This window comes from Rhinoderma darwinii, chromosome 8, assembly GCF_050947455.1.
Source record: "Rhinoderma darwinii isolate aRhiDar2 chromosome 8, aRhiDar2.hap1, whole genome shotgun sequence".
Taxonomy (NCBI): domain Eukaryota; kingdom Metazoa; phylum Chordata; class Amphibia; order Anura; family Rhinodermatidae; genus Rhinoderma; species Rhinoderma darwinii.
This window is the reverse complement of record NC_134694.1, coordinates 28,498,279-28,570,367: the sequence shown is the minus strand read 5'-3', so window position 1 is coordinate 28,570,367 and position 72,089 is coordinate 28,498,279.

Genomic DNA, 72,089 nt, shown 5'->3' with positions numbered 1-72,089 from the left:
TTGACCTGCGGTGCAGAGTTTTATTCCGGCGGTAGGTCAATTGTATCTAGGTAAACACTGCTTATTTGTTGCGGGTTTTCCCCATTGAATTCAATGGTTAGGTAAAACCCACAACAAATGGCAGTTGTTGCGTTTAATGTGGCAGAATCGCAACTTAGAAAAAAAAATTATATACTTGCCCACAAGTCTGTTTGTTCCTCCAGGTCGGCCTCCTGGGATGACGATTCATCCCATCTGACCACTGCAGCCAATCACAGTCTGTAGCGGCGGTCACATGGAATGAAACCTCATCCCAGGAGGCCGACCTGGATGATGTCAGAGGGCCGGCCTCCTGAGATGACACTTCATCCCATGTGATTGCCGCTGCAGCCAATCACAGGTTGCAGCAGTCTCCTGGGATAAAACGTCATCCCAGGAGGCCGGCCTGCTAAAACGCCGGCTGAGTGCTCAGCAGATTTTTGCAGCAGACTTTCCTGGCAAAAAATTGTGCAACAAATTGGTACAGTTTATTGCCTCGGAATTCCCTGCGGCCGCAGGGGTGGATACCAGATACCGCAGGACGATACCAAATTATCCACGGCCCGGTATTGGTTGGCGGCCTAGTGATTGTGGATCACTGACTTGGAGCATTACACGTGGCAGATTTGTTGCAGAAAATTCCGCGACTATACGTCACAATTTCTGAAAATCCGTTTAATGCATGTGAATGGGGTTGTTTTTGGGACATGTGCATGGATTTTTGCAGATCCCATTCAGATGAATGAGACCGTTTCAGAAATTTGTGTAATAAATCCCTTACACCTATTATACTTTATTGACGATATGTTCTACATGAGCAGTGATAACAAAATGTACAATGCAATATAACATGGATGTGCACAGGTTCTGCATATATGGCATATATCAGAATGTATCAGAATAATTTCTTCTGGTGGACACCAAGAACCCTAGTTCAACACCGCATGTAGCAGATCCTACAACAGTGCAAAGGGTTGCGTCCAGGTGATAATTGTCTGATCACTGGGAACCCCACCACTGGGACTCCATCGATCACGAGAACATGGGTCCCAAACCCCCATATCTTCCTCGCTGCTCGACCATAATGAGAAGGGGCTTAAATGGACCGTGAGTCGAACATTCGCCAGCCGCTTTATTCAATGTCCTACTCACTGCAGTCAAGCAGTAAGGAGGAACAGAGGGTCCATATGCAGTGGCGTAAGTACCGCGGTGGCAGCCGTAGCGGCTGCTACGAGACCCGAGACAGCCGAAACGCCCCCCCCCCATATGTTCGGTGGCGCCGCTAGCAGCCGTTATGGCTGCTACAGCGGTAGCGCCGCTACTATGGGGCCCGCGCCGCCGAGCCTCCAAGTATGGGCTTGGCGACAACGGCCCTCTCTTGCCTGTAGGTGTCGCTAGCACCGGAGGGGGCCCCGGTGCTAGCGGCAGCCAAATACATGCATTAGCACTGAATGGCCGGGCATCCAGTGCCTTACAATGACACTGATTGGCTGCTTGGAAAGTGCTGATTGACGGGGCAAGTCATTCTGCCCTGCCAATCAGTGGCATTGGACGACGCTCGTTCAGCTCCAGCAGACATGCTCAGAAGAGAGCATGTCTGCATCGCCAGTGAACAGCGTGGGAACGGAATCATGTGAGTATGTCAAGTTTATATATTTTATTCTCATAAAAATGTGAGTGGCATTATCTATAGTGGGGGGTCTATCTACAGGGGGGTCGTCTTTATGTGGACCATTATATTCAGGGGGGTCTATATGTGGGCCACTATATACAGGGGGGTCTATATGTGGGCCACTAGCTACAGGGGAGGTCTGTATGTGGGGATGTGGGGCACAATCTACAGGGGGCTCTATATGTGGGCCATTATATACAGGGAGGTCTATATGTGGACCACTATCTACAGGGGGGGTCTATATGTGGGGCACTATATGTGAGACACTATACAGGGGTGGGCTGTGTGTAGAGCACTATCTATAGGGGAGCTATTTTTTTAGGGTACTTTCTATAGGGGTGGGCTATATGTGGGACACTATATACAGGGGTGGGTTACCTGTGGGGCACTAGCAACAGGGTGGCTATATGTAGTGCACAGTCTACAGGGGTTGGCTATATGTGGGACACTATATACAGGGGGATCTATATGTGAGACACTATCTACAGAGGTGGGCTATACGTGGAGCACTATCTATAGGGGAAGCTATATGTAGGGCAGCTAAGTGGTTAGCACTATTGCCTTGCAGCTCTGGAGTCCATATGTGGGCACTATCTACAGAGGGTTGTATGTGGGCACTATCTACAGGGGCTTCTATGTAGGTCACTATCTACAGAGGCTCTATGGGGGTCACTATCTAAAGGACGCTATGGGGGCACTATCTACAGGGGGCACGGTGTGTGTGTGTGTGTGTGTGTGTGTGTGTGTGACAGTGTATCGTACTATTATAATCAGGGACACAGTGTATGGCGCTATTATAGTTAGAGGTGCAGTGTATGGTGCTTTATTATATTTAGAGGTGTTGAGAATTTTAACATTGTTTATAGGTGCAGAAATGTTTTAAATGTGAGAAGCTGAAGACTTCTGAACGGAAAACTGCAGAAATGGGTCGTGGCCGGTAGGAATCCATCATAGAGGTCTGGACCGGAGGGAGAAGAAAAGAACTAGAATCTGAGACGTCACCGGTGAGTCACTTAATGTAAATGTAATCAAGGGGGTAGGGAAACAGACAAATGAGCCCTAATCTACACGCCACTCAGTCCCTGCCTACTTGCAACGACCCGCCCTAGGCGACGGGGTACAACTGGGCGACGGTCCCTACGCTCAGTAAGTGCACGACAGACAAACAGACAAGGGTACACAAAGCTAAGGGAAATGGGGCAGTTGCCCACGGCAACACCGTGAGCAACAAGAGTGGTGAACGAGCCGAGTCAAACCAGGAGTGTACGAGGTACCAAACGCAGAGCAGGAGAGTAGTGAACAAGCCGAGTCAAACCAGGAGTGTACGAGGTACCAAACGGAGAGCAGAAGAGTAGTCAACAAGCCAGGGTCAGTATGAAGCAGGGTCAAATAGTTCAGAAGCTGCAGCAGGGCCAGGAAACCAAACGAGAAGAATCACAAGCAAGGAGGAACAGGAAAGGCAGGTATAAATAGACAGAGGGCGGGAGCTAGCTCTGTCTGGCCAGGCTGTGATAGGCTCTCCCACTCCTAAGCCTGCCATCCTGAGTGGTGGAAGATGGAGTCAGTCTCACAGACATAGAAGCAGGTGCAGACTGATTACCTATGGGCGTTGACACCGAAGCTGTGCCTGGCAGATCCTTTACAGTACCCCCCCCTTTTATGATGGGCCACTGAACCCTTTCTAGGTGGACCTGGTTTATTGGGGAAACGAAGTTGGAACCTCCCGACCAATACCCCAGCGTGAACATCCCGGGCGGGTACCCAAGTCCTCTCCTCAGGCCTGTAACCTCTACAATGGACCAGGTACTGGAGGGAGCCTTGGACCATCTTGCTGTCCACAATCTTGGCCACCTCGATTCCACCCCCTCAGGGGTGAGAACGGGGACTGGAGGTTTCCTCGAGGGAGCCAAGGACGGGGAGCAGCGTTTAAGGAGGGAGGCATGAAACACATCGTGTACTCGAAAAAATGGGGGCAACTCCAGTCGGAAGGAGACAGGATTGAGGACTTCAATGACCTTGTACGGCCCTATAAACCGGGGAGCAAACTTCTTGGACGGGACCTTAAGGCGCAAGTTCTTAGACGATAGCCACACCAGATCCCCAACCATAAACAAGGGGTTAGCAGAACGTCTTCTATCTGCCTGAGTTTTTTGTATGCTCTGGGACGCCTCTAGGTTCTTCTGAACCTGGGCCTAGACTGTGCACAGTTACCAATGAACGACCTCTACCTCGGGATTGTTGGAACTACCAGATGAAACGGAGGAGAACCGTGGATTAAACCCAAAATTACAGAAAAAGGGGGAGACCCCTGACGAGTTACTGACCTGGTTATTAAGGGAAAATTTGGCGAGGGGAATGAATGAGACCCAATCATATTGACAGTCAGAGATAAAACACCTTAAATATTGTTCTAGAGACTGATTAGTCCTCTCAGTTTGGCCATTAGTTTCACGATGGAAGGCAGAGGAGAAGGACAGATCAATCTCCAACTTTTTACAGACGGCCCTCCAAAACAATGAAATAAATTGTACCCCTCTGTCCGAAACAATATTGACAGGGACCCCATGGAGACGCAGGATGTGTTTGACAAACAAGGTAGCTAACGTCTTAGCATTGGGTAGTTTCTTGAGGGGCACAAAGTGGCACATCTTACTGAAGCGGTTTACTACAACCCACACCACCGACTTGCCTTGAGATGGAGGCAAATCGGTGATAAAATCCATGGAGATATGGGTCCAAGGTCTCTGGGGAATGGGCAAAGAACGTAGTAAGCCCACTGGTCGGGACCTGGGAGTCTTGGACCTAGCACAAACCTCACAAGCGGCGACGTAGGCCTTAACGTCTTTAGGCAACCCAGGCCACCAATAGTTTCTGGCAATGAGGTGCTTGGTACCCAGGATGGCTGGATGACCAGATAGTGCGGAGTCATGATTTTCCCTAAGTACCCTTAGCCGGAATTGCAGGGGAACAAACAGCTTGTTCTCAGGAAGGTTCCTGGGTGCTGAACCTTGATAAGCCGCAATTTCAGAGACTAAATCAGCATCAAAGGAGGAAATGATTATACCTGGAGGCAAAATACAAGCAGGATCTTCCTCCGAAGGAGGGCTGGCCATGAAGCTACGTGACAGTGCATCAGCCTTGATATTTTTAGACCCAGCCCTATAGGTAACCAAAAAGTTGAATCTGGTAAAAAATAACGCCAATCGAGCTTGTCTCGGGTTTAGCCTCCGGGCAGATTCTAGGAAAACCAGATTCTTGAGGTTGGTAAGGACCGTTACCTGGTGCCTAGCCCCCTCCAGGAAGTAGCGCCACTTTACAAATGCCCATTTAATGGCTAAGAGTTTGCGGTTGCCAATATCATAGTTACTCTCAGTGGGCGAAAACGTCCTGGAGAAGTAGGCACAGGGACGAAGATGGGTGAGGGACCTGGTACCCTGGGACAAGACAGCCCCCACTCCCACCTCGGATGCGTCAACCTCCACGATAAATGGCTCCATTTGGTTGGGCTGAACCAGCACCGGGGCCGAGATAAAGCACTTCTTAAGGACCTCAAAAGCCTGGACAGCCTCAGGAGGCCAGTGGAGGAGATCAGCACCTTTGCGAGTGAGGTCCGTAAGAGGCTTAGCGATGACCGAGAAGTTAGCAATAAACCTCCTGTAATAATAAGCGAACCCCAAGAAGCACTGTAACGCCTTCAGGGAGGCAGGTTGGACCCATTCCGCCACAGCCTGGACCTTGGCGGGGTCCATGCGGAATTCATGAGGAGTGAGGATTTGACCCAAAAATGGTATCTCCTGCACCCCAAACACACATTTTTCTGTCTTCGCAAACAGTTTGTTTTCCCGAAGGACCTGGAGCACCTTCCTGACATGCTCAATGTGGGAGGACCAGTCCTTGGAAAACACAAGTATGTCATCAAGGTACACTACAAGAAATACCCCCAGGTAATCTCTTAAAATCTCATTTATGAAATTCTGGAAGACCGCGGGAACATTACACAACCCAAAGGGCATGACGAGGTATTCGAAATGACCTTCGGGCGTATTAAACGCAGTCTCCCACTCATCCCCCTCTTTGATGCGGATAAGGTTATACGCCCCCCGTAGATCAAACTTAGAGAACCATTGGGCCCCCTGAACCTGATTAAAGAGATCAGGAATCAAAGGAAGGGGATACTGGTTCCTTACAGTGACCTTATTCAAGTTACGGTAGTCAATGCATGGCCTAAGACCACCATCCTTCTTCCCTACGAAGAAGAAGAAGCCAACACCTACTGGAGAAGTAGAGGGGCGGATGTAACCCTTGGCCAGGCATTCCTGGATATACTCTCTCATGGCTTCACGTTCGGGACAAGAGAGATTAAATATGCTACCCTTAGGGAGCTTAGCTCCTGGTACCAAATTGATTGTGCAATCATATTCTCTATGAGGAGGTAACACTTCGGAGGCCTCCTTAGAGAAAACATCGGCGAAGTCCTGAACAAACTCAGGTAGCGTGTTCACCTCCTCAGGGGGAGAAATAGAATTAACAGAAAAACATGACATCAAGCATTCATTACCCCACTTGGTAAGGTTCCTAGAATTCCAGTCAAACGTGGGATTATGCAACTGCAACCAGTGAAGGCCTAAAACCAAATCGGACGATAATCCCTGCATTAACAGTACAGAGCACTGCTCCAAATACATGGAGCCAACAAGGAGTTCAAAAACAGGGGTATGCTGTGTAAAATAACCATTAGCAAGAGGAGTGGAGTCGATACCCACTACCGGGACAGGTTTAGGCAAATCAATCAAAGGCATAGCTAGAGACATAGCAAATTCCACAGACATGATATTAGCAGAAGACCCAGAATCCACGAAGGCACTGCCGGTAGCAGACCTACCACCAAAAGAGACCTGAAAGGGAAGCAAGATTTTATTACGTTTCATATTTACGGGAAATACCTGTGCGCCCAAGTGACCTCCCCGATGATCACTTAGGCGCGGAAGTTCTCCGGCTGCATTCTTACTCTTAGGACAGTTGTTCACTTGATGCTTGTCATCCCCACAGTAGAAGCAGAGACCATTCTTCCTGCGGAAATCTCTACGTTGTTGGGGGGACACGGAGGCCCCGAGTTGCATAGGTACCTCCGAGTCTTCCGGGGAGGAACGAAGCAACGGAACCTCGTGAGGCATCATGGGGGAGTCAGAGGAGAAAACATCAAGACGTTCAAGTCGTCGTTCCCTGAGACGTCGGTCACGTCGTACCGCTAAAGCCATTACCTGGTCTAGGGAGTCAGAAGAGGGATAACTAACTAGCAGATCTTTCAGGTCGTTCGACAGACCCAACCTAAACTGGCACCTTAAGGCAGGGTCATTCCACCGAGAAGCTACGCACCACTTCCTAAAGTCAGAGCAATACTCCTCAACAGGTCTCTTACCCTGACGTAAGGTCACCAGCTGACTCTCGGCAAAAGCAGTCTTGTCAGTCTCGTCATAGATTAGTCCAAGAGCAGAAAAGAAAAGATCAACGGAGGAAAGTTCAGGGGCGTCAGGAGCCAAGGAGAAGGCCCATTCTTGGGGCCCTTCCTGGAGCCGGAACATAATTATACCCACCAGCTGGCTCTCAGAACCTGAGGAGTGGGGCTTTAAACGAAAATAGAGCCTACAACTCTCCCGAAAGGAGAGAAAAGTCTTCCGGTCCCCTGAGAACCGGTCGGGCAACTTGAGGTGGGGTTCAAGAGGTGAGGTGAGGGGGACTACCATGGTAGCATCAGGCTGGTTGACCCTCTGAGCCAGGGCCTGGACCTGTAGGGAGAGACCCTGCATTTGCTGAGCCAGGGTCTCAAGGGGGTCCATAGTGGTGTCATGGACCAGGGTAGACTAGGTATGGGCTTGTGATTATGTAATGACGGGGGTGAGGAGACAGACTAGTGAGCCCTAATCTACCCGCCACTCAGTCCCTGCCTACTTGCAATGACCCGCCCTAGGCGACGGGGTACAACTGGGCGACGGTCCCTACGCTCAATAAGTGCACGACAGACAAACAGACAAGGGTACACAGAGCTAGGGGGAGAAAGGGGCAGTTGCCACGGCAACACCGTGAGCAACAAGAGAAGTGAACAAGCCGAGTCAAACCAGGAGTGTACGAGGCACCAAACACAGAGCAGGAGAGTAGTCAGCAAGCCGGGGTCAATATGAAGCAAGGACAATAGTACAAGAAGCTGCAGCAGGGCCAGGAAACCAAACGAGAAGAATCACAAGCAAAGGAGGAACAGGAAAGGCAGGTATAAATAGACAGAGGGCGGGAGCTAGCTCCGTCTGGCCAGGCTGTGATAGGTTCTCCCACTCCTAAGCCTGCCACCCTGAGTGGTGGAAGATGGAGTCAGTCTCACAGACATAGAAGCAGGTGCAGACTGATTATCTATGGGCGTTAACCCCGAAGCTGTGCCTGTCAGATCCTTTACAGTAAGGGTCCTTTTACACAGGCCAAGTTTGGCCAGAACAACGATCGCCCATCCACGAGACACTTCGTGGATCGGCGCTCGTTTGCACCTTTCACAAGGAGCTATTTTCAGTGATATATGGCGATGAGCACTCGTTACTACATTCGCTCATCTTCATACATTTCTATCATGTTGGCAGCATGTGATGTGCTGCCAACAATGATAATATTTTCTGATGCAGAAACGAAACAATTGTATTGGCCGATGAACGAGCGTTTGCTCGCTCATCAGCTAATCATAGCCCTGTTTACACAGGGCACTGATCGGGAACAAGCATTCTGTCAACACTCGTTTGGCCGATTAATGGCCCATGTAAAAGGGCCCATATTGAGACATAACACAAACACACAAAAACACACAGATTTAGGTGTTATATAAAATTCATGAAGATTTTGCCCAGTTTAAAATCTGTCCCGATTCCTGTAAAAGGCTAAGCTATGTACAGTAGATACATGAATAATTCAATCCACATACTGATTTCTTGATGCAGATATTGTATTGCCTCTGCCTTAGGCATATGTCCCTAATTTATACTACAATTTAGAAGCCTGGTCGGCCGCTCTTAAAATATAGATCCAGGTGAAGATAGGGAAAAGTCTCTCTGCTTTTTAGATGCTCCATTCCTTCCATATGACATCATGCAGCATATAAATGCAAGGCTTCCACATTCACCAATTGCTATCCATTTGTCAGACTTGTTTTTTTCAGGATTTATTAGAATAAGACTACTTACTACTTATAAGAACATATGTAGAGTGCATTTTCTTGTAGCTATGATATATACACAATAGAAAAAGCATACGATAGCAGCACCATTTGCTTCTCCTATAAATTCTATATTGCACATCATGTCATATAGGAGATGAAAACAAGAATCCAAAACCATTCATGTAAACTTATATTTTAATATCCCCACTAACACGAGATTCCTACAAAATCATCTGTTGATCAAGCTATTATATAATATGTAACTGACCTTTATCTGCATGTTTAGCCTTGTTATATTAGTCCTATTGGCCTAGGAATCCACATACACTTGGGTAATATATGCTTCTGAGGGTCCTTCTGTTTCCTTTAAAAGCAATTATCTTCATAGATACTGTCATTTTATTTGTGGTAGAATTTTTTTTCAATACAATGTTTTTATATTATTACTTAAACTTAAAACGTTGCACTCAGAGCCAGATAAAGGTTGCTGGAGACCCCTAGGCAAAAAGTTGGTGGGAGCCCGATATTAATAATAGTGATAATGTTACAAGTCATATGTACTAGATTTCCGGAGATGGGTCATTGATCCCGGGATTTATTCTGATGTCATATTTAGTCGGAAAGGAATTTTTTCCTAAAATGAGGGAAATTGGTTTACTCCTCATGAACTTTTTTTGTCTTTCTCTGGATCAACAATACAGGATAATAGGCTGAACTGGATAGACGTATTTCTGTATTTTAGATTCACATGCTATCATATGATGCGAAACTAACAGGACATAAACATTAGATAATGGTAAGCAGATCCTGCCTATTATTGACAACAATCGAATGTGTATGAAGGTAGTTCCTCTCTACCCTGATGTCAGGGGCTAAAGGCTCAGGGGCCCTGGTGCAAGAAATAAGCTTGGGCCGCCCTACCCCTCCCCAACACCACCAAACCCCTGCGCATGCCTATGCCCAGCCGCCTGGCCCAACAGACCCCATGAATGCCTCCCACAGTATAATGCCCCCAATAGCTGCCTCCACAGTATAATGCTGCCCATAGCTGCCCCCACACAGTATAATACCGCCTATAGCTGCCCCCATACAGCATAATGCCCCCATACAGTGAAGGAAATAAGTATTTGATCCCTTGCTGATTTTGTAAGTTTGCCCACTGTCAAAGACATGAACAGTCTAGAATTTTTAGGCTAGGTTAATTTTACCAGTAAGAGATAGATTATATTTAAAAATAAAACAGAAAATCACATTGTCAAAATTATATATATTTATTTGCATTGTGCACAGAGAAATAAGTATTTGATCCCTTTGGCAAACAAGACTTAATACTTGGTGGCAAAACCCTTGTTGGCAAGCACAGCAGTCAGATGTTTTTTGTAGTTGATGATGAGGTTTGCACACATGTTAGATGGAATTTTGGCCCACTCCTCTTTGCAGATCATCTGTAAATCATTAAGATTTCGAGGCTGTCGCTTGGCAACTCGGATCTTCAGCTCCCTCCATAAGTTTTTGATGGGATTAAGGTCTGGAGACTGGCTAGGCCACTCCATGACCTTAATGTGCTTCTTTTTGAGCCACTCCTTTGTTGCCTTGGCTGTATGTTTCGGGTCATTGTCATGCTGGAAGACCCAGCCACGAGCCATTTTTAATGTCCGGAAGGAGGTTGTCACTCAGGATTTGACGGTACATGGCTCCATCCATTCTCCCATTGATGCGGTGAAGTAGTCCTGTGCCCTTAGCAGAGAAACAACCCCAAAACATAATGTTTCCACCTCCATGCTTGACAGTGGGGACGGTGTTCTTTGGGTCATAGGCAGCATTTCTCTTCCTCCAAAGACGGCGAGTTGAGTTAATGCCAAAGAGCTCAATTTTAGTCTCATCTGACCACAGCACCTTCTCCCAATCACTCTCAGAATCATCCAGATGTTCATTTGCAAACTTCAGACGGGCCTGTACATGTGCCTTCTTGAGCAGGGGGACCTTGCGGGCACTGCAGGATTTTAATCCATTACGGCGTAATGTGTTACCAATGGTTTACTTGGTGACTGTGGTCCCAGCTGCCTTGAGATCATTAACAAGTCCCCCCCGTGTAGTTTTCGGCTGAGCTCTCACCTTTCTCAGGATCAAGGATACCCCACGAGGTGAGATTTTGCATGGAGCCCCAGATCGATGTCGATTGACAGTAATTTTGTATGTCTTCCATTTTCTTACTGCTGCACCAACAATTGTCTCCTTCTCATCCAGCGTCTTACTTATGGTTTTGTAGCCCATTCCAGCCTTGTGCAGGTCTATGATCTTGTCCCTGACATCCTTAGAAAGCTCTTTGGTCTTGCCCATGTTGTAGAGGTTAGAGTCAGACTGATTAATTGAGTCTGTGGACAGGAGTCTTTTATACAGGTGACCATTTAAGACAGCTGTCTTTAATGCAGGCACCAAGTTGATTTGGAGCGTGTAACTGGTCTGGAGGAGCCTGAACTCTTAATGGTTGGTAGGGGATCAAATACTTATTTCTCTGTGCACAATGCAAATAAATATATATAATTTTGACAATGTGATTTTCTGTATTTTTTTTTATATAATCTATCTCTCACTGGTAAAATTAACCTAGCCTAAATATTCTAGACTGTTCATGTCTTTGACAGTGGGCAAACTTACAAAATCAGCAAGGGATCAAATACTTATTTCCTTCACTGTAGCTGCCCCCACACAGTATAATCGTCCCCATAGAAGCCCCCACATTATAATGCCACCATAGCTGCCCCCACAGTATAATGCTCCCCATAGCTACCCCAAAGTATATTGACACCTATAGCTGCCATTACAGTATAATGACACCTCACAGCATAATGCCCCCATAGCTGCCTCATACAGTATAATGCTCTCCATAGCTGCCCCCACACAGTATAATGCCTACCATAGCTTCCCACACACAGTATAATGCCCCATAGCTGCCCACACACTGTATAATACTCCCCATAGCTGCCCCATACAGTATAATGCTCTCCATAGCTGCCCCCACACAGTATAATGGCCCCATAGCTGCCCCACATAGTATAATGCCCCCAAAGCTGTCCCAACACAGTATAATGCCCCCATAGCTGCCCTACTGCATAATGCCCCCATAGCTGCCCCCACAGTATATTGCCACCCATAGCTGCCCCATACAGTATAATGCCCCATAGAGTATATTGCACCCCATACAATATAATGCCCGCCATACAATATAATGCCACCCATACAGTATAATGCCCCTCATAGCTGCCACATACACTATAATAATCCTATACAGTATAATGCCCCTCATAGTGGCCCCATACAGTATAATGCCCCTATAGCTGTTCCATATGGTATAACACCCCCGTATAGTATAATGTCCCCATAGCTGCCCCATATAGTATAATGCCACATAATTTATAATGACGCCCATAGCTGTCCCATACAGTATAATGCTCCCCATACAGTATAATGCCTCCATAGCTGTCCCATACAGTATAATGCCCCCATAGCTGCCCCGTACAGTATAATGTCCCCATACATTATAATGCCCTCCATAGCTGCCACATACAGTATAATGCCCCATACAGTATAATGCCACCCATACAGTATAATGCCCCCATAGCTGCCCCATACAGTATAATGCCCCCATAGCTGCCCCATACAGTATAATGCCCCCATAGCTGGACCATACAGTGTAATTCCCCCTATAGCTGTCCCATACAGTATAATGCCCCCCATAGCTGTCCCATATGGTATAATGCCCCCCATATAGTATAATGCTCCCTCATCAGATACCAAATGAGCCCCCCTCCCATACCCAGTATAATGCCCCCATATGTACCTAATAGAAAAATAATAGCATAATTACTTACTTATCCCCATTCCCATGACGGGTGGAGGAGATCCTTCTCCTCCTCTGCACTGTGCTGTGAGTGACTCGGTGCAGATAGGCGCGATGATGTCACTACATCGCGCCTGCCTGCGCCGTTCCACTCTCGACGCAGTGAATGCTGGAGCGAGGCTCCAGCATTGCACAGAACTGTATCTGCACTCCGAGGACGCAGATACAGTTGGAAGCGGGACTAGCGCGGTCAGCGCTGTGTGGTAACTGGGGCCCTCTGGCCCCCCAGGCTTAGGGGCCCGGTCGCAACTGTGACTGTTGCGACTCCTAAACTACGCCACTGCCTGACGTCTTCTGTCGGAAAAAACAGCTCAGCTGCTTATCCCTCTCTCTCTATGGCAATAAAAAGCATGTTTCAAGTAAGAAGTGGAGGCAAATAGGGCATGGAAATTCTGCAAGGAGAACGGAGCTTCAGCCCTCATTAATTGATATCAGTAAAAGTAATATATTCACATACTAAAGCATTTATATTGTTTAAAGTAAACTTTATAACTCCCATGTCTTGATGCTGGGACTATGTGTAAGGGGCTGGAGGGAATTGAGTTGTGTAGATCAATGGGCAATCGCCCCTCTGGCACTCCCTGTAATCCTGCCCTTAATAAATATGCAAATAACTACAATGCAATATTTGTATTGTGTGGTAATGTACTATACACATGAATTTCACTGATGTATAATAAAGTTTTGTAATATATTTTAATGTAGAATAGTAGAATATATGTGTTATCTATAAATACCTCTTTTTGTTGGCCTTGTTCCATAGAGTTTTTCAGGTTTGTTGTTGCATCATTCCCAAATGAATATGAAAAGATTTAACAAATAATAAAGGGTAAGCTATGATCAGGACAGGTCAGATCAGGTCAGCTATATGACTCTCTATCAGAACAGAGATACCCACTACACACAAGTTGACACACTTAAAATGTCCACTTCTAAAGTGTATATATAGGACTTGTTTACTGCTGCATTTCCAGTCTGTGTTGTCTGCATACAGTATATTGTTATGTTTGAAATGTGAAAGGAAAAAGTTTATCTGCTGTTGTCAAGGTCTGTCCTTGTATTTGTGATTCCACAGTGCCCTCATTTTGGTGATAGCCCCATTGTCCCCACTTACAGTAATGAGAATTAAAAAAAACCTTCAATTCCTTATGGTTGGAAAGCACACACCTGTTCCTATCTGATCATTATCTTTCGAAAGGTAGATATGCATCATGTAGTTGCCTTCTCTTAGGACTTAAAGAGGCTCTGTCACCAGATTATCAAATCCCTATCTCCTATTACATGTGATCGGCGCTGCAGTGTAGATAACAGTAACGTTTTGTTTTTTTGAAAAACGATCATTTTTGGCCAAGTTATGAGCAATTTTATATTTATGCAAATGAGCCTTTCTAATGGACAACTGGGCGTGTTTTCTCTTATTTCCAACTGGGCATGTATTGTGTTTGTAACATCTAGGCGTGTTTACTTGTTTTACTAGCTGGGCGTTGTGAATAGAAGTGTATGATGCTGACATATGATGCTGACATACACTTCTATTCACAACGCCCAGCTAGTAAAACAAGTAAACACGCCCAGATGTTACAAACACAATACATGCCCAGTTGGAAATAAGAGAAAACACGCCCAGTTGTCCATTAGAAAGGCTCATTTGCATAAATATAAAATTGCTCATAACTTGGCCAAAAATGATCGTTTTTCAAAAAAAAAAAAAAACGTTACTGTTATCTACATTGCAGCGCCGATCACATGCAATAGGAGATAGGGATTTGATAATCTGGTGACAGAGCCTCTTTAAGGGGTTTTTACATAGGATGATTATCGGGCAGACGAGCGTGCCGATAATTGCCCTGTGTAAAAAGATCAGATATCAGCAGATGCTCGATCATTTGCTGGTCGTATTGTTTTAATAAACTAAAAGATTATCGTTATCGGCAGCACATCTCACTGTGTAAACAGGGAGACGCGCTGCCAAAAGGATGATAATGTATGGGGACGAGCGATCGGAGTAACGACCGCTCATCCCCATCCATAGCTCCCTGTGACAGGAGCAAACGAGCGCCGATCAACGATGTCTCGTTGATTGGCCCTTGCTGCACCGGCCGCTTATCGGCTGGTGTAAAAGGGCCTTTAGTCTGCTTAGTAGATGCACATGGTCCTTATACGTCCCTTAGGTTGCTATTTGGACATCACTGATATAGACTAAGCATAACTGTCGTCCCTTATAACATGAAGTAACTGTGTGAGGCCAATGCACAACCACTCACAGTAGCTGTCTTCCTTCTGCCAAAGGCAGATTGGCCGCCCGGGTTGCTGGCATGTATAATCAAATGTTCCGATATTGGAATATGTGGATGTGAAAAGTGGTTCTCCAATGTAGAGTGCTTTCTAATCCTTTGCTACCCTTCTAAAGAGCTATGTTACAATATTGTTATTTTTTCTAGTATATTTGCTGGATACCCACCCAGAGTGCCAGTGCGGATAATCATCCTGATCATCCTTATTCGTGAAGTAAATATCTCATTCTCGATCTATTCGAATACTAAGGAGTCTCTACTTTGGATTACTAAAAATCAAAGACAGTAAACCGGACAATATCACAGTAGTGGTGAACTTATTAAAAGCTTATTCATTATATTGACTTGTTTGGTAATCCCAACGTTCAATATTAGTGTTCAATTGCTTATGCATGGTAGCAATATTAATTTCAATTCGTAGCCCTGGTTTAAAACCTGAAAGATTTATATTTGAATTTATTCCCTCAGGATACAATGTTTTCAATTTATAGTTCCAGTAATTTTCTCCTCATACATAGTCTTCTAAACCGATCTTTTCCAACCCCATCTAATACTAGATCTATGGTTACCACCCTCATGACAGATATATCTTCTCTGTAAAGTGAATTAATGTGTTTGACCAATGAGTGTGATTTTTTATTTTTCACATTTTAACAATGTGTCGGGAAACTCGTTCCTAACATTATATGGGAACAAGTAATGCTATTATGCGTAAGTATATGGAAACATCCCAGGTTTTCCCTACTTCTACTTACTTTCACAGTCGATCCCGTGTCCTCAAGATTAAAGAGGAAAAGTCTATTTTTAAGTGACATCGCTTTCTTATAGATGGGTATCGCTTCCAGGGAATCCCATAGTATTGAATCACTAGGTAGGAACGACCAGTTTTTCTGGAGGATTTTCCTTGCTTGATTGGCCTGTTTAGACATTTGGGTGATAAAAGGAATTGTTCAGTTGGTTCGATTGGTACAGTAGTTTGTTTATCGTTTTCATTTTAATTTACCTCACCTTTCTTATAGTTTAAAGAGGTCGACCTGTTGAATCTTTCCTCCTTTACTCTTCTAATAGCCCTATTTATAATAGTCTTTGGATATCCCTGTTGTCTGAATCTAGATATTATATTATAGATTGTGTTTCAAAATCTGATGTTTTGCTACAGTTGTGGCTCATGCGGCACAGTTGTCCATATTCACCTTCCATTTATTGTAATTGTTACTATGGAAATGTAAATAACTGTTTTCAGTATTTCGGATGTATGTTTTTGTCAAGGTCAAGATCTTCAAAAAATAGTGTACGGTCAAGGACGTGTATTTCTTTGTCACTTGATGTGGTAGTTTATTATAAATTGTAGGGGTTATTGTTTAGATATGTTTTGAAGGCTTCTGAACGCTTCTGTTCAGGGCCGTACCAGATGATCAGAATATCATCTATGAAATGCCCATAATATTTAATGTATGTCTCAAAGGGATTATTATTAAAAATGTAAATATAAATGTAGAACTCCATAAAGAGATTGGCAAAACTAGGTGCAAACTTCGTCCGCATGGCGGTGCCGGACCGCTAAAGGAAATAAGTTTTCTGAAATTAAAATAATTGTGAGTCAATATAAACTCCATCCCCTTAAGTACAAACTCCTTTTGGGTGGTTGCTATTAGGGGTCCTGATTTAAAAAAATGTGATATTGCTAAAATTCCTAAAAAATTGTGAATATTAGAATACAATGAACTTACATCACAGATCAGAAAAATCTATTGCGATGTCACCGGAAGGTCTTTGGTAATTTCTAACTCATGTAGTGTGTCCTAGATATTTGTGGGTAGGGTTTAAACATGTTTTTAAAGGTGAATAACAATATATCGATTTAAATTTGAGGTCAGATTATTTATCACTGAGATTATGCCAGTTGTTCCCGTTTCGTAAGGTTTTTATTTTTTTGGGGTTTTGATTCACCTGTTGTAACTTTTACAGATCAAACCACATTATTTGCTGATAAGTTAAGATACATTTCCCCTGATCTTTACTTGGATAAAAGTTAGAATTTTTCTTGAAGGCTATGTAAACCTTTGAAAGACATTTTTTTTATTTTAATAAAAAGGTCAATCAGTGTGATTGGTGCAAATAAATAGTTTTTATTAAAAATTATTTTTACTTTTTTAGATAAAGCTGCTTGGTGTTCTCTCTATAGAGAACACCGAGCAGCTGTATCTCAAAAAGTAAAAAGATCTTTTAATAAAAACTATTTATAAAGTTGCACCAATCACACTGATTGACCTTATTATAAAAAAAGAAAAAAAAAGCCTTTCAAAGGTTTACATAGCCTTTAAGGGGGTTACAATCGGTTGGTACAATAATTCGTTAGTAAGGGTTTCAACATCATCAGTCAGTTCACTGAATGTAAATTTCCGTCTCTGTAATGATTGGTATATACCCTTAGAAACCCAGAGCTTGTGCTGTGGATATACAAGGTCACCGAAAACTTATAGACACCTGGTGTAATGGCAGGGGGTAGGGAGACGGACAAGTGAGCCCTAATCTACCCGCCACTCTGTCCCTGCCTACTTGCAACGACCCGCCCTAGGCGACGGGGTACAACTGGGCGGCGGTCCCTGCGCTCAGTAAGTGCACGACAAACACGACAAACATACAAGGAACACAAGCAAGGAAAAGGGGCCGTTGCCCACGGCAACACCGTGAGCAACCAGAGTGGTGAACGAGCCGAGTCAAGCCAGGAGTGTGCGAGGTACAAAACGAAAAGCAGAAGAGTAGTCGGTAAGCCAGGGTCGGTATGGAGCAGGATCAAAAATAGCAGGAGCTGTAGCTGGGCCAGGAACCACAAGGAAAGAAACAAAAGCAATAACAAGCACCGAGGGACAGGAAGTGCAGGCTTAAATAGACCGAGGGCGGGAGCTAGCTGAGTCTGGCCAGGTTACGATAGGCTCTCCCACTCCTAAGCCTGCCAGCCTGAATGGTGGAAGCAGGAGTCAGTCTCAGGGATGTATTCTCAGGTGCTGACTGATTAGTTCTGGGAGTTAACCCCGCTGTGCCTGGCAGATCCTTTACAGTACCCCCCCTTTTATGAGGGGCCACCGGACCCTTTCTAAGTGGACCTGGCTTACTGGGGAAACGCAGGTGGAACCTCCTGACCAATACCCCAGCGTGAACATCCCGGGCGGGTACCCAAGTCCTCTCCTCGGGCCCGTATCCTCTCCAATGGACCAGGTACTGGAGGGAGCCTTGGACCATCTTGCTGTCCACAATCCTGGCCACCTCGAATTCCACCCCCTCCGGGGTGAGGATGGGAACAGGAGGTCTCCTCGAGGGAGCCAAGGACGGGGAGCAGCGTTTGAGGAGGGAGGCATGAAACACGTCGTGTATCCGAAAAGATGGGGGTAACTCCAGCCGGAAGGAGACAGGATTGAGGACCTCAATGACCTTATACGGCCCAATAAACCGGGGAGCAAACTTCTTGGACGGAACCTTGAGACGCAAGTTACTAGACGACAACCACACCAGATCCCCGACCATAAACAGGGGGTTAGCAGAACGTTTTTTATCAGCCTGAGTTTTTTGTACGCTCTGGGACACCTCTAGGTTTTTCTGAACCTGGGCCCAGACTGTGCACAGTTCCCGATGAACGACCTCTACCTCAGGATTGTTGGAACTACCAGGTGAAACGGAGGAGAACCGTGGATTAAACCCGTAATTACAAAAAAAAGGAGAGACCCCTGACGAGTTACTGACCCGGTTATTAAGGGAAAATTCGGCGAGGGGAATGAAAGAGACCCAATCAAATTGACAGTCAGAGACAAAACACCTTAAGTATTGTTCTAGAGACTGATTAGTCCTCTCCGTTTGGCCATTGGTTTCAGGATGGAAGGCAGAGGAGAAGGACAGATCAATCCCCAACTTCATACAGAAGGCTCTCCAAAACAATGAAACAAATTGTACCCCTCTGTCCGAAACAATATTGACAGGGACCCCATGGAGACGCAGGATGTGTTTGACAAACAAGGTAGACAACGTTTTGGCGTTGGGTAGTTTCTTGAGGGGCACAAAGTGGCACATCTTACTGAAGCGGTCCACCACCACCCACACCACCGACTTGCCTTGGGATGGAGGCAAATCGGTGATAAAATCCATGGAGATATGTGTCCAAGGTCTCTGGGGAATGGGCAACGAACGCAGTAAGCCCGCTGGTCGGGACCTGGGAGTCTTGGACCTAGCACAAACCTCACAAGCGGCGACGTAGGCCTTAACGTCTTTAGGCAACCCAGGCCACCAATAATTTCTGGTAATGAGGTGTTTGGTTCCCAGGATGCCTGGATGGCCAGATAGTGCAGAGTCATGATTTTCCCTAAGTACCCTTAGCCGGAATTGCAGGGGAACAAACAGCTTGTTCTCAGGAAGGTTCCCGGGAGCTGCACCTTGATCAGCAGCAATTTCAGAGACTAAATCAGAATCGATCGAGGAAATGATTATACCTGGAGGCAAAATACAAGCAGGATCTTCCTCCGAAGGAGGGCTGGCCATGAAGCTACGCGACAGTGCATCAGCCTTAATATTTTTAGACCCAGCCCTATAGGTAACCAAAAAATTGAATCTGGTAAAAAATAACGCCCATCGAGCTTGTCTCGGGTTTAGCCTCCGGGCAGATTCTAGGAAAACCAGATTCTTGTGGTCGGTAAGGACCGTTACCTGGTGCCTAGCCCCCTCCAGGAAGTGGCGCCACTCTTCAAATGCCCATTTAATGGCTAAGAGTTCGCGGTTGCCAATATCATAGTTACTTTCAGTTGGCGAAAACTTCCTGGAGAAGTAGGCACAGGGGCGGAGATGGGTGAGGGACCTGGTACCCTGGGACAAGACAGCCCCCACTCCCACCTCAGATGCGTCAACTTCCACGATAAATGGCTCCATTTGGTTGGGCTGAACCAGCACCGGGGCCGAGACAAAGCACTTCTTAAGGACCTCAAAAGCCTGGACAGCCTCAGGAGGCCAGTGGAGGAGATCAGCACCTTTGCGAGTGAGGTCTGTAAGGGGCTTAGCGATGACCGAGAAGTTAGCAACAAATCTCCTGTAATAATTAGCAAACCCCAAAAAACACTGTAACGCCTTCAGGGAGGCAGGTTGGACCCATTCCGCCACAGCCTGAACCTTGGCGGGGTGCATGCGGAATTCATGAGGAGTGAGGATTTGACCCAAAAATGGAATCTCCTGTACCCCAAACACACATTTTTCAGTTTTGGCAAACAGTTTATTTTCCCGAAGGACCTGGAGCACCTTCCTGACATGCTCCACGTGGGAGGACCAGTCCTTGGAAAACACCAGTATGTCATCAAGGTACACTACCAGAAAAATCCCCAGGTAATTTCTCAAAATCTCATTTATGAAATTCTGGAAGACCGCAGGGGCATTACACAACCCAAAGGGCATGACGAGGTATTCGAAATGGCCTTCGGGCGTGTTAAACGCAGTCTTCCACTCATCCCCCTCTTTGATGCGAATAAGGTTATACGCCCCCCGTAGATCCAATTTAGAAAACCATTGGGCCCCCTGAACCTGATTAAAGAGATCAGGAATCAAAGGAAGGGGATACTGGTTCCTTACCGTGACCTTATTCAGGCTACGGTAGTCAATGCATGGCCTAAGACCACCATCCTTCTTCCCCACGAAGAAGAAGCCAGCACCTACCGGAGAAGAAGAGGGACGAATGTAACCCTTGGCCAGGGATTCCTGGATATACACTCTCATAGCTTCACGTTCGGGACAAGAAAGATTAAATATCCTACCCTTAGGAAGCTTAGCTCCTGGTACCAATTCGATAGCGCAATCGTATTCTCTATGAGGAGGTAACACTTCGGAGGCCTCCCTAGAGAAAACATCAGCGAAGTCCTGAACAAACTCGGGTAGCGTATTCGCCTCCTTAGGGGGAGAAATAGAATTAACAGAAAAACATGACGTACAACATTCATTACCCCATTTGGTTAGCTCCCCCGTATTCCAGTCAAACGTAGGATTATGCAACTGCAACCAGGGAAGACCTAGAACCAAATCGTACGATAATCCCTGCATCAACAGTACAGAGCATTGCTCCAAATGCATGGAGCCAACAAGGAGTTCAAAAACAGGGGTAAGCTGTGTAAAATAACCATTAGCAAGAGGAGTGGCGTCGATACCCACTACCGGGACAGGTTTAGGCAAATCAATAAGAGGCATAGCAAGGGACATAGCAAATTCCACAGACATGATATTAGTAGAGGACCCTGAATCCACGAAAGCACTGCCGGTAGCAGACCTACCACCAAAAGAGACCTGAAAGGGAAGCAAGATCTTAGTACGTTTCATATTTACTGGAAATACCTGTGCGCCCAAGTGACCTCCCCGATGATCACTTAGACGCGGAAGTTCTCTGGCTGCAACCTTACGCTTAGGACAGTTGTTCACTTGATGCTTGTCGTCCCCACAGTAGAAGCAGAGACCATTCTTCCTGCGGTATTCTCTACGTTGTTGGGGGGACACGGAGGCCCCGAGTTGCATAGGTATCTCTGAATCTTTCGGGGAGGAACGAAGCAACGGAGCTTCGGGAGGCATCATGGGGGAGTCGGAGGAGAAAACACATAAACGTTCACGTTGTCGTTCCCTGAGACGTCGGTCAAGTCGTATCGCTAAAGCCATAACCTGGTCTAGGGAGTCAGAAGAGGGATAGCTAACTAGCAGGTCTTTCAGGGCATTCGACAGACCCAACCTAAACTGGCACCTTAAGGCAGGGTCATTCCACCGAGAAGCTACGCACCACTTCCGAAAGTCAGAGCAATACTCCTCAACAGGTCTCTTACCCTGACTTAAGGTCACCAGCTGACTCTCGGCAAAGGCAGTCCTGTCAGTCTCGTCATAAATAAGTCCGAGAGCAGAAAAGAAACAATCAACGGAGGAAAGTTCAGGGGCGTCAGGAGCCAAGGAGAAGGCCCACTCTTGGGGCCCTTCCTGGAGCCGGGACATAATTATACCCACCCGCTGGCTCTCAGAACCTGAGGAATGAGGCTTTAAACGAAAGTAAAGCCTACAACTCTCCCGAAAGGAGAGAAAAGTCCTCCGGTCCCCTGAGAACCGGTCGGGCAACTTGAGGTGGGGTTCAAGAGGTGCGGTGAGGGGAACTACCAGGGTAGCATCAGGCTGGTTGACCCTCTGAGCCAGGGCCTGGACCTGTAGGGAGAGACCCTGCATTTGCTGAGCCAGGGTCTCACGGGGATCCATAGTGGTGTCAGGGACCAGGGGTAGACTAGGTATGGGCTTGTTATTATGTAATGGCAGGGGGTAGGGAGACGGACAAGTGAGCCCTAATCTACCCGCCACTCTGTCCCTGCCTACTTGCAACGACCCGCCCTAGGCGACGGGGTACAACTGGGCGGGGTCCCTGCGCTCAGTAAGTGCACGACAAACACGACAAACATACAAGGAACACAAGCAAGGAAAAGGGGCCGTTGCCCACGGCAACACCGTGAGCAACCAGAGTGGTGAACGAGCCGAGTCAAGCCAGGAGTGTGCGAGGTACAAAACGAAAAGCAGAAGAGTAGTCGGTAAGCCAGGGTCGGTATGGAGCAGGATCAAAAATAGCAGGAGCTGTAGCTGGGCCAGGAACCACAAGGAAAGAAACAAAAGCAATAACAAGCACCGAGGGACAGGAAGTGCAGGCTTAAATAGACCGAGGGCGGGAGCTAGCTGAGTCTGGCCAGGTTACGATAGGCTCTCCCACTCCTAAGCCTGCCAGCCTGAATGGTGGAAGCAGGAGTCATTCTCAGGGATGTATTCTCAGGTGCTGACTGATTAGTTCTGGGAGTTAACCCCGCTGTGCCTGGCAGATCCTTTACACCTGGCACATGTGCCATGGGTTTACAAAGACACCGAAGAAACAAACGACCCAACAGTGTAATCCAAGGATTAAATTACAGTTTATTTTAAATGGGGGGGGGGGGGGGTTAGAATAAGCTACACCTCTGGTCTTTTGATCTTTTTTATGCTTTTTACGTTGTCTATAAGTGTTTTATGCAAAACAAAAGTTTGATTGTTAACTCCTTTCTTTCAATTGTATACCATTTGAAAAGGCCACCATTATAACTTGTGATCAGTCTACTGAGGAAGCGATTCATTAATTGTGATACATTAATTGAGCTCTTTTATCTTATTTAAATACTTAAAAAATAAAAACGATAAATCTAACACAAAGGAGTTACATAGTTAGTACGGTTGAAAAAATACATATGTCCATCAAGTTCAACCAAGGGATGGGAAAAAGGGAAGGAATGGGAGAAAGGGAAGGGCTGAGACAAAAATTAACATAGAAGCTGATATTTTACCGTTCTAGAAAATTAACTGAGCCTTTTACAAAGCCGTCACTGTTCCTGCTGTGACCAGCTCCTGCAGTAGACTATTCCATAGATTCACAGTTCTCACAGTATATAGCCTCTGGACATTGAACCTTTTTTTTCTCCAAACAGAGGGAGCGCTCCCTTTTGAGGGGGGTTTACATGGAACAGGTTTTATATTTCTTGTATGTGCCATTAATATATTTATATAAGTTAATCTTGTCCCCCCTTAGTCGTCTCTTTTCAAGGCTAAATAGGTTTAATTATTTTAGTCTTTCCTCATAACTTAGATTCTCCATGCCCCTTATTAGCTTCGTTGCTCTTCTTTGTATTTTTCACTAACTCCAGGGCATCCTTTCTATGAACTGGAGCCCAGAACTGAACTGCATATTCTAGATGAGGCCGCACTAATGCTTTCTAAAGTGGCAATATTACATCCCTGTCCCGCGAGTCCATGCCTATTTTAATACACGACAAAATCTTACTGGCCTTGGAAGCAGCTGATTGACATTGCATGCTGTTATTTAGTTTATGATCTACAAGTACACCCAGATCCTTCTCAACAAGTGACTCTGCCAGTCTAGCTCCCTCTAAGACATATGATGCATGCAGATTGTTGGAATCCAGATGCATAACTTTACATTTATCTACATTAAACCTCATTTGCCAAGTGGATGCCCAAACACTCAGTGTGTCCAAATCGGCTTGTAATTTATGAACATCTTCCATAGATTGAACAATACTCCATAGCTTGGTGTCCTCTGCAAAAATAGAAATAGTGCTATTAATCCCATCCTCTATATCATTAATAAATAAGTTGAATAATAGTGGTCCCAGCACTGAACCCTGAGGTACACCACTTATAACCGGGGACCATTCAGAGTAGGAATCATTGACCACAACTCTCTGGATACGGTCCTTGAACCAATTTTCAATCCAATTACAAACTATACTTTCTAAACCTATAGGCCTTAATTTACCCATTAGGTATCTATGAGGGACAGTGTCAAATGCCTTTGCAAAGTCCAAAATCGCTATAGCTGTAGAGGCCCCTCTGGCTAGGCTTTTGCTCACCTCTTCATAAAAACAAATCAGGTTGGTTTGACAACTTCTGTCCTTAGTAAATCCGCGCTGGCTGTCACTTATAATAAATTTTTGTCACATACTCCTGTATATATTTCCTCAATAGCCCCTCAAACATTTTTCCCACGATGGATGTTAAGCTTACTGGTCTATAATTACCCGGGGAAGACCTAGAGTCCTTTTTGAAAATAGGCACCACATTTGCCTTGCGCCAGTCCCTTGGCACTATACCAGTCACTAGAGAATCTCTGGTTATTATGAAGATGTGGACAGAAATAATGAATTAAGTTCTTTAAGAATTCTAGGGTGTAAACCATCTGGTCCCGGGGCCTTGTGTACATTTTTTTTAATTTAACTTTGCTTGGACCATATCTACATTCAGACAATTCAGTATATTAATTGATATATTAACAGCACTTGCACCGGCTACATCCGCTGCTCTGTCTTCTGTTGTATATACCAAACGAAATTTGAAAATGATCACTCCTTCTTGTGGCACTCCTGTAGTGATGGTTGTTGCCGCAGTGGCTTGTGGCAGAAGGGTAACTCCACAGTTTTAAGAATAATAATTGATTTGTTTAAAATATATTACATATCTGAAAGAACACCATACAACGCGTTTCGAACTAGCACTTAGGTCTTCATCAGATGCATGCTGCTAAAATTCTCTCCCCACCAGAGCGGACCCCCTTCCATTTAGCTGCAAATCATCTGCAGAATACAGTTTGTACCCCAATGAAAAACCAGCCCAGTACTCTGGGAACCCAAAGCCTTATCCTCTACACCAAGGCTTAAGCCATGCATTTAACTCCCTGAGCTCCCTCTGTTTTTCCTGCGTGTTTCTGTGTTTCCTGTGATGCGCATGGCACAGGCAGTATTCCTGAGAATACAACCTTGGAGGTGCTTCCCTTCAGCTTGTAGCCTAGTTCTTTAAAATTATTCTTAAGGCTCCCCCACCTACCATGTATTCTGTCATGGGTTCCCACATGGACACCGACATCTGGATCATCACCAGCCCCTCCCAGTAATTCATCCACCCGTAGTGATTTTTATCTGGTACCCATCAGAAGGTCTCTATTATTACAAGAGAGAGAGAATACATAGAACTTAGGTGATCTCCTAGTTTTAGTAGCTTTTAACCCAAATAAGATTTTGTAGCTCTTAGGATTGAGGTCCTTACATTGATATCTATGTAAGGAGCTCAATTCGGAGAACCACATGCACAGTCACATATAACATGACTGTAGAATGCATATAAAATGTATCTTTAAAATACAAAGCCATATAATCGACATATGTTCCTCTGTAGATCCGTTCACTACTTTCTCAACTTCTGGAATACTCTAAGGATCTATTAGTACATCAAATGAAAAGCAAAATTCCAATCTTTACTGCAGCGTCACAACTCTAAAATACAAAGAATATCCACAGGACATTAGTTTACATTATTTGTAACATAATATCAGACCCATCTCTCAATAAACACATGATAATGAATTATTGGAGTAGATATACCCTGATGTGTCATCCCAGGCAGATAGATGACAGACAATACTGAAAGGGCATCAACCTAACCCGCTGCACATTGTGGATTGTCTATACTGTTGTGTCGGGATGACTTAACTACAGCATACCCGTAATTTGCATGGAATGCCTACAAAACTTGCTTTGGTCACATTTGCATAAGCCCCACCTCTTTTTAGATCCGTTTCAATGGATAATCCCATGAAAATTTAGAATCTCAAGGTTTTTAAAAAAATGTAAAACGTACCTTTAGATAAAAATAAAAACTTCACATTGCTTTTAGATCTTCATGTTTAGTATCTCTGTTAAGCCTTTCCCTTCAAAGCTTAGCAGTTTGAGCTGCAGACCTATTCCTGGGGACTGAGAAGTATTAAGCCTCATACACACTAACTTGTTTTTGCGGCCGCAATTCACCCGCGAATCTGCGGGTGAATTGCAGACGCATTCATTTCTAGGGGCCTATGCACACGACCGTGGTTTCCACGGTCCATGCATTGGCCAGGAGCCCGGACCGCAAAAAGATAGAACATGTCATTATACGAGCCGCATTTGCAATGTATGCATGGTCCGTGATTTGTGGGCGGCCCACGGATGACACTCCATGGCCATCCATGCCGCAATCACGGGCAGTACACATGGCTACAGTTGTGTGCATGGAACCTTAGCAGTGGACTCACTACAGTATGTGAGTACACCTGCTAATATACATTCCGATTTGAGATTTTAAAAGATTTATTTTTTATAGCACTGGTGGAGGACCTGAAGTCTACTGGCACAGTATTCCTTCATGGACACACGACTCTATATAACCACTGTAGCAGTAGTACAGTGGTAACATGACTAAAAGTCGTGTCATCACGAAGGAAGACTGTGCAAATAGACTTCCGGTCCCCCGCCATCGCTATAAAAATCTATTAAAATCTCATATTCAGTGTGACGGGGGACTGTAATGTATATTAGCGAGTGTATCACATACTGCAGTGAGTACACTGCTAATAATTTTCGGTCCCCACATAACCCTTTTAATGACAATAACTTCCTGTTACTGAATATCTTTTATGTAATAGATAAAGTTGCTGCAGCCCAGTCATCGGTCACTATCCCTGCAAGACTGCTACGTAGCTCACAAAAAAGGTTTCCCCTATACATTGTTAATTATCTTCTGATGTTCTCAAAGTCAATTAAACTTCATATAAACAATTATACTGCTACCGCAGCTGGACAAGGTGTGAGACGCAGTGGCGGGTATCGCCGACATCTGACTGTGTTCCCCGCTTCCAGCTGCGCTGTTCCTAATGTGTGCGCTTCGGACACCTCTTAAAGTGCCAGTGCACACAAAATTCAAAAGTGCCTCACCAATCATGTTACCCCCCCAGGACTATTTGGGTCACCTTAAATATCCACCAGGAGCAATATTGGAACAACCTAGTGTTATCCAGTGAAGGTTCCTGCATACACCTGTATCCGGTCTGCTATTGCTACCAGTTGTCAGCCTGTATCCAGTTGTCTGTTATCATCCTGTATCTTGTCTGCTATTGCTACCAGTTATCAGTCTGTATCCAGTTGTCTGTTACAAGCCTGTATCCAGTCGGCTGTCGCTATCGGTTGTCTGCCTGTATCCAGTTGTCTGTTACCAGCCTGCGTTCAGTCCGCTGTTGCTTTCTCTGCTCAGCCTGTACCAGCCTGTATTCTGTCCGCAGTTGCTATCTGTTAGCTGGCAGTGTCCAGTTACCCGCTCCCTCCGTGTGTCCAGCTACCTGCCTGTGTCCAGCTACAGTACACCCCACACAGTAATAATGCCCACTTTGTGCCCCACACAGGTAATGACCCCTTATGTAACTCCAACAGCAATAATACCCCTATTACACCACCATACATAGAAAACCTGCCTAAGGCGTCTAGGCTGGCACAGAACCACAGACGTCTTGCGCTCCCAGTGGCCTGGTTTAGGCGACGTGATGTTGTCACAGGTTGGCACCACCTGTCCCGTGCCTTGGTGCCTGTGTCGTACTTAAAAGAATGGCTATAGTTTTTAACTGTATCTGCATCCTGAGGCACCCCCTTTATGGTGTACTATCATACAGTGTACAAATAACAGCAGAGCATTTCTTATAAGCTCCCTACAGTATAACCATACCAAACAATGCCTAATTAAAAGCGCCATTCAGTATAGTGCTTCTCATTAAATACTACCATACAGTGCTCCAATAATATTCACAACATTCAATGACTTAAAGGGTAAGTAAACATTCAACAAACTTCTGACATGTTATAGTGACATGTCAGAAGTTTTAATTCGTATATACAGTCACTGTATACAGTATCTATATTTTTGGATGTGGGGCACTAGCTACAGGGGCGGTTTGTATGTGGGGATGTGGGGCACAATCTACAGGGGGGGTCTATATGTGGGGATGTGGGCCACTATATACAGGGGGCTCTATATGTGTGCCACTATCTACAGGGGGGATCTATATGTGGGGCACTATATGTGAGACACTTTACAGGGGTGGGCTATATGTAGAGCACAATCTATAGGGAAGCTATTTTTCGGGTACTTTCTATAGGGGTGGGCTATATGTAGGACACTATATACAGGGGTCGGTTACCTGTGGGGCATTAGCAACAGGGTGGCTATATGTAGTGCAGTGCACAGTCTACAGGCGTGGGCTATATGTGGGACACTATATACAGGGGGAGCTATATGTGAGACACTATCTACAGAGGTGGGCTATACGTGGAGCACTATCTATAGGGGAAGCTATATGTAGGGCAGCACGGTGGCTCAGTGGTTAGCACTATTGCCTTGCAGCTCTGGAGTCCATATGTGGGCACTATCTGCAGGGGCTTCTATGTAGAACACTATCTACAGGGGCTTCTATGTAGGTCACTATCTACAGAGGCTCTATGGTGGTCTCTATCTACAGGAGGCTATGGGGGCACTATCTACAGGGGGCACGGTGTGTGTGTGTGTGTGTGTGTGTGTGTGACAGTGTATGGTACTATTATAATCAGGGACACAGTGTATGGCGCTATTATAGTTAGAGGTGCAGTGTATGGTGCTTTATTATATTTAGAGGTGTTGAGAATTTTAACTTTGTTTATAGGTGCAGAAATGTTTTAAAAGTGAGAAGCTGAAGACATCTGAGCGGAAAACTGCAGAAATGGGTCATGGCCCGTAGAAATCCATCATAGATGTCTGGACCGGAGGGAGAAGGAAAGAACTAGAATCTGAGACGTCACTGGTGAGACACTTAATGTAAATGTTTATTCTGCCTCTAATCAGTATTGTAGTCACTGTCTGATCTGCAGCGAGATGATGGTGGTATGATTATTTTTTGTGAAACAGCATTTCCCAGCATATCTTTACCATTGTTTGGGCCATGCTGGGAGCTGTAGTTTTACGCCGTACAAACCTATATGGCAGGGGTTGCATTAAATTGAGCTGTATTTGTTCTGGTGTTGTATATATGTACTGATCTTGGTTCTGATGCTGTATGTAAGTACTGATCTTGGTTCTGGGGCTGTATATATACGTATGAGATCTGTCTTGGTGCTGTGTATATATGTAATGAGTTTGGTTCTGGTGCTGTATATATGTACTGAGCTTGGTTCTGGGGATGTATATATGTAATGAGTTTGGTTCCGGGATGTATTTATGTACTGAGCTTGGTTCTAGTGCTGTATATATGTACTGAGCTTTGTTCTGGTGCTGTATATATGTCAGAGCTTGGTTCTAGTGTTGTATTTATGTATTTATCTTGGTTGTGGTACTGCATTTATGTACTTAGCTTGGTTCTAGCCCTGTATTTATGTACTGAGCTTGGTTGTGGTACTGTATGTATGTCAGAGCTTGGTTCTGGATCTGTAGTTATATAGGATATATTTATAATAACAAAATTGCAGGGCAGTTGGAATTGTTCTCAATTCATTGTATATTTAATGGAAATCTGTCAGGTAGCTTTAACCCCTTGAACCGCTACCATGCGGTAATACATGACCTGACAATATTTCCAAACATTCCCTTGTATGTTTTTTTCAGATGCAGCAAAATCCTTAAAATACACTTTTAAAACGGCACACACTATATGCTGATTACTCATTAGAGGGTCATGGCGCGGTGCCGCTATCCTGAAGAGTCACATAGTCCTGCCTCCAAACCCACCTTTCCATGTTTGAGTGACATCTCCCTGGCTGATACAACTTTCTCAATGCGCCATTGCCTTGTGGCACTATACCCAAGGGGGGGTTTGTGTGGCACTATACACAGGGGGGGGGGCTGTGTGGCACTATACACAAAGGGGGGCTGTGTGGCACTATACACAAGGGGGAGCTGTGTGGCACTATACATAAGGGGGAGCTGTGTGGCACTATACACATGGGGGAACTGTATGGCCCTATTTACAAGGGGGAGGGCTGTGGCTCTATCTACAGGGGGGCTGAGTGTGCCGCAATCTACAGGGGTCTGTGTGTGTCACTTTCTACTAAGGGGGGGCTGTGCTGCACTTTCTACTAAGGGGGGGCTGTGTGGCACTGTATACAAGGGAGGGGGGCTGTGTGGCACGGTATACAGTGGGAGCTGTATAGCACTATATACAGTGGGGGCTTTATGGTGATATCTACAGGGGGGCTGTATGGCAGTATCTACAAGGGGGAGGTGCGGCGCTATCTACAAATGGGGTGTGACACTGTCTATAGGCGGGGCTATATAGCACTGTCTACAGGGGGCTGTATGGCACATTCTACAGGGGGCACTATTTATAAGGGGGCTGCTTGCGGCACCCGGGGGGGGGGCCCGGTCAAGAGTTTGCTATAGGGCCCAGTCTTTCCTAGTTTCGCCCCTGGCTCCATTCATAAAATAATCTAACAAAAGTGTTTTACACTGTCTAACTAATACTGCTATATAGTTAATATTAAGATTAATGGTAGTCACAAGCCTTGGGTGCTGGACCATCTAAGGTACCCTGTTCAGCAAGGGCAACTGATGCCCCAATCTACAGTATCTATCTATCTATCTATCTATCTATCTATCTATCTATCTATCTATCTATCTATCTATCTATCTATCTATCTATCTATCTATCTATCGTAATTCAAGTCTCTTCCTACTCCACATATTCAAATAAATTTAGTGCAGCCTGCATGTGAGTCAAGCTAATAACATACAGTAGTTACACAGTTACATTAAAAAAAGAAATGTCCATCAAGTTCAACCTTTCACAGAACAATTATACATCATTCATTGCTAAATAATTTATATCCCTTAATGCCATTTGTCACTAGAGAAGCATCTTAGTTTTATTTGAATGCTGTCATAGTATCTGCTATACAACCTCTTGGGGTAGGACATTCCATAGTGTGACTACTTTTAGGCCAAGTTTACACGGTGCGAATACGCTGTGTAAAAGCACGCAGCGTATCCGCCTTGTGCGGCGCAGGGAATTCCGGGCAAAAAAGCGCAGCAAACTGTTGTGCAGTTTTTTGCCCGGAATGTCCGCTGCGGAAAACTGCAGCACTTAACCATCTGCTAGCAGGCCGGTCTCCTGGGGTGACATTTCATCCCAAGAGACCGCTTCTACCTGTTAATGGCTGTAGCGGCGGTCACATGGGATGAAGTGTCACCCCAGGAGGCCGGCCCTCTGACGTCAGCCAGGCTGGCCTCCTGGGATGATGTTTCATCCCATGTGACCGCCGCTACAGCCTATGATTGGCTGTGGCGGTCACATGAGATGAAACGTCATTCCAGAAGGCCACACTGGAGGGAGGAACACAAACTTCTGGGTAAGTATGAGTTGTTTTTATTTTACTGAGCTGCGAACTGCTATTTGTTGCAGGATTTACCTCCCATAGTATTCAATGGCGAAAACACGCAACAAGAATGCAGAGTTTACGCAAATACAATTGACATGCTGCAGAATATAATTCCGCTCCGCGAGTCAAATTCGGAGGATTTTTTTCCGCTCAATATTTACGCAGCGTGTGGATGAGTTTGTTTTATCTCATCCACTTTGCTGCTACTGTATTTGCTACGGATTTTCCGCAACAAATTCCATTGCGGAAAAACCACATTATTTACGCAATGTGTAAATTGACCCTGACTGTAAAGAACCCTTTCCTATATTCATGTCTAAAACACCTTTCCGCTATCAATTAAGAATATCGCCTGGTAACATTGAAGTGCACATCCTAAGATGCTTTCAAGTTCATTATGGAATTACCTGGACATGTTAGGAATGTTATCCTGGGTGACACAGATCATAAGTTCCCTTTGCTAACTATATCATCCTTATCCGGTCCTCTTCACAGACTACACTATCAAATCCAATATACCTCCTGGAGAGCTTTCTAATAACACATGTTTTCATATAAAGACTTGTTTGTCTGAAATGAATGCCCTTGTTCAAGCCTCATTAGCCGCGCAGTCTGAGGCATCATTGGTTCTCTTACCTAATAATTGCACCAATACATTAGTGCTGGGAATGCTAGTCCAGAATCATCAATACTATTCACGACTCTCACAAGTGCTACATGAATATATGAGTTATTTAAAAACAGGTAAAACTTCAGAAAAGTTAAATTCTAGAAGATATGTTATATTAAGTTTGCTGGCACCAAACTCTAGAAGGGAAAAAAAACCAACATATTTTCTTTAATTTTAAAATTGTATTCTTTGAAAGATTGTGGATTTTTCCAGCTTTGTAAAATGTAGGAGATGAATGAATATTTGACTCTTCTTTCAGCACTGAGATACCTGCTGAGCCGTAGCATCCTTCAGAGGCAAGCCGTTCAGCAGGGAAACTGTCTAAGGTCATGTTGTTTTTCCACTGACTCAGAATCTAAAGGTAAAGTGTTGGTTTTGGATTGGTGCCAAGGCTCCCTGGGTTGAGGAGTTGAGAAAAGCAATACATAAGGAAGAAAATACCACATTTCTGTTCTTTCCATTAACTCAAAATGGAAAAACACAGCAACAGGGGCTCCCTGGGTATCTTAGCTCATAACAACCCAAGAGTTAGCACTTTATGCACGGTTTCCAATCTGTCTTTCTATACTTGTTATCTTTGCCTTCTTTTCAAAACTTAGAAAATTCTTAAAAAACAGTAAGCCCTATGATTAGCTTACATTTGTAGCTGGGCTGAAAAATGTCCATGCTTTTCATTAAAGATGTGTAAATCTTCAAAAATTCTCTTCTCTGTGAATTCTTTACAATCCAAACCTCTCTGATTTGCTAAAAACGTCAAATCAATCTTGCAATCACTATAGATGAGTGAATCTTTAAAATTCTCTTCTGCACTTATTCTGGAAAGTACAAAAGATTCTCAATGATCGTGAATCTCGAGCCTGACAAATGGATTCTACTATTCTTGTTAGAACTAGGGCTGTCACTATAAAACCATCAGCTGACAAAGAGGTGACAAAGGGAGCCCCTATCGGATGTGGCAACTCAAGGGTTAAGCAGCCACGATTGGAGTTTTCTCTGATCCTAGTTGTTAGTGCAGAGTGGTAAATTAGGTCCAGTTTACATCAGCGCTGGCTACCATTCATCTGTTTCGTTCAACCTTTCCGTCAGAGGAGCAGTAGACCGGAAAGTCAAATGGAAATTATCGCTTCCGTTTGCATTACTATTGATTTAAATGGTATTTTTGTTCTGTTGGTGTCAGTTTGCCTCCATTCCATTTTTTTTTCTCACGGAAGCAATAGTATAGTCAACTGAGCTATAGTTTCCGTGAAAAAAAAATGAAAACCTTGTGGAACGGAGGCAAACTGATACCAGCTAAAAGACAAAAAATTGTATTGAAATCAATGTTAATGCAAACGGAAGCGATACTGTAGCCTCCATTTGGCTTTCCGTAGAACGGTAAGGTTGAATTTAACTGATGAACGGATACCAGAGTTGATGTGATCAGGCCCTTACTATGACAGATGCCAAAACCCCAGTCCCATTGGGAAAGCGTCGATGTTGAGCGTAAAGTCACAGATACCAGCACCATACATTGAAATGCCAAGGTGGGAAGTGGTTACAACAATTGCTACTGGTTTTATCATGGAGGAAATGTGACTACATACTGTATTAAAGTGTGCCCTGTAATGTCACCACCAGTATGTGACACAGAATGGGCAAGCAAAATCTTATCCCACTAGTATTATAAAGGCTTGTGCAAATGTATAATGCACACAAGGTGTGGAGGCTGCAGTGCAGGTCCACTATAGAAACCTGTATTTCAATTCATGTTTTAGGCCCCATGCACACGGCCGTATTTTTTACCTCCCGTAAATACTGGTGTAAATACGGGTCCTTTGTCACCCATATTCCACTCGGTATTTACGGACCCGTCATAGGAGAAAACTGGTTTGGACAGGAATGCTGTTCTATGTGTTATACTGTACTGTGGTTTATAGAACACAAGCTCATGTGCTTGAGAAGAAAGTATATTTACTTATCTGAAGACATACAAACTTAGATACAAGGGTATAGGCAGTAGAGGGAGTTCTTCATAGCAGAATGAAAAATGCAGACCCTCCAACTGTTCCAATATTGTTATTCTAGTACCAGATTTCTATGTTTTATACCATCAAAATTTCTGGTCCTGATTTTCTTCCAATTTCTTTAACTTACAGTATGATGTCATCTGTGTCTGGCACATTTGAAGGCTGGCTTTGGCTTCTGCATTATAATGGTGTGATCTGTGGCTTGCCATCTTCTCTGGAAATGTTGGGACCATCAAAGCGTTCCATATGAAAAAGTCGGTCACTTTTTTCCAGAAACACAAGTTTGGCTCATATTTTGCTGTTATAGTGCACCATAATGCCAGCTACACTTTTATCAGATTGCTAGCTGTACCGTCCGAAATTCATTATCTTCTAATTTGTGAATTAATTTATAAGAAAGATGCCCTCGGGCATGTGATTGGCTCCAAAGTCATCTTTAAAGTCTGTTGTGTTCTTCTGGACCTTTGGGGCCCTTTATCTGCCAAAGCCTGGGATCACCAGAGGAATGTCTTTCACTCTAGTGGGTCCGACTCTTGTACCATTGCTCAGCTTCACCATGATGTAGCCTCCTTTCCAGCTGCAGTCAGTGGTGACATCATAAACTGTCACCGCTAACAGTGGTACATTTTTCCACTGCTGGTTTATTGGGTGAACCTCTCGCCAAGCAGATGCCCTCTCTGTATATTACATTATAATATTGTTCTGTAATATCTTATTCTTATGCTGTTCTGTGCTCACACATGTTAAGCATTTTTTTCTCTTAGATCTTACAAGCCTCTACAGACAGGTAGTCACAAGTGAGCAACGTGTATGTACCGTACCATTCACCTCATATTTCGGGGGTAATGGTATAATGCAAAAAAAGATGCAACTTCATGCCAAACAGATCTGTCATAAAATGTATACAACTGGTATACAGTTCTATAAAGTTGCCTTCTGTTAACATATGCCTTTTTTCAAAACAAGTTTGTCATTGTCTTTTTTGCTTTCAGGTATCAAACATATGTGCGAGCGTATACAAACGTACATCCATATGTGTAAATCCATCTTTCATTAAGATCTATTGTAAAAAAAAAAAAATCCATATCCATCATGATCTTGTTGTTTGATCAGATAGAACAGTGAAGATACACTATTAATTTTTTTTACAATTTTTTTTTCAAAGTGCACATCTGGATCCTTTTTTTGTGTTAACCAAACATATTCTTCTGATTTGGCCCATAAGATCTTATTCGCACATCGCAGATTTGGTTAGCATTTTGCATCAGTATTTTTAATCCAAAACCAGGAGTGAATACTAAACACAGGGGAACTATATTGGGAAGATTTAGGCCGGTTGCCCACAGGGCGGATACGCTGCATAAAAATAGCAGATGTTGCATGTTTTTTTTGCAGCGGAAAGGCTTCGGTTCCCCCACAAAAAACGCAACTCAGAAAAAAGAGATCTTATGCTTACCCAGAATTCTGTGTTTCTTCGTCCAGGCCGGTCTCCTGGGATGACATTTCATCTCATGTGACCACTGCAGCCAATCACAGACTGAATTGGTCACATGGGATGGAACGTTATCCTAAGGGTGCAGAATGTCATGACGTCAGGTCGTCAGAGGGACGAGTCACGATGGCAAGTATACATTTTTTTTTCTGAGCAGTTTTCCGCAGCAGACATTCCAGTCGTAAAACTGCGCCACAATTTGGTGCGGTTTTTCAGCCGGAATTCCCTGCAGTGCACAAGGCGGATACGATGCATGCCCCGTGTGAACATACCCTTATACTTCTTCTCTTTCATTCACTCCTGATTTTGTGCATGGAGCCTGTAAAGCAGCACACTACAGAGCTACTACAGAGTTGTAGGGACCCGGGGACCCACTATATGGCACTCTGTAAAGCACTTTATTACAGGGGTATTCTCCTTATGCTTCTAGGGGAAAATATTTTTGTTATATGGCAGATGAACGAGCATGCCTCAATTTATTTCTATTGAATACTTTAGCTTTAGAAAAACACAAAATCGGAGGTATATGAAGGCATAGGATGGTCCCATACACGCCTATGGGTGCAGTATTACAGTTCTTAAAACTTTAAAAGCTCTACGGAGTCATAATATGGCTGTGTGCATGAGGCCTTACTCTATATAAATATTCTACCAGTTTTTAATTCTAAATATTTAAATAGAAAATGTTTTATTTTCTATCGTGTATCATCATGGAAATAATTATATGTCTTAGTAACTAAGAATAGAACATATAATGTCTTTTATTCTAAATTCATTAAGGTGCAAGTTAAATTCCCCTTCTTTCTTTACATGCATGCTTATAATCCCTTCTCTACAAGAGAACGTATAGTGAACAGTATATATTGTAATTGTTTATATACGTCAGCGTAATTTATTATACCATTGGCAGTTAAGTCTGACAGACCCATGAAATAATTACACGGATTCGTTTTGGGAAATTAAATCCATTCAGTGAAGATTAAAAGTATCTGAAAACAATTAAGATGCACTAAAAAAAGACAAAATGAACCTGTGTGGCTAAATTTAATTTAGAATTCTAAAAATCATCAAGTAATCCTGTTAAACATCTTTCCTTGTATTTATCGAATATTTAGCTTTGTTGCCGTGTGTGGAAACATTTAATATTCACTCAAAGTTCAGCGTGATTTAGTATTCTCCACATATAGACTGTTGAATGGGAATTGCTCATGCTTAACCCCTTCAGAACCAAGCCTATTTAGGCCTTCAGGACAGCAGGATTTTATACGGTTTTTTTGTCGCTGCATTCCGAGAGCCATAACTTTTTTAATTTCCGTCGACGTAGCTGTATGAGGGCTTATTTATTGCAGGATAAGTTGTATTTTTCAAAGGCACCATTTTGGGCTATATACTGTATAATTAATTAATTACCGTCATTACGGATGTAGCCATCTTTATCTTGACTGATAACTTGCTGCAGAGTGACATCACACATCAAAAGCCCTCGAAAATTCATTGAAAAGGTCAAGATAAATGGTTTCCATTTGGCTTTCCGTGTGTGACCAGCTCCTGCGGTCGGCTATACCACAGATTCACAGTTCTCACAGTAGACTTGTCGCCTCTGGAGATTGAATCTTTTTTTCTCCAGACGGAGGAAGTGCCCCTTTGTCTTCTGAGGGGATTTTACATGGAACAGGTTTTCACTATAAGTTATAAGTTAATCATGTCCCCACTTTGGCATCTCTTTTAAAGGCTAAATAAGTTGAATTATTTTAATCTTTCCTCATAACTTAGATACTCCATGTCCCTTATTAGTTTAGTTGCACTTCTTTGTATTTTTTCCAACTTCAGGGCATCCTTTATATGAACCGGAGCTTAGATATCGAGAGAAAGAACCAACTGGTGGTACAATTCACTTATAGCCAGGGCTACACCGTCCATGAGGCGAGATGAGCATCTGCCACTGAAACCAGCCGCCGCCACCCCCTCCTGCACTATAATTGTACCTGCGTCTATAGACGCGCAGATACAATTACATGTATAATTAATTACATGTATAATGCATTCAGTCCCTGCCACTCGCGCTGCTTGCGTCGTTAAGCCCCAGCAGACCTGCTCAGAAAAGAGCAGGCCTGCATTGCAAGAGGACGGCGCGGGAACAGGTTTAGGTGAGTATGTAAAGTTTTGTTTTCTGTTAATAGTGTGAGGGGCTATATGTGGAACACTATTTACAGGGGGCTATATGTGTAGCACTATCTACAGGGGGCTATATGTGGAGCACTATCTACAGGGGGCTAAATGTGGAGACTATGTACAGGGGATGCTATATGTGGAGCACTATCTACATGTGGGGGCTATATGTTGGGGGATATATGTGGAGCACTATCTACAGGGGGGCTATATGTGGGGCACTATCTACAGGGGGCTATATGTGGGGGCTATATGTGAAGAACTATCTACAGGGGGCTATATGTGGGGCACTATCTGCAGGGGGGCTATATGTGGGGCACTATCTATAGGGGGCTATATGTGGGGCACTATCTATAGGGGGCTATATATGGGGCACTATCTACAGGGGGCTGTATGTGGGGCACTATCTACAGGGGCTACTATCTACAGGGGATCTATGGGGGGCACTATCTACAGGGGGATTGATGTAGGGCACTATCTATGGGGGGCACTATCTACAGGGGCTCTATGGGGGCAGAATCTACAGGAGGCTCTATAGGGAGCACTATGTATGTGGGATACTGTCTACTGGGGGCTCTATGTGGGCCACTGTCTACTGGGGGCTCTATGTGGGGCACTGTCTACAGTGGGCTCAATGGGGGGCACTATCTACAGGGGGCACTGTGTGTGGGGGGCACAGTGTATGCTGCTATTATAATCAGGGAAATAGTGTATGATTCTATTATAATTAGAGGTGCAGTGTATGGCAGTATTATATTTAGGGGCATAGTGTGTGGCACCATGAGAATTTTATCTTCGTTTATAGGTGCAGAAATGTTTGAAAAGTGAGTAACTGAAGACATATGTAATGATAGGGGTAGGGAAACGGACAAGTGAGCCCTAATCTACCCGCCACTCTGTCCCTGCCTACTTGCAACGACCCGCCCTAGGCGACGGGGTACAACTGGGCGGCGGTCCCTACGCTCAGTAAGTGCACGAGAAAAACAGACAAGGGTACACAAAGCTAAGGGAAATGGGGCAGTTGCCCACGGCAACACCGTGAGCAACAAGAGTGGTGAACGAGCCGAGTCAAACCAGGAGTGCACGAGGTACCAAACGCAGAGCAGGAGAGTAGTCAGTAAGCCAGGGTCAGTATGGAGCAGGATCAAATAGTTAGAAGCTGTAGCTGGGCCAGGAAACCACACAAGAAGAATCACAAGCAAAGGAGGAACAGGAAAGGCAGGTATAAATAGACAGAGGGCGGGAGCTAGCTCCGTCTGGCCAGGCTGCGATAGGCTCTCCCACTCCTAAGCCTGCCATCCTGAGTGGTGGAAGATGGAGTCAGTCTCAGAGACTGAGACTCAGGTGCAGACTGATTACCTATGGGCGTATCCACAGAATTTGTGCCTGGCAGATCCTTTACAGTACTCCCCCTTTTATGAGGGGCCACCGGACCCTTTCTAAGTGGACCTGGTTTATTGGGGAAACAAAGGTGGAACTTCCTGACAAATACCCCAGCGTGAACATCCCGGGCGGGTACCCAAGTCCTCTCCTCAGGCCCGTATCCTCTCCAATGGACCAGGTACTGGAGGGAGCCTTGGACCATCTTGCTGTCCACAATCTTGGCCACCTCGAATTCCACCCCCTCAGGGGTGAGAACGGGAACAGGAGGTTTCCTTGAGGGAGCTAAGGACGGGGAGCAGCGTTTAAGGAGGGAGGCATGAAACACGTCGTGTATACGAAAAGATGGGGGCAACTCCAGTCGGAAGGAGACAGGATTGAGGACTTCAATGACCTTATACGGCCCAATAAACCGGGGAGCAAACTTCTTGGACGGGACCTTAAGGCGCAAGTTCCTAGACGATAACCACACCAGATCCCCGACCATAAACAAGGGGTTAGCAGAACGTCTTCTATCAGCCTGAGTTTTTTGTACGCTCTGGGACGCCTCTAGGTTCTTCTGAACCTGGGCCCAGACTGAGCACAGTTCCCAATGAACGACCTCTACCTCGGGATTGTTGGAACTACCAGGTGAAACGGAGGAGAACCGTGGATTAAACCCAAAATTACAGAAAAAGGGGGAGACCCCTGACGAGTTACTGACCCGGTTATTGAGGGAAAATTCGGCGAGGGGAATGAATGAGACCCACACATATTGACAGTCAGAGATAAAACACCTTAAATATTGTTCTAGAGATTGATCAGTCCTCTCAGTTTGGCCATTAGTTTCAGGATGGAAGGCAGAGGAGAAGGACAGATCAATCTCCAACTTTTTACAGAAGGCTCTCCAAAACAATGAAACAAATTGTACCCCTCTGTCCGAAACAATATTGACAGGGACCCCATGGAGGCGCAGGATGTGTTTGACAAACAAGGTAGCTAACGTCTTGGCATTGGGTAGTTTCTTGAGGGGCACAAAGTGGCACATCTTACTGAAGCGGTCTACTACAACCCACACCACCGACTTGCCTTGAGATGGAGGCAAATCGGTGATAAAATCCATGGAGATATGGGTCCAAGGTCTCTGGGGAATGGGCAAAGAACGTAGTAAGCCCGCTGGTCGGGACCTGGGAGTCTTGGACCTAGAAATGGTACGACCCGCCCTAGGCGACGTAGGCCTTAACGTCTTTAGGCAACCCAGGCCACCAATAGTTTCTGGCAATGAGCTGTTTGGTACCCAGTACGCCTGGATGACCAGATAGTGCGGAGTCATGATTTTCCCTAAGTACCCTTAGCCGGAATTGCAGGGGAACAAACAGCTTGTCCTCAGGAAGGTTCCCGGGAGCTGAACTTGATCAGCCGCAATTTCTAAATCAGAATCAATAGAAGAAATGATTATACCAGGAGGCAAAATACAAGCAGGAACTTCCTCCTAAGGAGGGCTGGCCATGAAGCTACGCGACAGTGCATCGGCCTTAATATTTTTAGACCCAGCCCTATAAATAACCAAAAAGTTGAATATGGTAAAAAATAGCGCCCATCGAGCTTGTCTCGGGTTTAGCCTCCGGGCAGATTCTAGGAAAACCAGATTCTTGTGGTCGGTAAGGACCGTTACCTTCTGCCTAGCCCCCTCCAGGAAGTGGCGCCAATCTTCAAATGCCCATTTAATGGCTAAGAGTTCGCGGTTGCCAATATCATAGTTACTCTCAGTGGGCGAAAACTTCCTGGAAAAGTAGGCACAGGGACGGAAATGGGTGAGGGACCTGGTACCCTGGGACAAGACAGCCCCCACTCCCACCTCGGATGCGTCAACTTCCACGATAAATGGCTCAATTTGGTTGGGCTGAACCAGCACCGGGGCCGAGATAAAGCACTTCTTAAGGACCTCAAAAGCCTGGACAGCCTCAGGAGGCCAGTGGAGGAGATCAGCACCTTTGCGAGTGAGGTCCGTAAGAGGCTTAGCGATGACCGAGAAGTTAGCAATAAATCTCCTGTAATAATTAGCGAACCCCAAGAAACACTGTAACGCCTTCAGGGAGGCAGGTTGGACCCATTCCGCCACAGCCTGGACCTTGGCGGGGTCCATGCGGAATTCATGAGGAGTGAGGATTTGACCCAAAAATGGTCTCTGCTTCTATTGTGGGGATGACAAGCATCAAGTGAACACCTGTACTAGGCGTAAGAATAAGCAGCCGGAAAACTTCCGCGCCTAAGTGATCATCGGGGAGGTCACTTGGGCGCACAGGTATTTCCCGTAAATATGAAACGTAATAAAATCTTGCTTCCCTTTCAGGTCTCTTTTGGTGGTAGGTCTGCTACCGGCAGTGCCTTCGTGGATTCAGGGTCTTCTGCTAATATCATGTCTGTGGAATTTGCTATGTCTCTAGCTATGCCTTTGATTGATTTGCCTAAACCTGTCCCGGTAGTGGGTATCGACTCCACTCCTCTTGCTAATGGTTATTTTACACAGCATACCCCTGTTTTTGAACTCCTTGTTGGCTCCATGCATTTGGAGCAGTGCTCTGTACTGTTGATGCAGGGATTATCGTACGATTTGGTTCTAGGTCTTCCCTGGTTGCAGTTGCATAATCCTACGTTTGACTGGAATACTGGGGAGCTTACCAAATGGGGTAATGAATGCTTGACGTCATGTTTTTCTGTTAATTCTATTTCTCCCCCTGAGGAGGTGAACACGCTACCTGAGTTTGTTCAGGACTTCGCTGATGTTTTCTCTAAGGAGGCCTCCGAAGTGTTACCTCCTCATAGAGAATACGATTGCGCTATCGAATTGGTTCCAGGAGCTAAGCTCCCTAAGGGTAGGATATTTAATCTTTCTTGTCCCGAACGTGAAGCCATGAGAGAGTATATCCAGGAATGCCTGGCCAAGGGTTACATTCACCCCTCTACTTCTCCGGTAGGTGCTGGCTTCTTCTTCGTAGGGAAGAAGGACGGTGGTCTTAGGCCATGCATTGACTACCGTAACTTGAATAAGGTCACTGTAATGAACCAGTATCCCCTTCCTTTGATTCCTGATCTCTTTAATCAGGTTCAGGGGGCCCAATGGTTCTCTAAGTTTGATCTACGGGGGGCGTATAACCTTATCCGCATCAAAGAGGGGGATGAGTGGAAGACTGCGTTTAACACGCCCGAGGGTCATTTCGAATACCTCGTCATGCCCTTTGGGTTGTGTAATGCTCCTGCGGTCTTCCAGAATTTCATAAATGAGATTTTAAGAGATTACTTATGTAATGATAGGGGTAGGGAAACGGACAAGTGAGCCCTAATCTACCCGCCACTCTGTCCCTGCCTACTTGCAACGACCCGCCCTAGGCGACGGGGTACAATTGGGCGGCGGTCCCTACGCTCAGTAAGTGCATGAGACAAACAGACAAGGGTACACAAAGCTAAGGGAAATGGGGCAGTTGCCCACGGCAACACCGTGAGCAACAAGAGTGGTGAACGAGCCGAGTCAAACCAGGAGTGTACGAGGTACCAAACGCAGAGCAGGAGAGTAGTGAACAAGCCGAGTCAAACCAGGAGTGTACGAGGTACCAAACGGAGAGCAGGAGAGTAGTAAACAAGCCAGGGTCAGTATGAAGCAGGGTCAAATAGTTCAGAAGCTGCAGCAGGGCCAGGAAACCAAACGAGAAGAATCACAAGCAAAGGAGGAACAGGAAAGGCAGGTATAAATAGACAGAGGGCGGGAGCTAGCTCCGTCTGGCCAGGCTGCAATAGGCTCTCCCACTCCTAAGCCTGCCATCCTGAGTGGTGGAAGATTGAGTCAGTCTCAGAGACTGAGACTCAGGTGCAAACTGATTACCTATGGGCGTATCCACAGAAGTTGTGCCTGGCAGATCCTTTACAACATCGTAGCGGAAAACTGCAGAAATGTACCGTAGCCGGGAGAAGTAATCATAGAGGTCTGGATCGGATTGCGAAGAAAAGAGAAAAAGAACAACTAGAATCTGAAAAGACGTCACCCATGAGTCGCTTAATGTAAATGTTTATTCTGCCTCTAATCAGTACTGTAGTTACTGTATGATCTGCAGCGAAATGGTTGGTATGTTTATTTATTTTGTGAGGCTGCTAGAGATGTAGCACAGCCAGGGTATGTCAATCAAGATCTGGGGGGCTCCATTTCAATTTTCGCCTCAGGCAACAGAAAAGCTAGAATCTGCTCTGTTTATAGGACTACCCTTTTCTAGGACTTGGGGTCAAGGTACTGGCCCCAGGACTTCAGTGCCTCTAGCTAGGTGGTTGATTCTTTGGATAATGTCAGCAGAATGGGAATTTTGTTTTACCATGTTGGCCTTCCAAAATGTCAAACAGCTGTATGAAGTTGTACTTTTTATATGTTCCTTTTTGGGCTATGTATATGTAAATGTTTATTAACTATTCATTTCATTTTGAGAAAACAAGCAAAAAAAAAATGTTTTTTTCTTTTATTGTTTATGTCTAAACTAAAATATGTAAATACTGTATATCTAGGGTACATGTTGTTACTATTAGGGATACAAAATATATGGTAATGTGTGGTGCAAGCAGTACAAACATGTATATTTATCTTTGAATACTGGATTTCGTTTTGAAGCTTATGATGGGAACTCTTATTATGGAGATTCACTGGTTCTTAAAGGGGTTTTAAAGTAGTGTTACAAAGAGGGAATTTATAGCATAGTATAAGTTACCTCACAACCAAGGATGAGTAGAAAAGCTGGGTCAGGCAGCATCCAGTTCCTACAGAATTTCCGCAATGGAATTCTGTGCGGAAATAGAAAATCCCATACCCACGCTGCAGAAAAAAACCACAGTGTAAACGTTAATAAATTGACCTGCGGTGCAGAATTAAATTTAATTTTTGTTGATTTTCTGTTGCGGGTTTTCCCCAATGAATTCGATGGAGATGCAAAACCTGATTCAGAAAGCCAAGTGTTGCGACTTTTGCGGCGTAATCACAGCAATTATGCTGCAAATATCGCAACTCTGGAAAAAAAATCATTGTTGTCGCCTTTGGACAACACCTTTCTATTCAGTCCCTCAACGTTAGGCTGATAGGATGTAATGTGCTTAGTCCTCCAGCAATCAGCTGTCATCTATTGAAGAACCTTGCAGCAAGTGCTTGATTATGCTGCAGCACCACTACAGGTGAAACGGAGCATTACACAGCTCCAACCTAAATCAATTGGCAGTGTAATGCTATGGTGTCTTCAACCTAACTCGTTTTATATTTTTATATGTTTGAATTATGGCCATGACAAAGTTTGCTCTTAAGTTCCACTACTTTTCTGGCTACGTTGTCTATTTCTACTTCTAGACACAAGTCTATCATTTAAGGATGGAGTTAGATGTATAGCTTGAGCAAATATTAGTCTGAACCACTGATTCTTTCTTCCATGGTGCCTTCCAGTTTCCGTTTCTTATGTTTTTCACTATTGCAAGTAGATTAACTAGAGACAGTATTTATACGTTTATAACAGAAGCAATAACGCTGTGTCGGACCTGTCGTATGATGGATCCGAACAGCCCCCAATTGATTTAAATGGCGTCCACCGGGGTTCTGTCAAGGTTTCCGTCATTTAAGAATAGTAATGCATGGGGGTTCAGTGAGGAGGAAAAACGAGTGTGGTGGGCCAATATGCAGAAGACATTGTCCTCTTTCTATGCAATCCCAATGCGTCTTTTGGTCATGCTATCCATTTGCTTGATTTATTCTCGCGGTTTTCTTGGCTACGGGTTAATTGGCAGAAATCAGCTATAATGTATACGGCCAGTAATCCACACACAGATCCTTTAGTATCCCAATGCGGGCTAGCTGTAGTAGGTAAATTCACATATTTGGGAAACACTATTGTTCTTGATCATGCTGATGTGAAAGCTGAAACTCTTGACCAACTATTAACTCATATAGGATTGAAGTTGAAGCTTTGGGCTAAGCTGCCTTTGTCGGTAGCGGGACACATTAACCTGGTGAAAATAGTCATTCAGCCCAAATGCCTGTACAGACAGCAACATATGCCGATCTCGGTCCCTCAATCATACATCCGTCCAGTAAAATCCTAGCTCATTACATTCAATTGGGGCTCTTCCCGTTTGTTCCCTACAGTGCCCTAAGCTTGAGGAGGGAATGGCCTTATCGGATTTGTACATATATTACATAGCGGGCCAATTACGTGGATTACGGGATTGGTTAATAGATACACCGTTGTTACAATAGACTCAACTCATTTCCAGGCCTACTTGGTAGCTGGGAACAGTTTAATCAGTTATTTTGAATACCCTCAGTTTACAAGACCGACTGCGTTGCTCCCCCTACGTAAGGTTGCCTTGGTGGTGTGGTGCACATCTAAGGCTTTGCTGCATTTTCAAGATACTCTCCCAGATTTACTCATATGGCATAACCCCACTTTACCATCCCTAAAGACTGTGCCAGACCCTTAATTCTGGCAATGCCTGGTTGTGGTGAAGGTCGGAGATGTTTTCAGAGACGGATCATTTCTCACATTAATTAAATTGCAGGAGGTTCACCATCTCCCCCAACTGCAATGGTACAGATACCTTCAACTTCGACATGCTATTCAGTCCCAATTCCCACCCCATACTATTACAATATCTATGTACCCTATAATTGGTATACTGAAATCACGGGGTCCTAAAGGCCTCATATCTGCGTTGTACACTCATTTATTGTCAGCTAAAGTAACCTCAACGCTGTTGCCAGTATACGATAAATGGTTATTGCAGATCCCGTAACTCACCCCTTATGATAGGACTGATGTATTAAGTTCTCACCTGACAGTCTCTCCAGCAGTTAACAACAAACTTATTCAGCTGTGTGTTATACATCAGGCCTACTTAACACCCACTAGAATACATAAAATGGGCAGAGCGCCCACTTTGGCATGCAATAGATGCCATCGCCTGGAGGCGAATTTCTGGCACCTTGTGTGGGGCTGCCCCTACATCTCTACCTTTTGGACATGAGTATTTCATTTCCTTGCATCACTTTCCTCTGTCCATATACCCACTTCCCTACAGTTGCTCTGTTTGGCATTTTAGATGAGGAACAATATACCTGCATATTCGTCAGAGAATCTTTATTTTTGCCAGGAAAGTCATAGCGATGCACTGGTTGGCAGACAGACCACCAACACTCTCGCTGTGGAAAACACTTGTGAATACTGTTATATCCTACAATCAATTAGTGTTCCAGCATCGGGGTTGCCCTGATAAATTCGATAAAGTATGGGGCGTATGGTTGGGAACTGCTGAGTATTGATGTGGAGGACTCCTGAATAATTTTCTGAAGTTTCTGGTACTAACACTCACTGATTCACTCTGATGCTTCCTTCGCTCTCTACCTACTCGTATATCTATATAACGGCATGGACAATAGGTTATATTATTTCTTTTATTGATGGTTTTATGAAAAGAAAACACTTCTTGTTGCTACAGCACTCTGTGCTTTATTCTATCTGTAATTGACTGTATTACTGTCATTGTACATTTGAGATGATATATCAATGTATAATTTAATCTGTTTGCAACATTTTAAATAAAAAAAATGTTATAAAAAAATAATATTATTGCATGCTGCTACTCAAGTGCTATTGTCACTTGAATGGGACTGAGCTGCAGTAAGCTGCAGTACCAGGCACAGCCACTACTAAATGTATGGCGCTGTGACTTGTAAGCAATTAAGGGGACATGGCGTTGTGGCTCCTTTAGCAAGCTGTTCGGGAGTCGGATCCCCACCGATCTGATATTGATGGCCTAACCTAAGGATAGGTTATCAATATTATAGTCCCATAAATATTCCTTTAATTCAGTTCAAACACTAAACAAAAGCATTGTATGCAATAAATTGGGCTAAATCCAGTGTTTAATATGTGTAACTTAAAAGATTTAATGTTCCAGGTTTTTCTCTTCACAAATAAGTTAATTTGTTCTGAAATGTTTGCAAAATGAATAGTTTGTATTGGATGTTGACTGCTATCATTTTGCTTTGGATGTGCTCAGGCAGGGAAATCTATGACTGTATCCTTAGCAGAGCTCAGTTTTGGCTCTGCATTACATTTCCTCTCATGTTCTGGTTTTTTTTGGCGTTCACAGTGCGGTGGCAGAGACTCCTGTCTGCCACAGGATTGTTTTGTGGTTTTTCTTGGCCTGTAACTAATTTTTCCAATCTGATCAGACTGTAACATAGAACTGTAAAAGTGCTAACAGCAGCAATTTTCCTCCTTACTACGTAATGTTTCCTAAGTGTAGGCAAAGCAAAGGTGGTGGGCAGACATTGGACAGCAAGGTCTTATTCTGTCTGTATAATCACAATAATTAGTAATGCAGACTAGAAACATTTTAATCTCCATTACAGTCACTGCGGGCCAAAATGAGATTCTCCACTGATGGGGGAGGGGGGATTGCAAAGTTTGTGAAAACGAGAAGGTTCAGCTTTCACCTCTTTAAGTAGATAGCCAGAAGAGGACGTAATGAGAAGGAGACGCCAATTGCTGGATTCCTGCTGAGAAGAACAAAATGGCAATAACATTAGAACTGGACATTATATGATCTACTGTATTGTGTGCGCACATGGAGAATCTCAAGCTCTGCCTTTCCATGTTGGTTTGGTATATCAACTCAAATCAATACTAAATGGATTGTTTAGCTCTGTATATACAACAGAAGAAATGCTGATATAGCCGGTGCCAGCGCTGTTAATATATCAGTTGATATACTGAATTGGATGAATGTAGATATGGTCCAAGCTAAATTAAATAAAATAAATGTGCACAAGGCCCCAGGACCAGATGGGTTACACCCTAGAGTTGTTAGAGAGCTTAGTTCAGTTATTTCAGTCCCCCTCTTCATAATATTCAGAGATTCTCTAGTGACTGGTATAGTGTCAAGGGACTGACACAGGGCAAATGTGGTGCCTATTTTCAAAAAAGGCTCTAGGTCTTCCCCGGGTAGTTATAGACCAGTAAGCTTAACATCCATCGTGGGGAAAATGTTTGAGGGGCTATTGAGGGACTATATACAGGATTATGTGACAAAAAATAGTATTATAAGTGACAGCCAGCACGGTTTTACTAAGGACAGAATTTGTCAAACTAACCTGATATGTTTTTATGAAGAGGTGAGCAGAAGCCTAGATAGAGGGACCGCTGTGGATATAGTGTTTTTGGACTTTGCAAAGGCATTTGACACTGTCCCTCATAGACGTCTAATAGGTAAATTAAGGACTATAGGTTTAGATAGTATAGTTTGTAATTGGATAGAGAATTGGCTCAAGGACCGTATCAAGAGAGCTGTGGTCAATGATTCCTACTCTGAATGGTCCCCGGTTATAAGTGGTGTACCCCAGGGTTCAGTGCTGGGACCACTATTATTCAACTTATTTATTAATGATATAGGGGATGGGATTAATAGCATTATTTCTATTTTTGCAGATGACACCAAGCTATGTAATATAGTTTAGTCTATGGAAGATGTTCATGAATTGCAAGCGGATTTAAACAAACTAAGTGTTGGGGCATCCAGTTGGTAAATGAAGTTTAATGTAGATAAATGTAAAGTTATGCATCTGGGTACCAACAACCTGCATGCATCATATGTCCTAGGGGGAGCTACACTGGGGGATTCACTAGTTGAGAAGGATCTGAGTGTACTTGTAAATCATAAACTAAATAACAGTATGCAATGTCAATTAGCTGCTTCAAAGGCCAGCAGGATATTGTCGTGTATTAAAAGTGGCATGGACTCACGGGACAGGGATGTAATATTACCACTTTACAAAGCATTAGTAAGGCCTCATCTAGAATATACAGTTCAGTTCTGGGCTCCAGTTCATAGAAAGGATGCCCTGGAGTTAGAAAAAATACAAAGAAGAGCAACGAAGCTAATAAGGGGCATGGAGAATCTAAGTTATGAGGAAAGATTAAAAGTTTTAAAACTATTTAGCCTTGAAAAAAGACGACTAAGGGGGGACATGATTAGCTTATATAAATATATTAATGGCACATACAAAAAATATGGTGAAATCCTGTTCCATGTAAAACCCCCTCAAAAAACAAAGGGGCACTCCCTCCGTCTTGAGAAAAAAAGGTTCAACCTGCAGAGACGACAAGCCTTCTTTACTGTGAGAACTGTGAATCTATGGAATAGTCTAACGCAAGAGCTGGTCACCGCAGGGACAGTAGATGGCTTTAAAAAAGACTTAGATAATTTCCTAGAACAAAAAAATATTAGCTCCTATGTGCAGAAATTTTGACCTTCCCTTTTCCCATCCCTTGGTTGAACTTGATGGACGAGTCTTTTTTCAACCGTACTAACTATGTAACTATGTAATTATGTAATAGGGAAGGCACTCTGTCGTGTTTAACCTCTTGGAGATACAGACAGTTTTGTCCTTGTAGACACAAACCCTTTTTTCAAATCTGACATGTGTCACTTTATGCGGTAACAATTTTGGAATGTTTTTACATATTCAATTTAGAGAAAATTTGGAAAAATGGGTATCTTTGTAAGTTTAAATGTATCTGCTTGTAAGACAAATATTAATACTACACAAAATAGTTACTAGTTAACATTTCCCGTATGTCTACTTTATGTTGGCATAATGTTTGAACGTTCTGTTATTTTTTTAGGACGTTACAAGGCTTATATATTTAGTAGCAATTTCTCACGTTTTCAAGAAAATTTTCAAAATCTATTTTCTTAGAGACAAGTACAGTTCTGAAGTGGCTTTGATGGCCCTATATATTAGAAACCTCTTGGTACTCAAATTTCACTGGATTGTTTTGTGGGTGCATTTCGAAAGCACCTGAATGGCTATAATAGTGGAAACCCTCAAAAGTGACTTTATTTTGGAAAAACAGTAAATAGTTTGACCCGATGTGAGTAGTGTCAAGTTGGGTTTGGATGTTACAAATGAGATTCTTCCGATTTTCAGAAAACAGCAATCAATGAAAGAAAGCACGATGCAACTTCAATTTTCTTTGCAAAAGCTTTGTTACTTTATAGAAAAGGATTACATTTAAATTACTTATGTGCAAATAATATATAGAATATCAATATCACTCATAGTGCCAGAGTCCATAAGAAATCCAAATGTTTTTTCCAGTGCATTATGGCTTTTGTTCGGAGAATCAACAAGGAAAGAGGATTGGCGTGTTTCTAAGCCGGTGCAGTGTAGAGCACCATCTACAAGGAGCACTGAGTGTGGCACTTTCTACGCTGTTCTTTTTACGATGCCAGTAGAGGTCAGCACATATTACCTACCCCTAGTGATAAAGTGAGACATCACCTGCTTTTAAACAACTGGACACCAGGGAGCTACTGGCCACCATAGTAGTGGTCACCCAAACTAGTGCAACATTTCTTGTTAGTTTATTTGTATGTAGAAATTCTGGAAAGAAAGCCACGCCCCGTAGACACACCCACAATATAAGCAACGCCCCATAAGACACACCCATCAAAGGTGTCGCACCCTTAGTGTCCCTGGAAAAAAATTCCAAATGTTGGCAACTATACATGACATTTACTTGCGATCAAATATTTGCAGGAAGACAAAATTGGTGGACCATAAACGGCGCTGCTGGTAATAAAGGTAGAAGCAGTTCCAGTGTTGTGAAATACAAAAATAAATAATTTATTGCAAAAGACTACGCGTTTCAATGCTAAACCAGCGTCTTCATCAGGCCGAGTCACAACGCCAAGAGGTGAGCTCAATTGACTTTTCTCTGTTTTATTCCATTATTTTTGGTGATCTGCACTATGTGGCGCCGTGCGTTTTTTTTCTTTCTTCTCCAGTTGCAATCAAATAGACAGTAGAATGTGATGGGCCTTGTTCTCTGTGGTATATCCACCTCTGTATCTCTTTCTGGGAAAGCTGGGTGACAGTTGATGTTTCTGCCCTTACAGCTCCTACAAATGTAATCACATAGTTTTCTTTGAATCCTAAGTGGCAGTTCTGCCTTGGTATGTAATGATCTGGGAAGGAAGGATATATAAGTTAAAAAATTCATAAACGGACAGATTTGTTGTTACTTGTAGGAAAACTAGGTGACAACACATTTGGTAGATGAAGTGTAGGAATTTTGGTTTTCACCTAGCTTTCCCAGAAGATGGTAGTACTGAGAAACTGACATTTTTAATGACTTGACATGATAAGAAAACCTAAAGGGTTGTAACAGAATCGACAATTATGACCTAAACAAAGGTTAGGTGATAATATTCTGATGGCTCGGGACCCCACCACTGAGCCCTCAACTCATGACAAGAACCAGGGCCCGAATCCCACATTCCTGGAGCGAAGGTCGAGCATTTGATGTGCTGTGCTTGGCTGTTTCCGTCATTCCCATAGACTTTGGATGGAACTGCAGTGCGCATGCTCGACTGTCGCTCCATTCAATGTCCTCCTTACTGCGATCGAGGGGGTTCAGGACCCCGGTTCTCATGATTGGTGGAGGTCCCAGCAGTGGATAGGTGTGGATAGGTCAGAGACGTAGCTAGGTTCTCCAGCACCTGGGGCAAAGATTCAGTTTGGCGCCCCCCCCCAACCTCTTTCCCGACATCTCCTTCCCCCTCGCCGTGTTTGTTTTCTCTACCAATCGACGTGTCATTTCTTTTTATGGAACGCAAGCATAAAATTATTTGTACATTTCACAAGCAATATGGTTCTATACACAACACCAGAACCAAGCTCGGTACATATATACAGCCCCAGAACAAATACAGCTCAATTTAGTGCAACCCCTGCCGTATAGGTGTGTATGGCGTAAAACTACAGCTCCCAGCATAGCCCGAACTATGGTGAGGATATGCTGGGAGATGCCGTTTCACAAAAAATAAATCCTATCTGTAAAGTATCTGCCAGGCACAACTTCTGTGTATACTCCCATAGGTAATCAGTCTGCACCTGAGTCTATGTCTCTGAGACTGACTCCATCTTCCACCACTCAGGATGGCAGGCTTAGGAGTGGGAGAGCCTATCGCAGCCTGGCCAGACGGAGCTAGTTCCCGCCTTCTGTCTATTTATACCTGCCTTTCCTGTTCCTCCTTTGCTTGTGATTCTTCTCGTGTGGTTTCCTGGCCCTGCTACAGCTCCTAACTATTTGACCCTGCTCCATACTGACCCTGGCTTACTGACTACTCTTCTGCTCTGCGTTTGGTACCTCGTACATTCCTGGTTTGACTCGGCTCGTTCACCTCTCTTGTTGCTCACGGTGTTGCCGTGGGCAACTGCCCCTTTTCCCTTAGCTTTGTATACCCTTGTCTGTTCGTCTCGTGCACTTACTGAGCGTAGGGACCGTCGCCCAGTTGTACCCCGTCGCCTAGGGCGGGTCGTTGCAAGTAGGCAGGGACAGAGTGGCGGGTAGATTAGGGCTCACCTGTCTGTTTCCCTACCCCATCATTACATAATCACAAGCCCTATACCTAGTCTACCCTGGTCCCTGACACTACTATGGACCCCCTTGAGACCCTGGCTCAGAAAATGCAGGGTCTCTCCCTACATGTCCAGGCCCTGGCTCAGAGGGTCAACCAGCCTGACGCTACCATGGTAGTGCCCCTCACCTCACCTCTTGAACCCCACCTCAAGTTGCCTGACCGGTTCTCAGGGGACCGGAGGACTTTTCTCTCCTTTCGGGAGAGTTGTAGGCTCTACTTTCGTTTAAAGCCTCACTCCTCAGGTTCTGAGAGCCAGCGGGTGGGTATAATTATGTCCCGGCTCCAGGAAGGGCCCCAAGAGTGGGCCTTCTCCTTAGCTCCTAACGCCCCTGAACTTTCCTCCGTTGATCTTTTCTTTTCTGCTCTCGGACTCATTTATGACGAGACTGACAGGACTGCCTTTGCCGAGAGTCAGCTGGTGACCTTACGTCAGGGTAAGAGACCTGTTGAGGAGTATTGTTCTGACTTTAGGAAGTGGTGCGTAGCTTCTCGGAGGAATGACCCTGCCTTAAGGTGCCAGTTTAGGTTGGGTCTGTCGAACGCCCTGAAAGACCTGCTAGTTAGCTATCCCTCTTCTGACTCCCTAGACCAGGTTATGGCTTTAGCGGTACGACTTGACCGACGTCTCAGGGAACGACAACTTGAACGTTTTTGTGTTTTCCCCGCATGATGCCGCCCGAGGTCCCGTTGCTTCGCTCTTCCACGGAAGACTCGGAGGTACCTATGCAACTCGGGGCCTCCGTGTCCCCCCGACAACGTAGAGAGTTCCGCAGGAAGAATGGTCTCTGCTTCTATTGTGGGGATGACAAGCATCAAGCAGGAATTCAGGGAGAAAAAAGCTTATGATTTTGTTAACACTCAACAACAGCAATATCAACAGTCAAACAGGGGGCCTAGGGAATCTGACCCATCTACATCAGAGAGTGAAACAACAGACTCTGAAAGAGTGGGCCCTTTCTTTGGTGCTAGCGGTGGGAGACAAAAATTTAGGGGAGGACCTAGAGGTAGAAATAGAGGCCGTGCTAGAGCTTCTTCCAATAGTGGCAATAATTTTTTAGCCAACAATCCCCCCATTTCCCGCTACATGCTGAGGGGACAAAAGGATTAGAGAAGGGAAAAGGTACGGATAGGCTACAAATTATAAACCTATCTGACTACAATTTGAGCGCATCTGAGATTATGTTACTAGAAAAGGGGCTTTCTTTTGTCCCCACAGTGAAGTTCGATTCATTTACCTGGATAAAAGACCTAAATTTGTTTGCTCGTAAGCTTAAATGGATTAAATTCTTCAAACACCATAACAGAAAAAAATGCATGGAAATGGGTTTGGAAGAATCGGATATGGAAGGCCTTGAGGCCCTAGAGGGGTTACTAGAGGAATCTGGTAGAACCCCAGGTTTAGGCCCATTTACCAATCTTAAGATGAAGAGTAGGAAGCTGCCACCTATAGGAAACTTTACCAATGTGGATTTATTTGTAGACATGGTGGGAGACGAGATAAAAAGTCTTAGTCAGGACATGAGGGCATAGACAACAATTTGTCTTGGTCCGAACGATCAGCTCTGACCACTTTGGAGAAAAAACAAAACATTGTTTTGAAAGCATCCGACAAGGGTGGGAACTTCGTGGTCATGAGCAGAGATGACTATAAGAAAATGTGTGAGGACATTTTACTCAATCCTGACTGTTACACCATTTTAAAGGACAATCCCACAGCACTGTTCAAAAAGGAGCTTCTGGGCATTTTGAGCGATGCAAAGAGCAGATCCTTGATCAGTGCTAGTGAGTTCGGTTTCCTGTTCCCACAGTTTCCCATCATGGCATGTTTTTATAGCCTGCCCAAAATCCACAAAGGGTATCCCCCCTTACGTGGCAGACCTATTGTTTCAGGCATTAACAACTTAACCCAGAACGTGAGTACATACGTAGATCAGGTGTTGCGTCCGTTTGTTTTGGGTCTCACATCATATGTACGTGACACCATGGATGTTCTGAAACAAATTGAAGGTATTACTTTGGAACATAACACATTGTTGGCTAGCCTGGATGTTGAGGCGTTGTACTCGTCCATTCCACACAAACTAGGGTGTGAGGCGGTTGAATACTTCCTTAGATCTAGGGGCACTCAGTTTATAGCCCACAACCAGTTTGTATTGCAGCTACTGCACTTTGTTCTTGAAAAAAATATATTTATCTTTGAAGACAAGATTTTTCACCAGCAATGTGGCACAGCAATGGGGAGTCCTACAGCTCCCACCTATGCAAATTTATTTCTTGGCTGGTGGGAGGAGGCAATTGTCTTTGGGGATAAATTTGCCAAATGGACTTCGTCAATTGGAATATGGATTAGATATATTGATGACGTGCTGCTGTTTTGGAACTCAACAGCTGAGGAGTTCAATAATTTTGTAGCAGCCCTCAACACCAATGATATAGGGCTAAGATTCACGTGCGAGATTAGTGATCAAGAACTGTCCTTTCTAGATTTAAAAATTACAAAAACAACGGAAGGCACAATTCGCACCAAGGTACACCGGAAGGAAACAGCAACCAATAGTTTCTTACAATGGAACAGTTGTCATCCCTATTCCCTCAAACGTGGCATTCCAAAAGGCCAATTTATGAGAGTCCGCCGGAATTGTAGCTCCATGGGTGATTTTGAGAGTCAGGCACAGGAGCTCAAAATCAGATTGAAGGACAGAGGTTTCCCCATGGGTGTAATCAGGAAGGCCTATGAGGGAGCGAGGGACGCAGACAGGCAAAGCCTCCTTGTTCCTAAAAAACGTAAAGAAGAACGAGTTACGAGACTCATAGGTACTTATGATTCAAAACAAAATGACATCATGCAAATCCTAAAAAGGTACTGGCGTATTCTCAGTGCTGATATAGATTTGGCAGACCAGATCACACAATGGCCCTCAGTCACGTATCGGAGAGGGAAGAACATTAGGGATAGAGTCATGCATAGTTGTTTTGACCCTATCATACCGAGGGGCACATGGCTGGATAGACAAACACCAGGTACATATAGATGTGGTAGCTGCAAGGCCTGCGACTTCATCCTCAAAGGGAACAGGTTTACGAGTGTCGCAACACAAGAGGAGTACGACATTCGTGATTTTGTCAACTGCAAAACAGCGGGGGTGGTTTACCTTATCACATGTCCATGCCCCCTTAATTATGTGGGTAAAACGGTGCGACAATTTCGGCGCCGGATAAGGGAGCATGTTGGAGATATTGTCCATGCTAGGGATACCCCGATATCGAAACACGTACATGCTAAACACCAGGGTCGTGCAGAATGTTTAAAGTTTCAAGCAATTGAACTTATTAGACCTCCAAAAAGAGGAGGGGACTGGGACAATCTAATTCTACGCAAGGAAGCCCAATGGATCCACAGACTGGCATGTACACAACCAGCGGGTCTAAACGAGCAGACTAATTACACGTGCTTTATTTAACATGCAATATCATCCATCTCTAAGCAGCCGGGTTAATAATTTGGTGGCTTCAACGGGTGGTTTGGTTTTTTGCATAGTGCACTCTGATTGATATGGCCAATTGGCTAGGTCGTGTATAACAGGTTTCTAATCTAGATTTCGTAATGTGAGGGACACCGCATTCATCTGTCCAATATGTGTTTACAATAAAAGAGTTGTTTTGAGGTAGTCCACTTGCGGTGGGTAACTGTCCCGCAAGATATACCCCATATTCTATATCGGTCTGCTCTTACCTTGCTCTTTCTTGGCAGCATGGGCGATGCGTCCGTGGCTTCCACTGCGCCTGCGTGTTCGTATAGATGCGGTCGATGATGATTCTTGGTTGTCAGCTGACGGCCGGGAGTCACATGGACAGGTGTCACGAATTCAGGGGGCGCTGTGATTGGTTAGTTCGTACAGCGCCGCCAAGTACGAGGGGTGGAGTTTTGTGCTTATAGCAACTCAGTGCCCGAAATGAAGTATGCCGCTGACATCGACGCGAGCATCCTTCCGTGATGCGCAGCAGAATATCTGCTGTTGAATATTTTATCGCTGGTGACTAGGCCAGAGTGACCAAGATACGGACCCCTGAGGATGAGTATTTGAAACGCGTAGGGTCGTTTTTGTATATGGGATTGTTGCATAGGGGACAGTAGCATTGTGGTGGACCCAGCGCTAGGAGATTCCGGTGTTGATCACGGACCCTGGTGTGTTCTTGGGGCTCGTACTATTGTTATAACCAGGATAAATGCTGATTCCGGTGAATATCGGTATAAACACTGAGATATACTTATCTAAATGATTCAGTGTTTACTGTTTAATACATTTTTTAATATACACGGTGGGGCTTTTTTCACAGTGGTGTGTTACCCCTGTTTTTAGCGAGTTACTATAATAAAAGGTATATTTTACTCATATGTCACTTCAGTGAATTTCCAATTTTTTCTATATTGTGGGAGCACAATTATATATATTATTTAATACAGTGAATTTACATATAGTCCACCCCTGTATATAGTGCTCCACTAGATAGTCCACCCCTGTATATAGTGCTCCACAGATAGCCCACCCCTGTATATACTATATACAAGGGTGGGCTATCTGTGGAGCACTATATACAAGGGTGGACTATATGTACAAGGGGGCTATATACAGGGGTGGGCTTTATGTGGAGCACTATAGGGGGAGCTATTTGTGGGATACTATATACAGGGGTGGGCTATATCTACAGAGGGACTGTATACAGGGGTGGGCTATATCTACAGGGGGACTATATCTACAGGGGGACTATATACAGGGGTGGGCTATCTACAGGGGGACCATATCTACAGGGGGACCATATCTACAGGGGGACCATATCTACAGGGCTGGGCTATACACAGGGCTTGGATATACACAGGGGGGCTATATCTACAGGGGTGGGCTATGCACAGGGGGCTATATCTACAGAGGGGGGCTATATACAGGAGTGGGCTATACACAAGGGGGCTATATCTACAGGGGTGGGCTATACATAGGGGGGCTATATACAGGGGGAATATATCTACAGGGGGCTATATCTACATGGCTGGGCTATATCTACAGGGCTGGGCTATATATAGGGTGACTATATCTACAGGGGGGGCTATATACTGGGGTGGGCTATCTATGGAGCACCATATACAGGGGTGGGCTATATCTACAGGGGGCTATATACTATATAGCCCACCCCTGTATATGTTGCTCTATAGACAGCCCACTCCAGTATATAGCCCCCCTGTAGATATAGTCCCCCTGTATATAGCCCCCTGTAGATATAGTCCCCCTGTAGATATAGTCCCCCTGTAGATATAGTCCCCCTGTATATAGCCCCCCTGTAGATATAGTCCCCCTGTATATAGCCCCCCTGTAGATATAGTCCCCCTGTATATAGCCCCCCTGTATATATAGTCCCCCTGTATATAGCCCAGCAGATATAGTCCCCCTGTATATAGCCCAGCCCTATAGATATAGTCCCCCTGTATATAGCCCAGCCCTGTAGATATAGTCCCCCTGTAGATATGGTCCCCCTGTAGATATGGTCCCCCTGTATATAGCCCCCTGTAGATATAGTACCCCTGTATATAGCCCAGCAGATATAGTCCCCCTGTATATAGCCCAGCAGATATATTCCCCCTGTATATAGCCCAGCCCTGTAGATATAGTCCCCCTGTATATAGCCCAGCCCTGTAGATATAGTCCCCCTGTATATAGCCCACCCCCTGTAGATATAGTCCCCCTGTATATAGCCCACCCCCTGTAGATATAGTCCCCCTGTAGATAGACACCCCCCCCCGTAGATAAAGTCCCCCGTGTAGACAAAGTCGTCCCCCCCCCGCAGATACAGCCACACTTCTATTACAATTTAAAAAAATAAATAAAAAATTTCAATCTCACCTTATTCCCGCTCCCACGCCGTCCGGCAGCCATGGAGACCTGCTCTCTTCTGCGCAGGTCTCCAGGGGGTTTAACATAGCGTCTATGAAAGGCGTTGATTGGCTGGGCAGGATGACTTTCCCTGTCAGTCAGTCAGCGCCTTTCATCGACGGAAGCGTCACTGGTACAAAAGGTACCAGTCGCTTCATTCGTGGAAAGGCGCTGAATGGCCGGGCACGGAACGTGCCCGGTCATTCATTGCTTCTAATTGTACCTGTGTCCTTGCGACACAGGTACAATTATAGTGCAGGAGGAGGTGGCGCTGGCGCCCCCCTCTGAACTGCGCCCGGGGCACATGCCCCGCTTGCCCCCCCTAGCTACGCCCCTGGATAGGTGATAAGTGTCGATACTGGGAACACCCCTTTAAGTTTGGCCTATCAATGAGGACCTATTCTTTTAATCTGTTTTCACACCAGCTTATAATCTTTGTGGGTTTTTTTACTTTCTTTTGTGCCATTTCCACCACTCATGACACTTTTCTAAAAAAGGGGCGAAGCAAAATGGAAGGGAGCAGGGCCATCTGGGGCCCCGAGATATTTAATATTATGAACGCCAGAAACTGGCGTAAAATACAGTGGAAATCTACGCCAGCTCCTAGCTAGCGTAGGTATCACTTTATGGCACACAAATAGCCGAAGATGCAACAATCTAATTGTGTGTGTGTTTATAAATTTGTGGCATCTGACTTTTCTGTGTGTTTTAAGCTAAGACGGGAGTATGAAACGCCAGTCTTAGACTTTGTTCACATCTGAGTCAGGGTCCCGTTCTGACGTTCCGTCTGAGCTTTCCGTCAGAACGGGACCCTGACTAAAACAAACTGAAACCATAGGTTTCTATTTGCATCACCATTGATTTCAATGGTGGCGGATCCGGTGGCAATGGTTTCCGTTTGTCTCAGTTGTGCTAGGGCTCCATCGTTTTGACAGAATCAATACCGTAGTCGACTACGGTATTCAGTCTCACGGAAAGCTCAGACGGAACGCCAGAATAAAGCCCTGCCGGATATGTGAACTAAGCCTAAGTAAACCTGCCTCAATGTTTTTACAATTAAAATATATCTGATATACGACTGCATTAAAGAGGCTCTGTCACCACATTATGTGGCCTATCTTGTACATGATGTGATCGGCGCTGTAATGTAGATTACAGCAGTGTTTTTTATTTAGAAAAACGATCATTTTTGACGGAGTTATGACCTATATTAGCTTTCTGCTAATGAGTTTCTTAATGGACAACTGGGCGTGTTTTACTTTTTGGCCAAGTGGGCGTTGTACAGAGGAGTGTATGACGCTGACCAATCAGTGACCAATCAGCTTCATACACTCCTCTCCATTCATTTACACTGCAGATAGCGATATAGCTATATCGCTATGTGCAGCCACATAAACACACTATAACGCTACTCATGTGTCATGACAATGAATATACATTACCTCCAGCCAGGACGTGATGTGTATTCAGAATCCTGTCACTTCTGTAGCATCTCTGTGATATTTACAGCAAGGCAAGCGTAATCTCATTTGAAATGACAGGTTACATCGTAATCTTGCGAGATTACGCTTGCCTTGCTGTACATATCACACAGACGTTACAGAAGTGTCAGGATTCTAAATAGACATACCTTCCTGGCTGCAGGTAATGTATATTCACTGTCAGGACACTGCAGTAATGTTATAGTGTGTTTATGTGGCTGCACATAGTGATATAGCTATATCGCTATGTGCTGTATAAATGAATTGGGAGAAGTGTATGACACTGATTGGTCACTGATTAGTCAGTGTCATACACTCCTCTGTACAACGCCCACTTGGCCAAAAAGTAAAACACGCACAGTTGTTCATTTGTAAACTCATTAGCATAAAGCTAACATAGGTCATAACTCCGTCAAAAATGATTGTTTTTCTAAATAAAAAACACTGTTGTAATCTACATTACAGCGCCGATCACATCATGTACAAGATAGGCCACTTATAATGTGGTGACAGAGCCTCTTTAAGTCTTGTTAGGCTTTTATTTTTGAGGACATAGCATTAAAAACCAAAAGACAGAAGTTCTTTGCATTTTCCTTCTGGAATTGCAGTTATCATGTAGACTTCAGTGTATCATTTCTTCTAGATGTTTTTCTGCCTAATGAACTAAACAGTAAAGCTCAATCATGCCATGATTTTTAGTAATTTTTCATAATGGAATAACCATTTAGAGTCATGTTTTTAAAAGTTAAACCCATGCAAATAATAAAATAGACCAATACCTGGTATTTTAATGAAACTCTAGCTGTCCATAGACATACAATAAATATTTTCCCCCAATATGACAATTGGAACACTTATCAGACAAAGGATATAAACAGATATTTCCCATGATATGAACATATATTCTATTTACATCTATATTCTTTTTCTTTTCATCTATATTTTCACCCATATTGCAGATAACAAGATCGATCAATAATATAAATGTCATGCAAATATAAAATATGCACAAGATTCATTTTCAGGCTCCATTGACTTCCATAGAGAGATTATGGCTATTATATGGTATTCAAAGGTGCTTGCTGTGTATTGTGGACTCTGTATGGAAATAAGTCCTTGAAAACAAAAACAAATGTAAATTGCCCCATTGAGCAAAGCAATAGACAATAAACATGCAAACAACAAAAACAATCATGTGCATGATACCTAATGCTATATACAGACAGAACTACAACCTTATATTTTGTTATTGGCCAATTCGGCAGTGATTTATTATTATTTTTTTGCATAAATTGGACATATTATCTTAGAGGTCAGCGTCAGTCAGGTACTGTACAGCTCTATTAAGTTTGTGTACATGTTTCCTATGATTTACAGTGTTTTTATGATACATATTGCAATGAGTGATGCTAAATTGATTCAGGGTAAGGCCTCATGCACACGGCCGTGCACGAAATCACGGCCCGCGATAGCGGGCACTGCCGGTCGCCAACGGCCGAGGGCCGCAGCCCGCATTTTCGGTCCGTGCTCCCATACAAAGTATATAAAAGTATACACCGTGCTCCAAATTATTATGCACATTGGATTTAAGTGTCATAAACATTTAATTATTAGTTTTTCAATTAAACTCATGGATGGTATTGTGTCTTAGGGCTCTTTGGATCATTGTAATCAATCTCAGACACCTGTGATAATTAGTTTTCCAGGAGTGCCCAATCAAAGGAAAACTACTTAAAGAGGCTCTGTCACCAGATTTTGCAACCCCTATCTGCTATTGCAGCAGATAGGTGCTGCAATGTAGATTACAGTAACGTTTTTATTTTTAAAAAACGAGCATTTTTTGCCAAGTTATGACCATTTTTGTAGTTATGCAAATGAGGCTTGCAAAAGTCCAAGTGGGCGTGTTTAAAAGTAAAAGTCCAAGTGGGCGTGTATTATGTGCGTACATCGGGGCGTTTTTACTACTTTTACTAGCTGGGTGTTCTGACGAGAAGTATCATCCACCGCCCCGATGTACGCACATAATACACGCCCACTTGGACTTATACTTTTAAACACACCCACTTGAACTTTTGCAAGCCTCATTTGCATAACTACAAAAATGGTCATAACTTGGCAAAAAATGCTCGTTTTTTAAAAATAAAAACGTTACTGTAATCTACATTGCAGCGCCTATCTGCTGCAATAGCAGATAGGGGTTGCAAAATCTGGTGACAGAGCCTCTTTAAGAAGGACGTCCCACATTATTAAAGGAACAGTGTCATCACAAATTATTTTTTTATATGTTAAAGATGTTAGTGCTTTATTAAAAACGTTTATATTCATTTGTGTGTTTGTGTTTTACTTTTTCTTATATTTACACTTTTTCTTCCCTATGGGGGCTGCCATTTTTTGTTCTATTTCTGTGTGTGTCGATTAACGACACATACAGACATGGAATACGGCAGCCACAGTCCCATAGGGACTGCGAACGGCTCCCGTCCCATTGACTGCAGTGTACGGCGTCTGTGTGGGAACTGCGCATGCGCCGCTCCCACACAGTCCTATTCGAAATTGGCGCCGTCCGGCGCCATTTTCCTGTGGACCGGAAGTCGCGGCCGGACAGTAATATTACTACTTCCGGTCGCGGCTTCCGGATTTGTGCACTTGCACCAGCGGCAGCAAACGGAGCGGACGGGCTGGAGGGAGCCGCGGCGGCAGGAGCAGGTAAGAGATTTCAATGTATGTTCGTGTTTGTGTGTGTTTACTACTGTATGTAAACCTACTACACTGTGGGTTAGCTCAAAAAATGGCGACACACAGTGTAGGAGGTTACATCGTTCAAACCCCTCGTTTATCCCGGCACTAGCCAGGATAAAGGAGGGGGGGATGCTGAGAGCTCACTAGAGCGAGGGCTTTTAACCCAATGTTGCAATGCTGCAATTTTGGGAACAGCTCCATCTAGTGACCAAAAATGGGTAGTATTATAAATTAGAAATAATTTATAATATTTCCTGGACTCGTGCAAAAAAATAAAAAAAATTTGAACAATGTTTAATCACCCACACACTAAATGTTTAATTTTAAAAAAAAAAACATGTTTTTCTGGCAACACATTCCCTTTAACCAGGCCACAGGTTTCAAGCAATATGGGAAAGAAAAAGGATCTCTCTGCTGCCGAAAAGCGTGAAATAGTGCAATACCTTGGACAAGGTATGAAAACATTGGATATTTCAAGAAAACTTAGGCGTGATCATCATACTGTGAAAAGATTTGTGGCTGACTCAGAGCACAGACGGGTTAGTTCAGATAAAGGCATAATGAGGAAGGTTTCTGCCAGACAAATTAATATGATTAGGAGAGCAGCTGCTAAAATGCCATTGCAAAGCAACAAACAGGTATTTGAAGCCGCTGGTGCCTCTGGAGTCCCGCAGACCTCAAGGTGTTGGATCCTCCAGAGGTTTGCAAGCTATTATTTGGCCACCCCTAAACAATGCTCACAAGCATAAACGGTTGCAGTGGGCTCAGAAATACCCTGAAGACTAATTTTCTTACCGTGTTGTTTACTGATGAGTGACGTGCAACCCTGGATGGTCCAGATGGATGGAGTAGTGGATGGTTGGTGAATGGCCACCATGTCCCAACAAGGCTGCGACGTCAGCAAGGAGATGGCGGAGTCATGTTTTGGGCTGGAATCATGGGGAGAGAACTGGTAGGCCCCTTTAGGGTCCCTGCCGGTGTGAAAATTACCTCTGCAAAGTACGTAGAGTTTATGACTGACCACTTTCTTCCGTGGTACAAAAAGAAGAACCGAGACTTCCGTAGCAAAATTATCTTCATGCATGACAATGCACCATCTCATGCTGCAAATAATACCTCTGTGTCATTGGCTGCTATGGGCATAAAAGGAGAGAAACTCATGGTGTGGCCCCCATGTTCCCCTGACCTCAACCCTATTAAGAACCTTTGGAGCATCCTCAAGAAAAATATCTATGAGGGTGGGAGGCAGTTCACATCAAAACAGAAGCTCTGGGAGGCTATTCTGACATCCTGCAAAGATATTCAAGCAGAAACTGTCCAAATACTCACAAATTCAATGGATGCAAGAATTGTGAAGGTGATATAAAAAAAGGGGTCCTATGTTAACATGTAACTTGGCCTGTTAAGTTTTTTTTTTATTGAAAGAGCTTTTGGTTTCTGTAAATATGACCTCCTGATGCTGCAAATTCAACAAATTACCATTTTAGTTCTCTTTACAACCTTTAAAATATTTTGATCTCTGTTGTGCATAATAATGTGAAACAGTGCATTTTGAGTTTTTTACTTCTAAAAAAAAATCTGTTATCATTAGGAGATTTGTTAATAAATTTTGCATTATACTCCAACGGTTGATGGCTTGAAGATTATACTGACTGTCATTTGCATCGACTATTTAGGAAAATCAACGAAAAATAACATTTGCATAATAATTTGGAATGCGTTGTATAAAATACGAAAAATAGGGCATGCTCCATAATTCCCGCCACAGATCTACGGCACGGACACCTATCCATAGCGATACAGAAACGTGTCTGCGGCCAATAGAACTGAATGCGTCTGTAATTGCGGATCGTATTACTGTCCGCAATTACGGAGATTTTTTACGGTCATGTGCATGGGGCCTAAGAAGGGCATTTTTTCCCATAATGTAAAATTGGCAAACGTTGGCCAGCAGGTTCGTAATGCCTTCCTCTCAATCCACAGCTAGGCCTGAGAAAGGTTAACTTTAAGGGAGGAGTGACTTTTCTAAATAACTATATTACCAATGTAAGAATAAGGTTATTTATTTTACTTATTTTTTGTTATTTCAGTACCGTTGACACACTTTGCAGAGTTGTACTGATTATAATAACTCATGTTACTCCCTATCCCCCCTGGAGAAAACATGCTCCAATGTTTGGGCCAAATTCATTGAAAGTCAGTTGGTATATCAATATTATTTTTAGGTTGTGAGGAAATGAAAGAATCTGAAAAAACCTACAGGAGGAGGGGAGGACATATAAACTTCTTGCAGGTATTGCCCTAGTCAGTTTCGAACTCAGGACCCAAGTGTGAAAGACAGCAGAGCCTCCCTGGCACATTTTCACGCTGCGTCTTTGCTTGACTCATAACTTTATCCAGCACTAATAATAATGATGGTTATTGACTTTGGACCAAAACAATTGGGTCTGTGAAAGGTTAAACTGGACTAACAAACATGTGTCTTATTTCACCCTGTAAAATTATATGTATCTATGATGTTACTAATAATAATATCATTAACAATAGCATTAATAAAGCTATCCAAGATTGAAAGAAGGGTCTGCTTTTTTTTTTCTTTCAGGAAAAGCGCCATTCTTGTCCATGGGCTCTGCCTGGTATTGCAGCTCAGTCTCATTTGCTTAATTGATGCTTAGCTACAATACCAGACACAGCCAATGGCATACCACCCAAGTGTCCCGGGTCCAGCGGGACAGTCGCAGATCCCGGGCGGTGTCCCGCAGTCCAGGGCAGCCTGTGGCATGGCTCAGTTTAAACTGTATCTGCGTTCTGAAGATTCAGATGCAGTTGAATCTAATTATGGAACAGGGAGCGATCAATTCCCTGCTCTACCATTCACTATGTAAAGCCAGCTGTGAGCGACTTGTCAAAGACAAGTGCAATGCAGTGATTTCATCACTCCTGCCGGTGCCAATAATAATAATCTTTATTTATATAGCGCCAACATATTACGCAGCACTTTACAATTTAGAGGGAACATGAAACAAACAATATCAGACATTACATAGTGACAAAGTTAATTTACAATTCAAACCTGAGGAGTGAGGACCCTGCTCGCAAGAGCTTACAATCTATGAGGAAATAAGGGAGACACAAAGTGTAACAGTGTTTGTTCTGTACAATAGTCCAGCCATTTTTTATACACATGGGGTGGGTACACATAAAGCTGCATGAGCCGGTCACCAGCCAGTATCCGTGTATGACGGACATCAAGAGAAGGAGTGTTACGGAATCTTATTCTGATGACTAATCTAAAAGGGGGCCATGGAAAGGAGTCAGATTAGGGAATGTTATAGGCCTGTCTAAATAGATGTGTTTTCAGGGCAGGTTTAAAACTGTGGATATTGGGAATTAATCTGATTCTCTGGGGTAGCACATTCCAGAGGATGGTGCAGCACGAGAGAAATCTTGGAGAAGGGAGTGGGAGGTTCTGATTATGGAGGATTTTAATCTAAGGTCGTTAGCAGAACATAGAGTAGGGTGGTGGACAAGGATGAGGGAGGAGATGTAAGGAGGTGCAGCACTGTGGAGAGCTTTGTGAGTAAGAGCCACACTGCCCTGCTAAGGTGAGTATTATTTTATTATTTTGATTAGGCACTATGAAGACATTATACTGTATGGGGCAGCTATAGGGGCCTTACACTGTGTGGGGGCAGCTATGGGGGAATTGTACTGTGTGTGGGCAGCTATTGGGACATCATACTACGTGGGAAGGCCTATGAGAACATTATACTGTGTGGGAGTAGCTATGGGGGCTTCATACTGTGTGTGTGTGTGTGTGTGTGTGTGTGTGTGTGTGTGTGTGTGTGTGGGTGGGTGTGTGTGTGTGTGTGGTGGACACTATGGGGGCATTATACTGTGTGTCGGGGCATTATATTGTGTGGAGGGCATTATAGTGTGTAGAAGGCATTATACTGTGTGGGGAGGCATTATGGGGGCATAATATTGTGTGAGAGGCACTAGGGTGGCATTATACTGTGGGGAGGCACTGTTGGTGCATTATACTGGGTGGGGGAATTATAGTGTGTGTGTGTGTGTGTGTGTGTGTGTGTGTGTGTGTGTGTGCGTGCGTGTGTGTGGGGAGGCACTTTGTGGGCTTTATACTGTATGTGGTGGGCACTATGGGGGCATTATATTGTGTGTAGTGGCAATATTGGGGCATTATAGTGTGTGGGGGACACTATGAAGGCATTATACTGGGTGGCGGCTACTCTGGGGGCATTATACTGTGTGAGATGGCACTATGGAGGCAGTATAGTGCATGAGGGCACTATGGGGTATTATACTGTAGGGGGCATTATGGAGGCATGATAATGTGTGGAAGGCACTATAGGGGCATTATACTGTGTGGGCTGAACTGGGTGTGTAGTTGCGCTGCTTCTGTAAAAAAACAGACCCTTCTATGTTATGCTGGAGGCTCATTTCACTAGCATTCATGTATTGCATAGGCCCATGCACTATATGAATTCCTTTGTATGACTATATAACACCTTCTCAATTGTAATTCAATTCACAGTACCATAAATGAACATGTTTCCTCATTAGCGTATTGCTAAAAATAACATTTACATTAAATCATTACATCAAGATCCTGATGGACATTCTCATAATAAAATAACTGCTTCACAATAGACATCACACTTTGTAGTTTGGGCTCGATATGGACACAATCGCCCTGAAAATGTGTAAATCTATAAATTGTCTTACCAGCTGTGCTCGAGCTCAACATAAACCACAGGATGACAAAGCGATTATGTCATTTTCACTGCATTACCTAATGCCTGGACAGAAATGTTATAATGTAAAGATGAAAGGGCTGTAAAATACAAAATCTGCTCCATATGTGCTTTTCATGGACCCACTCAGCCAATATCTCATATCTATAAACAATATGGTTGTGTGCCCCTTCATGCCCTTCTTGTACCCTCAAGTGAATGGGCATATCCTGTGTGCATTAAGGAAAAACCTGGAATGATAACAGGAACACATCTGTGAAATTAGTTTAATTCAACGGCTTCCTTTACATGATCTAAATCTCCACATGCATACTAGTTTGAAGTCGGGGTGCAGGAGGAAAAGTTTTACTGAAGGAGCAAGTGACATTAAGAAGTAAGAATTTTAGGCTCACAGGTGTATAGCCGATGGGCCTGGGACTGTTGCCAGCTAAGGGATTAATAATTGTTGAGGTAGTGTAGGTCCTTTTTCAACAATGAGTCAGCTATTCTAGGAGGGGGAGGACGTATGGGTAGCAAAAGGGGGTGCTTTATGGTAATGAGGGGTAGTATATATTTTACTCCCTCCTCCTCATCAGCCCCTTTTGGCAGAACTTTTCATGGACCAGCAGGAGCTTGTTAGGGCGATCTGTAGCACCCTTGCGGCGGAGGGGAGTGACAGGTTGCAGTCGCTCCTTCAGGGTGCTGCTGTGACAGCTCCCCCTTCTTAATCTGAAAGATGGCGCGCATACGTCCCGCCTCTTCTATCCCCATCGGAGGCAGGTACATTGCGGCCTCCGGCACTGAGCTCCGGGCCACTGTTAGCTACGCCCAACCCCCGCTGTCTGTACTTCCTCCCCTGACACCGGTGGCTCAGCCCTTGGCGGCACCAGGCGCCGTAGCTGGGGACATTATACCTCCCACGGCAGGTGCCTGAGTTTCCTCTGGGTTAGCGAGGATTAGGACTCTCCCACAGGCAGAACGGGGCTCCTGCGGCTCCAGTGGCATCGACTGCTGTGGTGGCTCCATCTACACCAGTTTCTGTGCCTTCTCCTGGACATGGTAAGTTTGACTGCCTTCGGGTATGGAATACGGGTTACATGCCTGATGCTAATTTAATGTATGCTGTGCAATCTCTGTTGGCTGTCACAGTTCCTTTCCCCGTTGTACCGTCGGCAGAATCCATGGTTGCGAAGTCCATGGTTGAGGCTTCCACTTCCACGTCGACGCCTTCGGTGCCTGCTTTCAGAGATAACTATTCTTGTAGTGTTTCTCCCTTGGGAGCTCATGTGTCTGACGAGGTTCATGATAAAATAAGTAAGAATGACTACATTGACCTTTGGTCCCTTTTGTCGGTCGATTCGTCAACGGTTGGTAAGGCGCGCCGTTTTGAGCAGGGCGTTCTGAGTAAGCCCAAAGTTGTTAAGTCGTTCAATAATTGGCTACAGGTGATTTTAGGAGGTGTGTTTAGTCAGCGCCCGCCCGGTTGTGCGGGTCAATTGTTTATTTATCTTGATACTATTTTCAGTGCGTTTATATTGCATGGCGGAACTTCTTGGTGGTGGTACGATGAGGAGATCCGTAGGAGGCTGGCTCAGAGTCAGGAGGTCGGTTGGGATACCAAAGCCACCGACGTTTGGTTGCGTTTGATGATATTAAAGTAGCCCTTTCATCTAGTCGACCCCGCCTCCTCACCTTCTGCCGGTTTGGGGGACGGGGTCGGGGGAGTAGGTGACTGTTGGCTCTTTAACGAAGGGCACTGCAGGTTTTGCGTCTCCTGTAAGTTCAAGCATGAGTGCTCGAACAGTGGTGGAACACATTCCGCCGTTAGATGCTCCCGTCGCGTTGCAACAGTCGCCCGCCCTGCGTGTGTTAGTCGGAGAGAGGACGCCAGGGCAAGTGTCTGTGTTGCTCTTGTGTTTAGACCGGTACCCCAAGAAGGCGGAAGCTGCGCTGCCTAGAGTTGGTTTTTGTTATGGTTTCTTCATTCCTTTTACGTCTCAGGCCGACCCAGTATTGTCCCGGAATTTGAAATCGGCTTTGGAGCTTCCTGACGCAATTAGGGATAAGGTGGTAAAAGAAGTCGAGCTTAGCCGGATGGCCGGCCCGTTTTCTGTTTTGCCTTTTTCTAACCTTAGGGGCCCCCCGCTGGGTGTGGTTCCTAAGAAGGAACCCGGTAAGTTTCGCCTCATTCATCATCTTTCTTATCCTAGAGGACGGTCGGTGAATGACGACATTAGTAGTGAGATTGCTACGGTATCGTATTTTTCTTTTGATCGAGCTGTCGAGTTTATGTGTTGGTCAGGGGCGTGTGTCCTTATGGCTAAGTCTGATATTGCGTCTGCTATTCGTTTGTTGCCTGTTCACGCAGATTTTTTAATTTGTTGGGCTGTTATTTAGAAGGGTTTTTCTATTACGACATGGGTTTGCCCATGGGCTGCTCGATTTCCTGTTATTATTTTTAAGTGTTTAGCTCTTTTTTAGAATGGGCAGTGCGGGATGTTACGGGTTGTGGGGCAGTTACCCATTAATTAGATGATTTTTTGTTTGTCGGCCCCTCTTCGTCTGAACAGTGCCAGTTCTTGTTGAGGTCCTTTCTATTTATTTCTCAACGTTTTTGGGCCCCTCTCTCTGAAGAAAAGACAGAGGGTCCCGCGCCGGTTTTCTGTTTCTTGGGTATAGATTCCTGTGTAATGGTTCTTCGCCTTCTGGTGGAGAAGGCTGTGAAGTTGTGATCGGCTTTGGACTAGGCTTTGTCTTCCCGTAAGTTGTAATTGCGTCAGATCCAATCATTATTAGGTTTGTTGGCTTTTGCATGTAGGATTATGCTTATGGGACGGGTTTTTTCCAGGCGGCTGTCAATGGCTACGGCCGGGGTTTCCGTGCCTTCTCATCACGGGCCGATTTCTAATTCCATAACGGCTGACTTGCATGTCTGGCGTACCTTCCAAGAGGATTATAATGGTCGTAAGTGTTGGAAGGCGCCTCCTATTTCCAGTGCTGACCTGGAATTGTTTACTGATGCAGCTGGGGTGGTGGGTTTCGGCGCAGTGCTTGGTTCGGCATGGTGTGCTGATTACTGGCCTGATTCAAGGCGGACAAGGGGATGGTGTGCAAACTTGAGGTTGTTGGAGCTTTTCCCTATAGTCGTTGCTGTTGATTTGTGGGGGGTGGTGCTTTCCAATCGTTCTATGGTGTTTTGGTCCGATAATATGAGTATTGTTTTTGCAGTTAATCAACTTACTTCTTCCTCAGGTCCAGTTCTGGCTTTGCTTCGCCACCTGGTGTTGCATTGATTACAATGTAACATTCAGTTTCGGGCTTGCCCCATTCCGGATGTACATAATGTTGTTGCTGATTCTTTATCTCGTTTTAATTGGCAGGTTTTTCGTTCCCTTTGCCCGCAGGCAGATCTGGTTCCATTGGTGAGGTCGTCACTTGCTTCCTCTACATGGGCAGCTTATGGTAATGCATGGAAGGAATAGTTGAGGTTGCGGCGGTGTCAGATTTCCTGGGTGTGCGAAGACTAGTGGTTCAGTTTTTATCATATTTAGATGGTAAAAAGAGGACATCTGTACAGCACTGCGTAATATGTGGCGCTATATAAGTAACTAAAATATATAAAAAAAAAATAAATAGATGGTAGGCACCTTACACGGTTTAAATTTTCATCTATTTTTAATAAGGCTCTAGTGCACGTTAGTAAACCCCCGTGGGAGTATAGGACTCATTCTTCCAGAATCGGGGCGGCTACAATGGCTAGTGAGCTGGGGTTATTTGATCGTCCCAACAGTTTTGTTCCTGCATTTGGGTGGTAATGATTTGTGCTCGATCTGTTTGGGGGAGTTAATTTTGCTTATCCATTTAGATTTGGAGAGGTTTGTTTCAATTGTTTCTTCTCTGAGATTGTTCCTTGGTTGGTGGGACATGGCGCGATGGATGTTAATACGAGGGTGTCTCAGTTCATCCGAGCCAGGGGTGGAGTTGTTATTCGCCATTGGGAGTTGGAGGGTGACAACAGGGGATTGTTGTTGCCGTACAAAGTGCATTTGACTGATATTGGGCTGGACATTTTCTTGTCTGGGTTACATGATGGGATTGAGCAGGTTTTTGTTTTTTTGGGGGGCCGGTGAGCCG